Source organism: Tetrao urogallus (assembly GCF_951394365.1).
Source record: "Tetrao urogallus genome assembly, chromosome: 1".
In the NCBI taxonomy this organism is placed as follows: domain Eukaryota; kingdom Metazoa; phylum Chordata; class Aves; order Galliformes; family Phasianidae; genus Tetrao; species Tetrao urogallus.
The window spans coordinates 131,180,937-131,253,025 of NC_136813.1; the positions used below are offsets into that span (position 1 = coordinate 131,180,937).

The 72,089-nt window shown below is 37.3% G+C and overlaps 1 protein-coding gene across 1 annotated transcript; it reads right to left on the reverse strand.

Annotated features, from left to right (window-relative positions):
- Positions 1–35,517: 35,517 nt before the first annotated feature.
- On the reverse strand, positions 35,518–38,947 carry MGST1 (microsomal glutathione S-transferase 1; the record flags this gene model as incomplete). Its single annotated transcript, XM_079541041.1, has 3 exons — positions 35,518–35,764; positions 37,502–37,596; positions 38,822–38,947. 3 exons carry the CDS (start codon positions 38,945–38,947, stop codon positions 35,518–35,520), a joined length of 468 nt encoding a protein of 155 aa, XP_079397167.1.
- Between the last annotated feature and the right edge of the window lie 33,142 nt (positions 38,948–72,089).

The following is a 72,089-nucleotide window of genomic DNA, read 5'->3' on the forward strand; positions in this document are numbered from 1 at the left end:
GTTAATGGACTCAGTTGCCAAGATTCAACAGCCAAATAGAGATGGGTGTCAGATCTCTATATATAATCTCCAGTACATCCGGAGCTGGGAAATGGATTCTGTGCAAATGAAAGAGAGATAAAACTTAACCAAGTACGCCCTTAATGTTAAGAGCCTCAATCAAGACAATAATACCTCCATTTCGTAACTATGGGTTTCGCTTTACTTTAGCACCTGTTTATTAAACTCCTTGCTTCTCATATTCTGAAATGGAAATAAGCCAATTTTTGAAAGCAGTGGCAAAGGATTTCTCATCAGTGAGGGGCTCTGGGCATGGATGAAGAGAACTGATTACATGCCTCACAGTTTCCCTCTGTATTTTTATATGCTAATTGTACTGTTCTTTTCTGCTCTTGAGCAGGATAGGTGCTTTGGCGATGTTTGATGTATCGGGGCCTGAAACTCTGCCACTTTCCTCAGTTTAAGTTATGAGAAAGTAAAGAAATAAAATCTGTATCTGACAGGGAAATAGAAAAATCCTTCTCTTTGAATCTGTCAGAATTACCCTGGACAACACACTAGAAAAGATTACAATGAACAGGACTAATTGTTCACTGACATAGAGATGGACTAGATAAATGAATCAGTCTTTTCTGTATCTAATTTCTATGATAGTAAGGCATTAACGTTCTGACCAAGCAATTTACATTGATTTACAATTACAATTTATAAATCTGTGGGTACATACATCAGGATTTCAGATTGGCTTATATAATATGTATAAATATATTTTCATTTTATTTGTTAATGTATTGCAAATGAGGATGTAAATCTGATATGAACACAAGTTTACTTAATTGTATTTTATTTAAAATGACAGTCACTCCTGTACAAATGAGTAGCAGAGGACTACAGCACAGGCCTTGCTCTGTTCTTTAGCCCAGGGTTAAACTTGCAGAACAAATTTGCATCATTTACTTGTCTTCTGACATATATCCTCTTGATTGCTTTCTTACACTGAGAATACATGCTCTTTGAGGGCCAGATCCCCAGCTGCAATGCAACTAGAGCACCCTTCAGCTTAATTCATCATCTTTAATAAAGTTATGCTAGTTTTCAATATTTGAGGATTTGAGGTGAAATCGTTGTTCCAATTAAACCAATAAAACATTTTCTATTGAATTCAAGGATTTCATCCTTGGCCTTTCTATGTACACACATTTTTTTAAGACCAAAGTGATATACAACAGCTCTGTACAACTTGCACGTAGCAGATCCTTTTAAGGAAAGAGTAGAAAGCTCCTCAGACAGTGCACATCCTGTTTCCTTGTGAATACGTTCGGAATGTTTATAAAACAAAATATAGGATGAGTTATGTCGAAGATTCATATAAATTGTCGCCATTTATAAATATTTCTGACATCCTTTGGACTGAAATTAACAATGAAAATTTCTGTAAGCCTGTCAAACCAGCGATAGTCTAGTTTTATATCAACTAGCACATAGAAAACTTCTTAAGTCCTTCTAGTCTGCGATCATATTTTTGAATGAAGGGTTTCACATAAAACCAAAATGACAGTGGACATTTAACAGGAAAGGACTGAAGCAATAAATGTCCAGAGAGCAGCTGGATCCTGTTCCAGCCTGCATGGGCTGTACCAAATAACTGACAGTCTTATTGCCTTTCCATTTTACGCAAAAGTTCAGTTAAAAAAAAAAAAAAAGTGGTATCTTCTGGAAGCTATTCCATGTAGAATGTAACTTATATTCTGGGCAGGGTAATATTTTATTTGAGCAGCAGATAGTGGATTCATAGGAGTATACTGAGAGAGAGATGCAGTTGTGGAAATTAAAGACAGAAAAATTATATGTCGGGCCCAGCTCTACTTAAATCTGCAATGTTTTTTCTCTCTGCTCCCAGGGAGTTGAAGCAGGCCCCTTGGAGAGAAATCCTGGTTTCTTTTGGCCCCTTATAGTAACAGGACCAAAATGACAGAGTACGAGCCTGACACATTCATCGAGACTAATAAAAAGACAGTGATGTATGCGTAATTGTTTATCAGGAAGTATTAACTTGAAGTTGTTTTTTAATGTACACAATTTCATGTTTAATACCTTAATATAGTAGCAATTTTATATCAATTTTCCATTTTCAATGTGCTTTCCCCTCCTTCTCCTGCTCAAATTTTTAAAGGTGTTATTTATTAACAGTAAAGACTTTATCCTGTAAGATCAAACACATAGATGTCTGACATCAGAGGGTTTTTAAACCCCATAAACATTTACGCTTGCTAGCACCTTCATAGATGTAAACAACCTCCGTCTCCCCTAAATTCAACACCTGGTGGAATCAAAGCAAGCCAGAGGGGGAAGGGGCCCAAACTTCCACCTATGTGCTTCTGCTTATATCTTGTTACTTCTGCTAATTTTACTGCAAAACGTAAAGTAAACTCTGCATTCCAGTGTAATATAAATGACATAATTTAATGTGACTAAGAGATATACAGATGGCATTGCATTTCCTCTGCAGTGTAGAGAGGTCAGACAGCAATTGGCTGTAACACAAACTAAGCTAATACTGAGCTACGGGCTGCCAGATCGTGGTCCCGCTTACTAACAGCCTATACTATGTGAAGTAATTGAGCATGCAGCTCAACTGTACTTAAGCAAGTGACGCTGTTGGAAAATGTCAACATGCTCCAACTTAGAAGATCTTCCTGTAAAGAGAAAATATTGTAAAGATTCATAATTAGAGGTATAGGAGGAATAATCTTACAGAGTGTGCCTAGAACTGGAGCTCCTTTAAGAAAATGGTAAAAATAAATCTAGAAGTTCAAAATAAGCCACTTTTACTGTTATCTTTGATACACAGATCCACAAAAAATACAGTGTCTCTTGTTTTTTTTTTTTAACTTCTAAATGTTCAAAATATAACTAGTAATATTGAAACTGCTGCAAAATTTTCTAGTTTCTATTAAGAATTCCCATTCAAAGCTTATTCGAAGGAAAGAGGATTTAATAATTATTCATTGCAGAAAGTCAACACAAATTGGCAGATGACTCCATTTACTAGGATCCTGGTCAGCCTGTTTCACTTCAGAAATGTAAAAAGGTGTTTAATGGTGTCCCATTCATGCAGTTATGGGATTTCGTACTATATGAAGGCAGAAAAGGAAGAGAGAGGATCTGACAATACGGACAACCAACTGTGCTTGACTCTCAAGACTGTGAGCACTATAATGCACTAGGGTGTCATCAGGAGACACTATAACATAATAATAACAATAATAATAATAATAAATACTTCACAATAAAATCATTTCAACAAGCCCTCTCATCCCCAAGGAATGTGCAAAGACATTTTAGTCCCTACACTCGTGGGCGCTAGATTATTAGATATTTGTAAATCAGCCATTGAAATCTAAATCTACTTGGTTAACTTCTAATAATAACAAGTAATTGCTTTCTGATCAGTAGAATCAGCAAATAGTAGAGCACACACAGCGTAGAATTGTCCTCTACCAATGCTCAGCTCTGTGTACCTCTCCGAAGATGTACTGGAAAAATCACTTAAGTTTGTTGCTGTGGACGAGGCTCAGCCCACATGAGGTTAATTTCTGGTTCCAATTTGGAAGCAACTTGCTCTCTAATGTGTGTACACCTGAAGAGAAGACTTCCAAAGAGAGTGTGCCCAATTAGCTCAGCTATGGTAACTCACAGTGCAACTGTAACACAAGCATGTTCAGTTGTGTTCTCTGCTTTTTTGCTCACCCATCTGAACCCTAGGGAGGCACGAGATGAAAGTCTAAGCAGTGCTGCCAACACCTGACATTTTTGCATAAGTCTCACAATACTTGATATGTTTCTTAAAACTCCAAATCTCCAAATCAAAGGATTATTAGAGGATATAAAATTTTATTTAAAAAGCAATGGTGTTTTTAGATCTGGTTGCTTCAGAGAAAAGCATAAAAGTTTGTATTAAGGAGAAGATAGTAAAAATCATCCAAATTAATAATTTTAAAGGCAGTGTAATGATTTCCTGAGGCCTGAATCATCCTTTGGAACATCTAGCTGTCAAAATTAAAACTGACTGTAGGAAGATCTCACCATACTAAATGACTGTGCAATGAAATGTTTGATGAAATTAAAAGTTAATAAATGCAAAATAATGCATATTGTAAAAATAGTGATCATTATATACATGGCAATGACAATTACTAATACAGAAGGAGATCTTGAAGCTACTATGTTTGTTCAGCAATGTCAGCTCAGTAATCAGTGCTGGTCAGAATGCAAACTTGAACATCAGGAATGACTGAGAAAGGAATACAGATTAAAATAGAAAACATCATAATCTTGACCCAGTGCCTCCACATCTTGATTACTGCAGGCAATTCCATATCATATGGTAGGACTAGATAAGACACAAGGAAGGTCACCCATGTTCCTGGAGTTATTGAACAACTAATTCACTAGTGTAAATGAAGATGAATAAACATAGGACAAAATGAAAGCATTTTCTGAACTTAAGCAAACTCATATTTGCAACTATGTGAAATTTTGTAAACACAGACAAAGGCATGGCGTACTTACTAAGTTTTTTAGGTAGGTAATTTTAAATACTTTGCTAATATTCACCTCAAACACATTCTAAAGTTAATCCAATTCACTCATGCCAGGAGTACTTTCATCCTGCTTTTCTAAAAGAGAAGCTCTTCTGGGTGATTTTCTTGACCCATCACAGCTTTGATCATTCTGACTTTGAGCATCATTTGCAAATAAAAATATATTTTTCAAGTCATTCAGGCAAGATGTGTGGGCAGTGTTACACTTCTGAAGAGTGGGTGGTAGATGAAATTCACAAGTGGAACATATGCTGCTTTATCTAAAAGCAATGCATTCAGCGTGCCAGGCCTGTCCTTTTGGCATTTTGGCTACCAAAATCTGTGAAGGCATTCACAAACACCTCTCAAAGAGAATGTTGTAACAATGCAGCACTTCAGTCATCCCAGTGGACACCAGCAGTCATACATCTATTGCAGAGTTAAAAGGGCCAGACTTTATTCTCATCCTTCCCTAATTCTATTCACTGCTCAAACAATCAGTTTGTACAAATCAGATAGAAAATCAAGCTTTTAGCTCTCTTTTTTCCCCTCTATCTCATTGGTCATTTAATACAAGACATCATGCCTCTGCCCATTTCAAGATTTTGTTATGCTACTGTGATCCTTTGGTGAAGTAGTTTCATCTTAAACCAGAAACTACTCAAGCTAAATGCCAGTCTTCAATGTTTCAAATTTAGAATCTTTTTGAGGTGCTTGCTCTCAGAGTGCATTAGCTGGCTGCAATGCTTGATTAGCAATGCTCTTTCTGAGTGGTATATTTACTCCCAGGAGCACTTTATCATTTATCATACTTATGTTCATTTCACTCTTATCCCAATTGTGGCAGCTTTCATGTAAAATGGAAAAGAAAAAAAAAAAAGAGAGAGAGAAAACAAGATTAATACCTACTTAGTACACCTCTAATATCACACAGGGATTCACACATGCACACACACACACTCACACACACTTCAGAGACAAACATTTTTTCTGCAGCTTCTTTATGTTTGGCCTTTTCATTTTCTTCATCCGAGCTACCTGAATGTAAATACTTGGCAGAGCTGTGAGAATATAGAAAGCAATATAGAAAGCTACATATCACCAGAGAGCCAAAAGGAACAATAGAAAATCAGGCCGCCATCTGGTCTTACACAGTGCTCCATTTCAAAAGGTATCTCTTTGAGAACCCTGCTACTGATGTATACCATAATTTTGGGTCACAGTCATTCTGACATTTCTGTTACGGAGATTGCCTATGCTCAGTTGGGTCAGAGTTTTGGAATGTAAGTTAACCAAGACAGACATTTTCTTTTAATCTTTTGTCTTACAGGAACAACTGAACAATTGACACCACCTGTTTTCATGAGAAGCTACTTCAGCTAGGCCTGCCATAGGTCGTACATGCCCCAAGAGTGCAGCTGGATGCAAGAACCACATTTGTTTTACATTAGAAGACATGGGAATAACAGAGCTACTTGAGCTCACAGAAGATTGAGCAAAGCTGAGCAAAGGCAACCCTTCATATAAAGTATAAATGTGTATTTGAGAGGGTAGGTTGGGAAAGGTAAGAATATTAATTTCTCACAAACTCCCCTAACATAAGAAAAACAGTACTTTATCACCTAGGGAAGATTCTATTTCAATCTCCTTAGTCCTGAAGAAAAACTTTTAATTTTAATTTAGAAACTTCGAATTGAGTGCAGAGATCTTAAGCTTTCCCAGTATTTCAAATCTAAGTTTTTCTTGTGCTCTGGGCTGGCAGATTGTGGGAGTACCATAATCATGAACTACCCTTCATTTACAGCTATCTAATTAGCTAACTAAGTTATATTTCATATTTCTGACTTACCACAACTAACTTTAACACAAACTGTGTATCTTACTATCTAAAATGATACTGTGAAAGAATATGTTTTATATGTAAGAAAAAAAGTACAAGTATTCAGCAAAAGGAAGCTACAATATCTATTTCGGGGCTGTGGTTTTTAAATTCTGTGAGATGTAAAGGGCTAAAGTAGTCAAAATACACTGAGAAAAAAATTGTCTAAGAAGGGCAACACTGTGGTTAGAAGACTTTAATAGAGTTCACAAAACAGTAGTTCTGCAGTCACTATATGGTCACTATAGCATTAAGATAACCACTTCCAAAAAAAGTGAGATTTTTAATGGCACTTCAGGACCGGAGTCATAATGTTTCTTCTTCTGCAGTTATACAAAGGGACAGCAAATAGGGTATTAGGCTCATTCCCTGGGCCCACAGAATTAGGTTCCACATAATCAAAGGGCCAAAATCTCCATGCGAGATCCATCAAAGTGTGTACGCTGTGTTATACTCACTTAAGTCAGTGGAAAATCATAACTAATATCTCTATTAAGGTATGATCGGCACTGTGGAAAAAAACTGTATATTCATTTTACTTCATCATCCTCTTCCTCTTTCTTTGAGACACTGTCATATCCTCTCAATCAACTCCTTCTCCAAAGTTTGTTTGGCTCGTTTATTCTCCTTTCTCCTAATATGTCTTCCAGCCCCAAGGACTTCCTTGTGGTACATTATAGTAGCTAAAAGATAAAAGGAAATGACAAAACCAGTCCTTCTAAAGCTGATAATTTCACCTGTAGCTCCGGTTGTTTTGTAGACTTGGAGGCTAAGCTTAAGGTATGGATATGGGAGAGCCCAAGTAGCAGCTAAGTGACCTAGAAGGAAAAGCACTGGAGAAAAGCCAAGGTGGGCAATCATCCCAGTGCTTTTGCTGGGTGCTCCAGCCTCCTACTGGACAGAAAACACCAAAATCTGGATCTTGAGAGATACAGACAAGTTACTGTGATTTCAGGGTGCCTACAAAAATTTATTTCAGCTAAAAGAATTTGGCTTTGTTTTTTTTTAATAAATTATGATTTTCAAGTTCAAAATTTGATATATCTATTAATGATCTAATATCTCATAAATTAATATTAATAATCTATCTAGTAAATGACCAGATGCCTGTATATAAGGTTATTCACAGTTTTTTACTTGCACAAGATTATTTTGCCACATAAAACACTCTATTTCAGCAGTTATGTTCTCAGTATCTCCATGTATAAAAAGGGTGCTACTCAGTAGCAAAAAAGAAGTTAAGATATAAGGTCAGAAAAAAATATTTTAAACTTCTTACCTGGTAATAAAACAAACAAAATTATTTCTGCTCCAAGAAGCATTTATCTTAACAAAATGTAAACCACTGTACTAAAAAAAAATTGTATTGCATTTTAAAAATAACCATTTCTTAAATTGTCTAGTAAAAAAACACTGATCTCTGATTTTTTAAATCTGGTATTTTCTGAGACATCAAATATAGCTCAAAAATTAGCATGATGATGGTTTTGTCAAGGAAATAAGACAAGGACTGCAGGTTATACTAAAATTTATATTGAAAGTAAATCTGCTATGCAAAATTCAGTGTATCCGAATTTGAACACTCTGTATCTACAATCACAGTGTTCTGCATTATTTAGATTCATATTTTTTTTTCTGTCTATTAATATATTTATATATATCCTCATCTGACTTCAGCCAACATCTTTGTAACAAATCACAAGTAAAGAACTGAGGCACAAAAGCTAAATGAGATCATTAGAAAGAAAAAAACTAAAATACATCTAAAAATGTGGGCCAGAAGGGTGCATATAAGTACTTACTAAAATTTTCCAGTTCACCACCATAGCTTAACTACCATTGCAGTGGTTGAATCTGGGCAGTTAAAAATGTAGTCTGAACTGTTTAGTTTTAGTAGTAAAAGTAGAGGTAGAGCAGAGAACTAAATCCAAATTTACAAAAGCCTATAAAAAAGAGGCTGCGCCTTGCTTTTCTCCAAAATCAGCTTGAAACTTGGCTTTTGCTTGGTTCAACTCAAAAGAAAGAAAATGATGATGAACTTAGTTTAATTTGACAATGGTTCCATTTTAAATTATTTTTAGCTGTAGGAAATTTCAGCTCTGGCTCTGAATGGACATTAAAGAGAAGATGAAGGTTGGCAAGCTGGCCACAACAAATCTATGTTCACACACTGATGGTCCTTGAAAGTGGTCCTTGGACAACTGGTATTGCTGAATTCGCTGAGGAAGATACTGGGGAATTGATTTGAATGCCATAATGAGTATATCTCCTCAGTTCCCTCCGCAGTTAAAAATAAAGTTAGAAGAAAGAGCAATCAAGAAACTTTAATAATGATATAAGGCAATGGTTTATGTTCAGTTTTGTTTACATCAGTTAAAAAGTCGGAGAAAAAGAATAATAAAGAGCAAATCAGGGTAGATGAAATCTCCATTTAAACATCATTTCTCGTTTCCTTAGACATATTTCTTTCTCATAACCATTTTCCCAATAACTCAGACAAATCTTGATCTCTAGATTAGTTGGGGAAAGATTATGAAGGTACCCAAAATTCACAGGATAACCATAGCTGATTCACCCTCTTTTCTCTTCTCCTCTCAGTACTCAGAAGACGTTTCAGGAACACTTGGAATGAAAAAAGCAACCAAGATGAATGTGATAAATATAAAATACTGCTTTGCAGTCATACTCAGGTGTTGGAAAATAGTGACAGAAGCACATAAAGCAATTTTTGATGATTTTAAAATTGCTAATAGTGCATTCAGAGCTTTTTGCAAATTTTCTTAAGTATTTGTATAGTCTTAGATTTCCATTTAGTTCACATGGACCTGATGCAGCAGGAATTTTGTAGGTTGAACTGTTCAGATGAGCTCCTTTACTCAAGATGTTTCAAATTTTGCAGTAAGAGATGATTATATCACAGAGGTTAAAAGTCTCATAAGGAAGACAATAGAAAGTACCTTTCTTTCTTTGATCCTAACTTGCCATGCAAAAAGTATGCAATGATGTAAAGGGCAGGGAAAAGACAAGAAGAAGAATCACAGAATCAGAGACTTGCAAGGACTGGAAGGGATCTCTGGAGATCTAGTCCACTCCTGATGCTAAAGCAGGTTCCTTACAGTAGGTTGCATAAGAAGGTGTCCTGGTGAATCTTGAATATCTCCATAGAAGAAGACTGCAACCTTTCTGGGCAGCTTGCTCCAGTGCTCTGCCATGCACATTCTTCCCTCAAACTGTTATGTTTGCATTTAACACTGATGCAGTTTCAATGGGAAGGCTTCATCTTTGTCTACAAATTGCTTTTGAATTCCAATGGCACTAAAACAATACACAAAAATTATGTAATGGAGGAAAGATATGGAAAAGCTCTTGGGAAGGAGGTTCCATGTGTATACTGTGCTTTTCAGAGAAAAAAATGAAACTCATATTCATTTCATAGATACGTTAAAAATTGAATACTATCAGCACGCTGATCTGGGGTTTCAACCACTATCTAGTGAAAGAAAAAGAAAACTTCTTTTGGCCAGGTTAGTAAAAGAAATGGAAGGCATTATATTATTTTCTGAATGATCTAAGTGTTGATCAATATTGTGGCAGGAGGCCAAGCTAGACTGAAGATGGTTTTGTTCCGTTATGCCTACTGCTGTATTATTACCCTAGAATGACAGCAATTACCTTATGTATTTTAAACTGTATTCTTTCATTATGAAAATAAATGGTGATTTAAATGGCATGAGGTTCAAATTACTCCACTGGAAAATACAGCAGGGGAAAGTATCAAAGATAACTTTTAAATATCTCATCTCTGCACTTGCCATATGAAGCCATTTCTATGCCAGGTGGCAGATGTTTATGATGGTGCTTAAAACAAGTAAAGTTTAAATGGATCAAAAAAATTAGTTGTTTTTTAGTGTAAAGGGCTCTCAATTAAAGGAATTTAATTTTTTTTTTGGTCAGAGATCCTATCAGAAATGACCTGAAAACCCAAAGCTCTTTAACATAGAAGAGAAAGAGATTAGAATCTCAGGCACTGAAAGAGAATTTCCCTTCCTCAATGTAATTTGATATATAATATCTCATAATCAGGCTATCACGACAGAGAACTCTTCATCCCTTCAATATAACACTTAGGCAGTACATGTGAAATTTTTTTGATGCGTGACATTTTATATAGGATATAGAGCAATCAATGTTTTTCTCAGATTTCCTGCAAGAAATACATTAACAGAGCAACACTATATCAAAAAATCCCTTTTGAAAACTGAGTATGCATCTTATTCTCAATTTCATGAGTGATCTTACAGTTTATAAATACATAAATGTTCTTCTAGTAAATACAATGTCTTATCTAAAGAATGGTAATTTAAACTAGTCAATTTTCACTGAATATTATTCTTGCTGATATTTCACACATAAAAATCAACTCTGTCTATTTTAGGGTACCTTTATAAACATGTTATTAAGCTTCTTATGAATCAAAGTCATGTCTTTCATTGGTCTGTGTCTCCACTATGTCAGAAGCTGGTAGAAATTATATGTAAGTAGCATATATTTTTGTTTCACATGGATTCCTGGAATAACAGCACTACCCCAGATGAAAGAATGACAATTTATGTGTTCTTATATTATTCATCCTCCGCATGGATTTCTATAAACTAGATGTAGGCCTGAAGAGGAACCTCACACGAACCATATCAACTGCACTGTTGAATGAGAGGGCAATTCCAAGTGCTAGATCAGAAAATACACACATTTATCTGAATCTAGGAAAAAAATAGTTAACCGTCTCAGTGAGAAGATGGCAAATAATGGAAGAAATCTAGACAAAATAATGAATTCCTGAAAAGGCATAAAAAATACGATATTTTCACATCCTTAGCTCAAGAAAAAGTATTGGTTTGTGTTGCTATAACTCCAAAGAATTGGTTCAACAGCTCTGTACTAAAAAAATCTGCACAGCTCATATCAAAATTCAGGATTATATTTCTAGAAAAGAGCTGTGAATACTCTTCACTGTAGGATGCCTACACCCCTTTAGGGGGACCTCACTGATATGAAGCATGTCCTAGACTATGAAAGCCAAAGCGCTGCTAAATTTAAGGAATATGCTTTACTGCACACACAGTCGTGATAGCTCTGCATAGATAGATGTTAGGCATTTTGACTGTGGAATACTCACATCAACAAGACTATAATTTTATTTTAGCATCAAGGTGCTGAAATTGCAGTTTTCTGTGAGAAGTATTCAAGTCAGGGGGATATAAGGGTGTTAATCCAGAGCTGTTGCTCTCTATGCTGTTATGTAGCATCATCAGTTTTTTTCAAAAATGTGAATCCTTTCAATAGAAGAGATGTCTTTTGATCCTGAAAATAACTACAGCTTCTAATGGCTACGGTTTTCATCAGTCCCTAAGCTAGATCCAGCATACTAGTGTCTTTCATTTCATCTCAGTTTTGCTACCAGTAGAAGTGTCTGGGATATTATGGAAGCAACAGCTCCTTAGATAGTACAGAGATATAAATTTACATAATTTATGAACATAAAGTGCTGATCATTATGGCTCTGGAACTACCATTTTGGTGAGAATGATGATACTTTCCCAATTCTAAGATTACTCAATTAAAACCACTCAATTAGCACAATACCAATCAAGTCAACCAATATTGGTTCATTGCTCACTTAAAACCTGGTGAGGGAAGTGACCACGGTGTGCATGGCCATGATTTCTAGGTAGCAAAGAAGATTGCAATGAGTTAAAGTCATGAAAAAAAAAGGTAGCATCTCAGGTAGCAGATGCAGGGGAAGCAGAGATAAATCATGAAAGGATGCAGTAGAGTTTTATTCAAAGATTCTTCTGTATATCAAGCCATACCACAGTTATAATATTGTAGGTCTTTCCAAAACTCCTATTCCAAAATTTAGAGTCACCTTTTCAATAGAAAAAAATAAAAAAATAAAAAAATCTCATAATCCAGATGGATCTGAAATTCAACTTACAACCTTCTTTGTTATTTCTATGTCTATTTTATGTAAGAACAACATGCCTTTCTCTGCGGCATCTCAGCAATGCCACAGAGCTACAGAAAACTTTAGTGATCAACTTCCCAAACCTTTGCCCAAATTAGCTTGGAAGTTCCAACTATATATAAATGACAAAAGCACCGTGTCTTTGTTCTTCATTGAGACGTGGCCTTTTGTCTGAAATCCACTAAGATAAACATATGTAATATCAGAAAATTCTTTGGCACACAAGTTATTTCAGTGCTTCACAGTTAACAAATTGTAATTCCAGTTACACAGTTCCTCTGCTCATAATAAAGCAAATCTGTCACAGAAAAAAATACTCTTTCTCTCCCATAGAAAGACTCATGGTTAAAGCATATAAGATTATCATTATGCAAGCTCATTAGGAGTACACAAGCTATACTTTTCCCTGTACAACGGAAATTCATTGATAAAACAATGAAGTGAACTAACACCCCTCCTAAATAAAGTTTCACCAGTAGCACTGTATGTTAATGGAGCTGTTTCATTGTTAATGTGACTGACTGCTTATTGATTCCTGCACTAATCCAGCAAGGGCTTCAGAGTACAATTTAGTTTGGAGAGCTACGGGTCCAACATCTATGCTCAATTACAACTTTCAGAAGGGTAGATCAATAAAATTTAAATTGCTTATGGTAATCACAACTTCAAATCATTGCGATCAGCATAAGCAATCTGCTGACCCCAGCCAAGCTCCTAAATTGAAACTTGTAATGAGTGGTCATTTAGTTTGGGTCCATTCATATTATTTGGGAGGCAGGTGATGAACAATTAAAGATCAGTCAGCACCTTCCCTACCCAGCATTCCCATCTGAATTCCCAAAGTACTAATATGCAGTAACCCTAGGGTATAGGCTTTTGCACTTCTTTAATGGGTATTCTGTATGAATAAGCAATTATATTTTGTATTAAACAATTTCACTGTAATTGAATTAGCAGTTATAATATTGCTCGGGCAAGCAGAAGCTCTCCTAGGGAAAAAATTAAGTTATATTGGGCAATTCAAACTAATTTATAAGACTGAGAAATGTAACCATTACCCAGAATTGTTCACCCTCCCCAAAAAATTACAATTAATGAGCATATTGTTTCCCCGCATAAGTTTCCTAACAATTTGTTTTTTGGTCATAATAGCTTTTTCCCAGTTCATTATAAAAACCTGCCTATTATAATGAAAATTTCATAGGCTGTTTTCTTTGACAAAGCAGGTTGCAAGTTTAAACAAAGATAGCCTGCAGATTACTTTCACGATAAGGAGTCACCTTAGAATTACATTTTAATAAATCATTGACAATAAATCTTCTGCATTACAGCACTAGGGCTTAGAGGAGGAAAAAAAGGCAAATACAGGGAAAACAATCAATGAAAATCCCCTTCTGCCAATATGAGAACAGATTGACCAACTCTAATGCAAAGTTTGTTACACATGAAAATAAAAGCTCAAAAGCCTTATTTAAAAGAGATGCAAAACAAACAGCAATAAATGCCATACACAGATACTGATTTAATTAACATATTAATTTATTAATACTCACCTAACAGCTTTGGCAAACGGTCTGAAAGGATATAATTTACTGAATATTTAAGCAAGCTAACAGACACCGATTTGGGAATATTTTCATTAATAAAATGCCAAACATACAAGATTCTAGTTCACAAGATTGCATATTATTCACAAGTATTTCGAAAACCGATGAGCATTCCTATTTCAGATTCACAAAACGTTACACGAATTTTAGCACAAACAGTGCTTTGCCTGAAGACTGTTTAAACTGGTTTAGTCACCCAAGCAGAGAGGAATAACAATTTCTGTATTTTTATTTAGAACAAGAGATTTTAAGGTCAAGATGGTCTAAGCCATCTCTTTTGCCATGTTAACCAACAGTTCAAAGTATACCTTTGTAATGTCAGCTTTTGCACAGTTATAAGGATAAAAATTTCAATGACTACATTTTGGCAGGGTAGGAGGAAGGTATCTGTGATAAACTAACCAGACAAAAGATTTCTGTATGTGTTATGCAGCACTTGGATGGTTTCTAGGACAAATCAACCAAAAAAAAAATTCTCATTACAAGCTAATAATGTCCCTCACTAGCTTTCATAATTGGGATATCAAGAAAGGGAAAATCTAGAAGCAGTAAATTCTGAGTTCTTGATTAAATGGAATCCAGAATAAAAGCCATGCCTCTGCCTGTATTTCTATGGGTTCCTTGGCCTGCAGAGAGCTTTTCCCCTCTCCCTTCCTGTCATTTTATATGTAATGTAATGCTTCCAACGAATATCAATCTTCTTAAAAAGTATACTGATGTTTTATAGCTGCTCCTGTTTTGCAATACAAATGATATAATTACTTGTTTCTCGCTGGAGGGGGTCCAGTTCTTTTAGTTCATTTTTTAAATGCAAATCTTATTAAGTATTTTATCCTAAAATGGGTACAGCAAAAAGGGTAGTACAGTCTTAGAGAAAGATGGACAACACCCCTCTCCAAATAAATACTAGGCAAGGAATGAAGCCTGAATTAAAGCAGCACACCAAAAAGTGGATTGATTACTTACTGAAATATATTAACATGATGTAATGGGTAACTTCTAAAATCAGATGTACAATAATATTCCATGAATCACTGCTAGCTAACCCACAACGAGCACAGACATAATAAAGAGCTCTTTTCACCAAAAATCTGGAGTTTTATAATAGCTCAGAAATGTTCTGTTTATATTTCTCACCACCTACAGCTTCACATTTGTTACCGTGGACAGACTGCAAACTTTCTTACAGTGGTGAACAAAGTAACGAGACCATTAACTCATTCCTGTGAGTGACTGCTCACTAGTTTGAGCTGGCTAATGACACCCTACTTGTGAGCTGGAGACCACAACAGATCAGAAATTCCTGGCAGCACCTGAGCTTGAAATTAGATTTTCCTGACCCAAAAGCACAAGTCCTTACTATTTAACTTAAAGCAGATACACCATGAGTTGTACTATGAGACATGACAAATGACTGAACAGTTCTGATTCCATCCATTAGAGGTCAGTGGTACTTGTAAGCTAGCCAACTCATTACAGAACTGTAGAACAGGGATTAATTAGTGTCCTAGCTTAGCTTCAATTAGGAAACAATCCATATTCAAATTGTCTGTTGAATATGGCAGCCACTACATGAGAATTTTGGAAATTTAAAGATACTGAAAGCGTTACAATTAGGAGTGGAAAGAAAAGGCAAAAAAACCCAACCCAACAGGCTAATGACAATGACAACGTGGGGAATGAAGTCCATTTGGTGGTCCAGAATTTTCCTTCAGACTAGGAAGATCCTTTCTAGCTGCTCTTCAGTGAGTGTTTGGTTTATCCTTCTGTCGAATAGACCTGAGCCAGTATTGCCCTATGTGTTCCAACACTTGTGAAATACTCTCTGTATTTCTGAAAACGTGGAAAGTCTCTTGCACTTCTCTTACAGTCAGGAATCATAGAATCATAGAACTGCTCAGATTGGAAAAGACCTTCAAGATCATCAAGTCCAACCACAACCTGACCATATTACCCTAATTCTAGCAACCCTCCACTAAATCATGTCCCTGAGCACCACATCCGAATGGTTTTTAAACACATCCAGGGATGGTGACTCAATCACACCCCTGGGGAGCCTATTTCAGTGCTTCACAACCCTTTCTGTAAAGAAGTTTTTCTGATATCCAAACTAAACTTACCCTGGTGCAATATAAGGCCATTTCCCCTCGTCCTGTCACCTGTCACCACTGAGAAGAGACCAAGCCCGCTCTTGCTGTAAGCACCTTTCAGATATTGAAAGAGAACAATAAGGTCTCCCTCAGCCTTCTCTTCCCTAGACTAAACAGCCCCAGTTCCTTCAGTCTTCACTCGTAGGGCATATTCTCCAAGCCCTTCAGAAGCCTTGTTGTTCTTGTTTGGACCTGCTCCCGCACCTTGATGTCCTTCCTGTACTGAAGTGCCCAAAATTGAACACAGTTCTGAAGGTGAGGCCTCACCAGTGCCAAGTACAGAAAGAGAAAAGCAACAAACAAGAAAGATATGAGTAGGCAGCAGAAGATTCTTACATATATATACAGTTTGTCCAAAATGGATCTAAGAGGCAGAATTTCAGCCTATATAATTAGCTCATAATTTTAATCTACAATTATCTAGGCTTCATTGTCACCATACTAACAAATTCCTAACCTGTAAATTTTCTTTGATTTTTTTAGTACTTCAGAAATCGCAGCTGTCTTTTTTTTCTCAGTAATTAGCAGATTTAAATATTTGAAGTCAAGATACATAGGAGAGTAATAAATAATATGCATCCTTCCCCTAGGTAGATCTTTATAAAACACTGTAAAGTATAAAAGCAATATGACATTTTAAAGTGAATTTCTTGAAAGCAAGCTGCACAATTGGCCTGGTAAATCCTTAATCCATTCATTCATACAGTGAAAATGCAACATTTCTATTTGGAAATAAAAGTAGAAATAATAAAAAAAAAAAGCTGAAATTGTCAACTCCCCCTGTGAATAGAGTGGAGGAACAAGCAGAATATTCAAGGCTAGGTTCTGATCCAAGCTACATAGCTACATATCTGAGGTAGATTGATTTAATAGTAATTTCAGGTTGTAAAGGAAATCTTGATGAGAGCTTTAGGCTTCCTATCAACATAGCAACATATCACATAACATAACATAACATATCAAGTCTAAAAGAATCAATTTTCCTGTTTTTTGTTTGCACACTTTAGTGTTCTTTTCCACTTGTCAGGAACAATACAGTAACATGAGCTTAACAGAACCCCTTAATAAGGACCTATGAGTTTAAAGCCTTATATCATTGAATGCACCTGAGTCATATATTAATCAACCACGTTAATGGGATAGCATCATCTCAGTGCTGTAAGAGCATCACTTAATGGTGTTTAGGGAACATCAAACAGTGAAAGATAGGAGTTGTGGGATTGATGCTGTTGCAAAAATAAGTATGTAGTAGGACTGGTAGATTATTAAAAACTCTGTGGTTTAAGTTAGCATGTCAGAACAATGCAAGTCTAATATTTTATTATCCTACACAGATGGAAGGCCAAGAGCAAAAGCAATAGATGAACTAAGGGACAGAATTTTGCCCCCATTCTAAAGCTTGACCTCTAAATCATGCTATTACTGTTAGCATGAATGAGGTGACCCACAATAACTGGATTTGCATGCCTTTGACCTATGCAAAACTCACAGAAGTATTATTTGCCTTAAAATTCCCTCTGTACTTTCAACATTATCATATTACTTTACTTTTGCTGTGGAAAAACAACTTGCTCCAGTATGTATCTAGTGGGCTCAGACGCAAAAATGCAAGGACTGGATTAAAGGATTTAGTCCTAAAATTCTCCTTTTTATACATCTCTGCATTTCAGCAGAAACTTATGGATAATTCAGGATATAGTGAACAAAAGAACTACTAAGTGACTGTTACAGAATAAGAATGCTCCTAAATGTACTTCAAGACCCCAAGACTGAATGGTACCTGCTAAATCCCTTGCATCATCAAGTATACTCCTGTGACATTATCTTGCACTTTATGGTACTTAGTGCTCCACATTAAGACATCTTGGGGCCATCTGCATAATTAGCAGAAAATTAAAAGGGGAGAACCTGTAGTTTGTGTTATAGAAAATATATTGACAGAGCTCAAGAGCTGAAGGAAAAATATATCCTGTGCTGTAGCCCTATTTATTTATTTATTTGTTTATCTATTTTGGTAAAAAAAAAGAAGATTTTGAAAGTAAGATAACGAAACTTTGGATCATACACATTTATTGTGGACAGATGCTGAATTTCAGCCTCAAGACACTGCATCTGGTAGCTCATCACCTTGCATCTACTCCATTAAAAACTACCCCATGGACAAATCATGATCCTAAGAGTTAGTTGAAAGTAACCTCAAACCTTTCACCCTTTTTGTACTCACAAAGTAATCTAAACCCAGCACATTAAGAGAGACATCAAACAGTTCCCCACTGATTTTTGTAGGTGCAACTTCTGAGTCTCTCACTTCCAACTTTAGAGATAAGCCATGCAAAGACTTCATTCTGGCCTTTTGCCCCCAAAAGAGTTTTTACTGAAATGTGTGTTGCTGTAGAAAGATAAACGGTCAGAGTTACAGAAATCAATACGGCAAAATTCAATAAATAACAACAAACATATACTGGACAAAACCTAAACTTTTACTATGAAAGAAGTTGTTTTACTACCCTATGCTTCTACAACACAGACACTTCTTTTATACATTTATGTTCATAAAGAATACAACATCTTTCTCATTTTAGACCCAGGCAAAATGTGAGACATACATTCTACTGCCTTCCTCAGAAGCTCCTCAGATCAGTTTAAGAGCTTTTTGGAATCAGAACCAAAAACTCAAATGATATTAAACTGCATCACACATATAAATTTAGATCTCAAATTCACTTTAAACTATGGATCCAAGCTACAAAATGCAGATCCAGATCTCATTAGCCTCAAGGTCTGCAGCTATCTGAATCTGACATTTTGACTTGGAGCCGTTTCTGCCGTTTCTACTAGAAATCGGGAAAAAAGAAATTCATTTAGTCATTCCCAGCATGTTTTGCTTACGATTTTTTTCCTCTGTCCTTGCACTAAGAAGCCATTGAACCATCTGTAGTATTCAGATAATAATTTTCTTAGCTATAACTATATAATTCCACTAATGAGGGCTACTGGAGAGTCTGCTATCTTCCATTTCCAAAGACATTATTATAGTTTGATCTTTTGAATATGCAGGCATCACTCCACCTTCTAAATTTTGTTAAATGTCTGAGAGTATTTTTTAAAGAAATACTGTGCTGGAGTAATGTATATAAACATCAACTAGTATAGCTACCAAGAAATGTCATTTTAGAGACTGATTTTAGAGTCTGAAACTGTTTACAAGGGGAACAAAGATAGCTGTTTTGGCTATAAAAAAAATAATTGAAAGATACTCTGGAAAAGCTATTAAAAATGTTTTAAGGTTTTTCAATCTGATATTTAAAGATCATGCTTTTATTTTAAAAGCACAAATACAAATTATTTTCTATAAGAACTGAAGGAGTTAAATCCCATTTAAAAAGAAAGTACAGGTTTATGCATCTCCTGCATTTTTCCCGTGTAATAGGAAAACCCAAATAAAATTCCATTTACCCAACATATTTTTCCTTTTCTCAGCTGAGTCTGTGAACCAAAAGACCATCTATGGATCATGCTCATCCAAAAAGGTAGCATTACGAATCACAATAAGATCAGTCTGAGTGATTTTCCAGAAGGCCAGACTTCAGTTTGTGGAAACCCCTAAGAATCCAGTCTGATTTTGGACCACAAGACCAAGATAAGAATTCATTTAGTAGCTGGAAAATCTTCATGTCTAGTCCTCACATTGGCCTTTCCAGCATTTGCACCGTGCTCCTTCTGCAGAATTCAGTTTGTAGCCCCCCCCCCGCCTGAAGCACAGCCTTCACATAAGGGTCCTTGTTACAGCACTCTACGCTAAGTTCATGCTCACCGTCTTCTAAAAGAAAAATTATATGTTACATGCAAGAGATTCCTGATTCCTCTTCATTTTATGACCTGTGTGTGCACTCCACAAGCACGTTGCCTCTGCCATCAGCCTCTGCTGACACAGTAGCCTCTCCTTTCATGCCTGAAGTCCTCCAGCACAGAAGTGCCTTCTTAAATGGAGAGCGCATTTTGAAAATACATTCCACGGTTTGATTATGAAAAATGGTTATGAAAATAAAAGAATTCCTGTCGTTTTCTTGTATACAAGACTCCCCTTGCAAAAAATCAATCTGTGCCATTTTGGAACAGTATCACTAATGAAATTACCATAATCAAAAACTGCAAAGACATCGATTACACAAGGCTAGTGGCAGCGCTGAATGAGACTCTGACTCTACTGAAGATTTATAGAATCTGGCAAGGATTTCTTTCTCTGTCATCAAATAATCACAGTGCAAAGATTCTCAACTATTAGCAGATGATAAATCCAAGGTCATGGTTCTGCAAGACACTACCCTCTAATAACATTACAAAAATGCTACGCTCTCCAGACCCAAACCACCAAACTAAAACAAACTTGTTCTGCCAGTTCAAATTTGTTAAAAAAGTCATCCTGTTACACTTCTTGCCAGATCATCTATCTTCTACTCTACAACCAGCATGAAGCACAAAGCTGGCAACAAATTGTGTGTTATTTTAACAGAAGTAACACTAATTACAGCTTTGTGATGGATCCAGACCAAATCTTTAAAGTAAGATGATTCAGTGGTGCTCGCAGCCACTATGGATGAACTTGGAACTATGACCTCACTGACTTGACTGAGATGATGTGGGATGTAGTAGAACACATAAAATCATACTTGGATTATGCCCAAACCACTCTGTAACTTCATCCATGAAGGAACATGAATCAGTGATCTTTCTAAGCAATTCAGTCATGAAATTGCATATGTGAATAAACTCGTACTTCATTTTCATATGCATTTCCTAGAGTCACCTGTCAGGTGCCTGATTGCTTAATTGAACAGTATCAGTAAATGTGCACGCAATTATATATGCAATGTTTTTGCCCAGAACACTTAAAAACTTTACAGATTGAACCTGTTTCGCTGTTCTTAGAAATTCACAGGTCCAAACTGTTTAATTAAGTGTTCCTTACTTTTCACAAATTTTCATTCTGAGCGCCCACAATGATTTGTATAGCTGAGACCTGTAAGCCCCACGTTTTCCATGTGCCATGGAAACAGCTCTTAACAGTAAGAGCTGTATCTTGGTAACCCTAACTTAAAACCAATTCACATTAAATGGACTCACTTGAAGGACCAGGGCAAAGAAAATAAAATGAAACAAATAATTAAGAGGATGCTGCGTTAAATGGAATCCAAGAGGTATTTTCCATCTTCAATGGCTAAGAGTTACTTTCTCTTTTTTTTTTTTTTCTCCAAGAAGATCAGAGATAATAAAAAACCTCCAAAGACCTTGCTCTCTAGCTAATGTCCAAGATGGTCTTTGTTTGCGTAGAAACAACGTACAATGATATAAAAATAGGCTTAAATTAGCATATTGCCAAACTGGTCTACTGTAACGAGTTCTTTGAAGTCTGGCATGCTGACTGATTCCCCACAGGAAGTTGAGTACTCCGAAAACAATTAGGAACAAAAAAGGGGCGGGTGAGGGGGGAGAAGAAAGGGAGCCGCAAGTACAGTAGTTAAATTAAGCAAAGTGAGCCTTGGAATAGTCAAGGGACTAAACAAGCCATCGAATCACTTAATAACAGCACTTCTTTAACTGTGTAGATAGAAAACACCAACTAGATTTTTAGAAACTGAGACATTAAGGCTTGAAAAAGCAGAATGACAGAAGTTTAAATTAAATAAATGAAAATTACTTCAGAATATAATAGAAGGTAATAAGGCACCCAAACTGCCAGTAGTTATAGTAGCTAATCCTGTGTTCTAAAATTGATCCTAATGTAAAAGCATTGTGCAATTTAAAAGTAATAAACATAATAATCCCTGCCATTTTACATAATAAATAAATCTTAACTACATTTCCCATTTGTATAAAGCCTTGTGAAATGATGGTTTTGGTTGTTAAAAAATCCAAACGTTTGTTTCACAAGGATATTATAGTGATGCAGTGGAATGCACTTCAAAAGGGAAGGTTAAAATATATTTTATAGGCAGCACTGAGTAAACATAAGTATATCTGAAAAACTGCACACACCACACAAAGAAAGACCTTTCAGATTATACAATAAACATTTTACACTATGGAATACATTCTCTATTACATTTTGTCTATACTGAAATGCATAATCACATATAGAAAGATGGTTACTATTATTATTAAAATTACAGTAGCATGCAAGGAAACTACTGTACACTCAACAGAGTTATCTGTCTCAAAGATCCTGTAATGAATATTAGCAAAGCAGGTAGAGGTTTAACAATCTTTGTTTAACCAAAAAGGGCCGAGCTGCTGTGAAGGTCAAAGGCTAACTCCAACTAAGCAATGGAAGTCTAAGTAACTCATGGTTTCTAAATCAGGCCCCAAATTACCAGTCTAAGGGAAAAAAAAAAAAAAAAAAAAAAAAAAAGGCTGTGGTTCTGTGGTTCAGGTGGGAAGTGAACTTACATTCTCATTTTCCCTATGAATGGTTTAGCACAAATTCATGAGAAATAAGCTCTGTTCCTTTGGACCTTCCATTTACCAGCCTCCTCAAGAGATACTCCCTTACATCCGTGCTATGGCTCTCTGGATGCATTACAAAGAGTGTAGTTCTCTGTCTCATGGCAACACACCTCAAACATTTAAGATATGGACTTAGGTCCTAAAAACTTCACTGGCTTTTCTCCTGTCCACTTTTTGCCTGCTCTTTCACACACACTCAGTGGCACCTCTGTAGTTTGGGCAACCTCATGACAAGGTTTAGACAAGGTTATACAATTTTTTAAAAATTCTGGTGGTTTCTGTTTCTGAAACAAGGTTTCTGTTTGGCAAGAAAGGCTGTGGAATCTTCATCCTTGGAGGAATTTATGCCTGGATCTGCTTTGAGCAGGGGGTTACCCTATATGATCTCCAGAGGTTCCTTCCAGTCCAAATTATTTTATGATTCTATGTTATGTTCTTTTTACTTCAGGTGCCTTCCTTGACATGCTAAAAAATTCATTCTTTCCAACCCCCCAACATTGCTTATCTGACAGAAAATAGTCCAGATTTCCATCAAGGTGTAAAGGAGAACTATAAAAGTTAACTAGGTATTTCTACAGAGCATGTTTGCTAATAATATGCATCTCACAGACTTCCTAATTATTTCTAAAGTCATAAAGAGAAAGACAGGTCTTTCATTATTTGTTCTCCTGGAATTCAAAGGCCATATGATATGTAAGAACTCCAGTACTGACACTGTAGGACAAGCCAGAAGACCCATGCTGACCTCAACGTCCCAACGAATCACCTTTATTGTACAGTAAATGTTCTTTGAGAATGTGTTATTACGGATGCCACTATAGAAGATCAGTCAGCATTATCCTGTCAGAATAGGAGCTTTGAGAAAATCCAGCTGCCTTGAATACTGATTTATGTTATTGCACTCCCACATTTAGTAACCAAGGAAAAGCTGGAGTGGTTGATACTGACAGTCACACTTTTGGCCAAAGTAAAATACACCAGAATGAATAATTTTAAGTGAGAGATTTACAGAATTCTCTCAGAAGAGGCTTGTGTCTTGCTATGTTTTGGTTCCTATCTGGACTATCTGATTACTACTACTTGACTTTAAAGCATCAGCATGATAAAATGAAACAAAACTAAGTAGTACTGCTCTGCGAGTAAAAAACTGTGATCTAGGAAAGCTAGGTGAAAGGAAAGCCTGTTCAAGATGAGGCTGAAGATTGAATCTTGATGTATTCTGCATGGCATTCTATTCAAACTTTTCATGGTTACATATATTATTAACATTTTCCATTTTGAAAAGTGTCTTCTAACTTTCATGCCTTACCTCAATATTATTTAGTCACCTCATGCCAGCTTTTTCTGCAGCAACTTGGGCATTCACCACAAACAATTACTAGGTTGGGAGAAAGGAATAAGGTGTGTTCTAGCCATGGCTCCAGGAGGTTTGGTGGAAATCTGAAAACGAAACATCTAACAGACTAGCACTAGTTTAAAAGCCATCACATGAATGTCACTACATCTTCTTCAATCTTAAAAATCACCTCAGCTGGAACTTAGACAGTATGAAACATCAGCATTTGTTCACCACCATTCTTTTTACTGATTGTTCACATTCATTATTTCTTTTTCTTTAATATTATGAATTAATATTACACTACCACCTATAGCAACAAATTAAAATTGCAGCTTCCATCATAAATATGACCTTGTTTTGCTAGGTTCTGTACAAATCTCTGTGATAATAAAATACAGTTCCTTGCCTAAGGTGGCAAGAGTAAAAGTGACAGAAACAAAATCAAAGGAAAATAAGGTGGCTCAAATTGTCATAAGTCACAGTAGAGTAACATTCCTGATTCCAACTCCAAGGTACCACATTTACTTTTTTCTCTGTCATTTGGCCTTTTCTCAGTATGTCTCTTCTCTTCTTACATTATGGTAGAACACTTACCTCATATTTGACAGTGTGAAAGCACATGCATTTTATCTACAGTTCAGTCAAGTTCTAAACAGGTGATTCTAGTAACTAGTACTTTATTAAGCTATATTTCCTTTATTAATGGGAGCTTGGAGATTGGAAACACAGGAAATTGGAAAACAGGAATTGGAAAACACAGGAGAATGGAAAACAGGGATTGGCGTTGGGTCCAGTCTTGTTCAACATCTTCATCAGTGACCTGGATAAAGGGATGAAATCCACCCTTAGCAAGTTTGCTGATGATACAAAGGTGAGAGGAGTTGCTGACACATCAGAATCTGTGCTACAATTCAATAAGACTTGGACAGACTGGAGAGTTGGACAGGAGAAACATAATGAGGTTTAACAAGAGCAAGTGTAGATTCTCTCATCTGTGGAGAAATAACCATGTCTATCAGTAAAGATTAGGGGACAACCTTTTGGAGGCAAGCTGTGCAGAGAAGGACCTGGGTGTTCTGGTAGACAATAGGATCATCATGAACCAGCAGTATGCCCTTGTGACCCAGAAGGCCATTGGTATCCTTGGATGCATTAAAAAGAGAGCGGTCAGCAAGTTGAGGTGATCCTCTACCTCTACTTCACCCTCGTGAAGCCACGTTTAGAATACTGTGTCCATTTCCAGGCTCCTCAGTTCAAAAAAGACAGGGATCTCCTAGAGAGAGCCCAGTGGAAGGCCACAAAGATGATAAAGGGCTTGGAGCATCTCAGTTTGAGGAAAGGATGAGCAGCCTACTTGTGCAACCTATGGTAAGGAACCTCCTTCAACAGGGGGGTTGGACTTGAGGATCTCTTGAGGTCCATTCCAACACCTGCAATTCTGTAACTCTGTCATAATACATGACTTAGTAAAAAAAAAAAAAAAACAAAAAAACCAATATGAATGAAATATAGCCTTTTAGTGCTCCAGTTATAGCTCTTAGTTTATATGAGCTGAAGCAAGCAATTGTAACTCTTTGTCTGAGATACCTAGCTGTTTTGCAATCAGATTCTCACTGTATTAAGGTCCTGATAATGAAACCAACTTGTCAGCATTTGGTGCTTCTCTAATGGAACCATATAGCTCATCTACATATCTGGGCTAGGTAAAATCAAATGGCTGTAAAACAAGGGTCCTCATTCAATAGGGCTTTTTTTGTTCACTGAACTTATTTATTGTTCTACTGGAAAGAAAGAAAAAAAAAAGAAAAAAAGGCAAAAATGAAAAAAAAAATCAAAACAGTTTCACTTTGTATGCATTCCTGGTCAACACTAAACATCCTTCTGGGTAGCATGTGAAAATATAGGAGAGTTTAAATGCTCTATTTGAAAGAAGAAAAATATATCTTTTAAGCAATCAAGTTTAACTGTGAGATCTAAAAATATCTGTTCCATATGTTCAAGTCAGAACTAAAGTAATATTAAGTATGTACAAGAAAGTTCAGGTAGTAAGAGCAAATGATTAAAATAAAAGTCCCTTGGGTCAAAATGCAAAAGTAGTAGACATAGATAAAGCACCAGGGGAAGAAGATAAAATACAAACAGGATGTGCTGTGGTGTCCGAATGAGACACATTACTAAAAAAAGCATTGCATCATTAAACACTCCATCAACTAGTTCTGCCAGAGCTGCAATGGACCCTCTGTTGCCCACACCAAGTTCACTGACAGCACAGAGACTTTGGAGAATATGATAACCTCACATCACTCTCCAATATGTTTGCTAGTCTCACTTCAATACTTCTAAACAGATGAGGGAGAAAGTTTATACCTCAGTTTAAAGAGAAGCAATAGTTATACTAACACCTGAGAAACTATTTCAGTTGTGTGATGGATCTCTTATTATATGACTGAGACTAGCATTGCGATCTCAATTTCGTCAGTCAGTCACTGATTTTCAGTTAATGTCAAATCTGTTGTCCACCAGTTCTGTCGCATTTATGAAAGGTACTTGGGTAGATCTCTAGGTGTCACCTAGAGTTCTGGGTAGAAAACATCCTGAAGGTATTTAAGTATCCCATATCTGACCTGACCACCGTGCTCACAATAAAGTGCTGAATGCCATCAATCCACGCTGCAATCCTTGATCCTAGGTGCCCCTAACGATGAACCCTCCCTGGTCTCCATAGCATTCTGCAGCACCCAACCCATTGTCTGACTGAACACAGACCTTTCTGAGCTACTCCAGACTTCAATTTTAAGCAGCTGCGTAGAAGTTAGAAGTAAGTTAGAACTAAGACAGAACTGTTCATATGGGGTGGTTCTAGATGACAGATAAGTTTAAATAAGGACAGCTAAATGTATAGAATATCTATTGTGTCTGTTGTAAAAATAATTGTAATGTTTTACAAAATAACATCTTGATTCCTCTATTCAGAGAAATACTATGTATTGATTTTTTTGTTGTTCAATTTGTTTCAGAAAGGGTTTTTAAAATGTTTATTCAGATCTTACAATTCTATTCAATTTTTTAAATGACTATTTTTTTGGTTGCTAAAAAATCTCACTCAGTTTATCTATTCCATGCTGCCAAGCATGAAAATTTTCAGGGAAAAAAAAACCCACAAAATATTAGTAACTGAAAGTTTAAAGAAAAAATAACTCCTATTCTTACTTTGTGAAATACACAAAGAAAATGTAGATTATTTACTTTTTGTTCTTTGTACTTATTCATATTTACTCATTTATTTCCATGCCAGTGAAGTAGCAAGTACTTCTTTTAGCATGGTTTATACTTTTACACACAAACATACATGCGCACATATGAGGGAAAAAAATTAAAAAAAAAATTAAATGGCAAACAATGAATGAGAAAAATACACTTAAAAAAGGCTCCTCTTGATTGCAAATCCCCAGAAAATGGCAAAAGGACTCGAGGACATGAAACTCATATTAGCCTGTTTGTTTTTAATTGACTAGATTTCAAGTTGACAGTGTCCCCTTTTAGCACTGTTCAGAACAAAACAGCGCCACATGGCCAGCAGGATCCATTTTAAAGTGGTGCTCTCTTATGTTCCCTGCTGAGGATTGCACCATATGAGCCATCAGTAACGCCAAGTCAAAGGCCAACCATCAATACAGCTCTTGCTGGGATCAAGAATAAGTAAACAATGGACCAGCCACTTCTAGAGGTAGTTATAGCGGAGTTAAACGTGAAGTAAGGTGGCAACTGACAGTTTTGGTTTGTTTTTGTTTTTTTCCTGATATTTTGCAATACAATATTTTATCTATTGCTTGCAGTAAATATTCTAGTACAGACTCACACATACTCTAAATACTCATAAATACTCTAATACAGACACAGTGCATATACTTCATTAAATGAAGGGAATATGATTGAGACTACTTGTCGAGGCAAAAAGCCTGTGAAAATCAGTGGGAATCTTTTCATTGAATCACTGGTCTCTGAATCAGTTCTGTAGCCAATATGTTGTTACCCAGATATCATGGTGATGAGAATTTAGAAGTAACATACAGATGTGTGCTTACTCATTACATTCACTCATAAAAGTATATTTTTATTTAGCAGAGGTCAATGCATTTGGGCTAAGCTTCTCTTTCTAGATGCACACATGCCTAGAGTTAAAAACTCCTACAATAGAAGTTCACTGAAAACAGGCTATTAATTCAAAGACCCATCTGATTTAACAGGGTTTGCTGCTTTTCTTCATGCTCCTTACATTCCAGCTACAGGACGGTTTAAGCTTTTTGTCGGAAGGATTCACTTCTGTGTATGCAGGAGTGGTTTCCTTAAATCCCACTAACCTCATCTTGCAGGTTTCTCTGTAACTCTTGCATACATAAGACTTAATTGAACAAATTAAGAAAATCATATAAACCACCTTGCAAGGACATACTTTGTCTAATCCTAACCAACTCACCTAACAATTGTCATCCATCTTTGTGTATGACTCATTCCAATTTGTCACATTACCATTCACAAGGATTTAAAAAGCTACAAAAGTAGGTGATGGACATCTGCTGCAGAGTATTATCTAACTTGCTCCATACTCCTGAGATCTGACTGTGCCTTTTGACAGCTTTCCAAGCATATTTCCCCATTTCTAGAATGAAATTGAACCTTTGCACTTTATTATTATTGTTCTCTTTCAGAAAAAAAAAAAAAAAAAAAAAAAAAGGTAATTGGGCATGAAAAGTTCAAATCCATTAAATAAAAACTCATTTAAAATATTTTACATCCGCCAAGCAAGGTCCCATTCATTATGCTGACACTGTACTCCACCTCTGTGCCAAGTTGATCACTCAAAAATGCCCCCCACCACTTCCCTGGCATTTGGTGTGACAAGTAAATCTGCTGTGTAGACGTTACTTTAGAGGGCATCCCAGTTTTGTATAAATAAAAGCAACATTTTGTTATAGCACCTTTCAATTCAAAGCTGAATTCTGTAACTATTGAGATGCTTTCAATAAAACTATTTGCATTGTGTGTGTCCTTTATTGGATATTGTGGCAGAACAGGTAACAGGGTTCTGTCAGCTCTATGTACATACCTTCTGAGTTTTGTTTCTGCTCCTTTACTTATGTTAAGTTTTTTTAACAGTCTCAGCCTTTCTCAGATTACCTTGCTGCTAAATTCTAAATACAAATCATAACATGTATTTACTTAAGGAAACCAATAGCAGGCAAATAAAAGTTAAATTGCACAGCTCCGTAGAAACCTCAATAGAAGAATTTAAACATTGCAGTCATTTGGCAGCATATTAATTGAAAAAGTAAAACAAAACAAAACAGTGTAATGCTTCAGCCATAGTTTAAATATAGAGTTTTCACAAAGGTCACTTTCCCCATAAAGGCTTTTTAGTAAAAAGAGATAGTAGTTAGCCTTAATAGTTCTTTAAAGCTAGCAAAATATTTTTCCCCTACAACTCAACCTGCCAGAGTTGTAGAACACAGCTACTTTATTCTTTACAAGCCCAGATCAGAATCCTAATAAAAAAGCCAAAGAGGGACATCTAGTGGTAACATGCATGAAATTAAGCAATAGCAGGAGGAAAAACCTAATGCCATGACTACGGATCTCAGAGAATAGTTTGTTTCTTATCAGCAATGAAGAAAGGATTAAGAGAACACTGAAATGAAATACTAATTATAAGCCCTGACCATTCTATTATTTTCTAACATACAAAAACTTAATAATGGCTATATACTTAGCACTAAACTCCACCTTGGCAAGCTAGAAAGACGAAGCAAAACAGGAGAGCTAAGAATCGCTTATTTAAGTAAGTTTAATTTGTTTTAAGAAAACCAAATTACTCAAAATGAACTAATTATAAATGAAAAGGTCTTAAAGAAACATCTCTGTCACAGAATTCCAGACAGAAAGAAAGAAGCTGCACTCAGTCTTTCACGAGCAGAACAATCTCATGAAAAATTAAGACCAGGAAAACTAATTTCATTTACCTTGAAAGTCTACAGGTATATCAAACTGCACTAAAGGGCTGACCATTAACAGAAACTAAAACTAAATTCCAGTTTAACAGAATTTCCAAAAGCTCACCAAATGAGCAAACAATGAGATCCAGTTCTAAAAGTGAACATTTTATCACAATCATCATGAAGTGCTCATGGAACATTAGTGAAATAAGCCATCTGTCAGCTAGCAAGGCAGGTCAGTAGTACTAAACTCTTCCCAAACAGACAAGATGAGATGAACAGCAAACTCCAAGCTGCTGGAAAGAAAACAGTAGAGCTAAGTAGCACTAGCTGCAGAGTCCCAGTTAACATTAGCATAAAAGATCACCCGAATTTGTAACAAACTAGATCTTTCTTACAAAAACACCCTTTAAGCATACAGAAGAGACATTCACGTGAAGAGTACACATATTATAGAAGTAGGATATTCCCTTGAGATAACAGCTGGGATGAAAAAAAAGAAAAAAAGAGAACAGTTTATAGCTGGGCCTTCCACAGTGAAACAGATGTCTGAATTGAGAACAATGAACTTACTTAAAACCCATAATAAAACAATCTGCCAAATATCAGTATGCCTTAGGCATTAAAAGTACGCATATTTTGCTACAAACTAAGGACACTGGTGGTGATGAGGTGCAACTTTCTACACCGGCCTCTTCTGTGTCATGCTGGACAGCTGCTCCTTGTCAAAAATACAGCTTCTGAGTTGGACCACAATTACTTTCTTGTGAAAGATGCATGGTAAGCAACTTTGTGTTGTATGGCTGCAGACATGCACATTAAAATACAACTGCAAACTAGTTACAGAAAGCTGAGGTGTCACTTTCTATCAAAAGATGAAGCAGATGAACTTCTAGCTTTATAACAATGATATAGAGGTCTACTAGGTACCTGAAGAGTAATAAGTTTAACCTACCTTGAGCGCTTCTGTGACAATTCCACTTATACTGGTCCCTACAGTTCCTCTCTAAATTGAGGGTTACAGATATGAAGCACAGAAATTCTTTCAAGGAACATGGAGCAACCTACAGAGCTGAACTCTTTTTGTTCATCTCCTAGAAAAATGCACCCTTGCTTTGAAGGACTTTCCCGATTTTCCATGAATGTGTGACAGTCAAAAGGGAAACAAGATAAATTATCAAGCACACATCATATGTGAATTTCCATGAGAAAAAAAAATAAGAAATTATCTTTGCCAATGCTGTAGGAGTGCCATTAATATAAGGACAGTATTATAAGTTATTATTTGTAATTAACTGTCAACTCCTATCTCCTAAATGTGGTCTGCATGCCACACAGGCTCCTTAAGAGGCAGCTGGTTGAACAGAACTAGCTACTGAGTTTACCTAGCCAATGGGTCATATCCATTCTGATTTATGGTATTAACAATCCTCTTTGCAGCCATATACAATGACTAGATGTACAAGGAAAAACATCCTTAATCGTGAATTTATTTTAACTTGAGACAATAAGCCTATAAAATAGAACTGAAGAAGCAGAATGCTGCTTACCTCTCTGAAAACACCTATCCTATTTATCTTCAGTTAGTAGGCTACACTGAGTCTGCTACTTCATGCTGCACTGAGCTATCATAAAAATATCCCTCTCCTATCACTTTCTTTTTCTCCTCATTGTTTCTACAGGACTGCCACTACCTTCTAAATTTATTCTCCTCACTGGACAAGTAGTACCCATGAGGCAAACACTCCTCTTTTTTTTTCTTCTTCTTCTATTTTTTTTTTTTTTTTTTTAAAGACAGGCAGGCTACTTGGAACTCCCTCTTCTTATCCACTCTCAAAAGTCCACAAGAACAAGATGTAGAATAAAAGAAAGATGCTAACTGTCAGTGGTGATACGACTGGGATCCACCAGCAAAGAACTAGAGATGAAAGCATTTTGTTCCAGAGGTTATGTGGCCATTGCTAAAATAACATCCTTTAATGTACAAAAAAAAATGACTCTCAAATGCGTTTCCATGGCAAAGGAAGCAGCCACCTGGCACACAGGTCAAAATTTGGAAATACCATGTCAAGACGTGGAGGCTGACTACTTAATACAAGTCAGCCACCATTCCCCCATCCATATAGCATATACCTCAGTAGGCTTTGAAGAAAAGTGTGCCAGATATGTCATTTTCCACTCCACTCTTTTATAAGCATGCACTTCAGTAAGTTTCTCTCCAGGCCAGCAAGTGATGCCCTACCTCACAATGCTATTAGAATTTATGACATAGGATCACAGTTAGTTCATACATTGCATGTATTTGTGCAGAATACAGTCTTCTGTGTGCTTTTTCACCATAATATACTTTCCTAAGCCTGATTAAATAGTAATAACGTACAGAAAAAAACTAATGTTATAATTCACATTTTTCATACCTACTTTTAAAATAGTAGTATTTTTGTGGAAAGAGGCTCTAAATTCTTTTTGCTTTATTTTTACTTTTCCAAGAGCGAACAGCAAAAAAGAGCAGGATGCTTTGTAGGAGGAAAGCACCTGTGTAAGATATTTCATGTTCTTCCTCACATCACAATAATTTTATAACTGCCTTGATTAAAATAAATAAATAAATCCTGGTTTTAAAGACTAAATTTTGTGTGTATCTGTATTTCAGAGAGAAGCAAGTCAAAGAAAGAAGTGGATCGATGCCTGTTTCCTAATGTTTCTGACTAAAGATCACACACCATTCTGGAAGACATGCTGTAATTAAAACTAACCTCGGACCAAGGGCAGCCATTCCATGGCATATTTTCCACTAGAGGTCAGGCTGAAGGAGGTAATGATCTATTTTAGTTTCCAAAAATATCTGAGCAAGAGTTACTAAACAAGTTTGGGAAGTTCTAAAATCAGTATTTAATTAAAACCACTTTGTTTCACTTAAAGTGAATCACAAATATACATTTTTCTAAGTATCTATCAGCTGGAGCTATTTAATCATGAGTATTTTAATGTTTGTCAATACAACTTTTCACAGAGCATTTGATGTGCTCTGTGATCTCAGATGAGAGGACAAGGTTTGTACAGCAATGGAAAAGAGAAAGGTTTTTCTTAAACTTCAGCTTTGGAATGAAAAATATGTTAAAAAAAAAAACAGTTTGATTAATAACAGCCAATATTCTAATTACTTTGTAAAGGCTATTCTTTAAGTCTTTATCTTTTGCTTTTAGAAAGGATATGCATTACAAGCAATGTTCATCAAAAATCTAGACGGAATTAGCTTCTGCAAATAACTAGGAAGAAACATTGCTAAGCACAGAGCAATGCAGATTTCTGATGACTATAATATTTTTCAAAACTCCAAAGTGATTTACAAGCCTAAGCTTTTCTTTTCCTTTATTTTGATGATACACAATTTCAAAAGCACCAGACCACCTTCGTGAAGCAAGCACCCTGAAGGCAGTGTAGCTCAGACAGAGACTTTATTCCAGAAATTCAAGGAAACATCCTATGTATCATTTATAGTTTTAAACATCTGTTTTGTTATTACAGGACATGAAGCCATGCTCAGATGGCAAGTCCTATCTCAGAGCTCTTTGACAGTCACCAACCCTCTCAGCAAGTGGTTACAGCACATCTATCTGCAGACACAACCAAAAGGCAATAATTTCATTTAAAAAACACATAAGCATTCACTCACAGAGCTGAAATCTGTACCAAGGAGTTGCTCACATGTTCATACTTCTAAAAATGAAGCAGTCCATGTTCAGCACAGTGAGTGTATGCTCAGTGCTTTGTTAACAGTGAGCAAATGGAAGCAAATGAAAGAAAGATAAACAGAAACCCTTAGAAATACCTAGAGTAATTCAATATTATTCTGTGTTTTTCTTGCATTTATTTCAAACTTATATTTTATTTTCCTTTGCTCCCACAAACACCATCTGTGAATCTGGGTGGGGTACACGCTCAATCTGTGAGATCTGCCTTAGCAGATTCAATGAATCTCTGACTGCCAGCAATGTGGAAATATGTTACGTAGGTTGCTCTGAAAGTAATGCCTCCTATTTATTTCCATGGGAACTACAACAGCTACAAAAAGCACAACTATTTGTTAAAGGAAATTCTCAGCTATAACACCCTATTTTTCAACTTAATGACCACCTTTAGCTATGCATTTTTCATTGGGAATGAACAAGAACCTGAATGCTATTCTTCACACAAGTTTGCACCAGTGTAGTTGACCCACTGTTCCCATCACCACTACTGAAAAGCACCACCCACCACCTCACTGTCTGGTCCCTTGTCTTGCCACTACCAGCTCTCCTTAAAATAAAAAGGGCTGATGAGAAATGTGACATTGTTAAAATCATACTACCCAAGATAGCTGGTATTAACATTCCATTCTTCTATTTAAAACTTATCAATAACCAGCACACTAGATATAAAGTCTTTTCTAGTTATTTTCTTTCCCTGCAATTTTGTGCTATCGTTTAAGCCATACTTACATGAAGAAGCGAACAAGACCAGGAAGAGTCCTTTAAAGGAAATACTTCAAACTAACACATCATAGAAAGATATAAGCAAAGAGCAAATTTCCTATCAGGGACATATTTATGACTGTATGACATACAAACTAATTATATATTCACTTCTGAAATACTTGATATTTGTAAGTGTCACTCATTTTACAATGAATTTATTCAAAAATGAAAGAAAGATCTTCTACAAAGGATTTGCTTCATGCAGTACAAAACCTAGGTATGGCCTAACTTCCACAAAAATAATTACTTCAAAATTTCATCACTGTCACTAAACGGAGTTTAACCCAAATATCTTTTTTTTTCTTTAATCTATTCATCTGAGTGAAATGGAGCTATAACGGTTTGCATTTTTTAATCCCAAAGTGGATTACACAAAAACAACAATTCCATCAAAGATTTTTTACAACAAGCCTAGTATTACTGGCTACATCTTATTATTAAGGTAAGCATTCTTCAAAGAACTGTATGATTGGAAATCTCTTTCTGATACATAGTGACATTCTATTTGCCGGCTGCAGTTAGAAGTGTCAAAATGAAAACAAAAATTCAAACACATTTTTTTTCATCTTGTCTTTATTGATTTAGACTTCAGAGCTACAGCCAAAAATAGTGCATCTGTAGAAAATTACCACACATGCTATCAATACAACATCATCGTATGTTTAGAATCATAAGCACTTGACAAATAGCAAACAGAACATTCAATCTAATATTTTGGCAGTGCAGTCCATGAATAGGGAATACAGGAAAAGGGATTTATTTTTTTTTTTCTCCAAGAAGAAATATTTCTAAACAGGAATGAGAAACCTCTGCTGAAAAATGAATTCCAGTCACTCTGTAAAACTTGTGACAACTCATTCTAAACACTAACCACTGGAAACTTTGTGTGGAATGTCAAGTGATGTACAGAAGCTGTGATTCAGCTACAGGTACAATGCTTTACTCAGCACTTTGTATGCCATTGAGAAGGTAACTGCATACCCAACTGCCCAAGACAAACCTCTGCTAGGCTGGGGAAGAGGGATCAAGTATGCGAAAGTGTGAAGGATCCTTGCCCCTGCGAAGATCCTAAAATGCAGCAAGGCCGTGGACAGATCAGGGCCACAAAGAGCATACAGCAGTCCAATGCCAAAAAATGGGACAATGTTTTCAAGGTCATTCAGGTGGCCTCTGGAGAAAGAAGCAAAATTGTTTCATAGTGTTACATTTTGTTGAATAAATCACTTCAAGAGCCTTTGCTTTTCAGCATCTTCAAAGTGTTCTACTGTTAAGGCCCTAACACTGCTGCTGGCTTTCTCTACAGTTGGAACTTGATGCAGACACTGAAACAGTTTCAACGTGTTCACCTGACATTGCTCTGGTCTCTAGTGCTGCACTCCACATTTTTACACTTCTGATCCTCTGTCTGTAAGGTCTCCATTTTTCTCTAGAATCTTAGTAACATTATGGACTTACATGAGGTATATGAGTGCAACTTGGTGTGCAAGAATGCATCAAAAGAAAGATTATGACAGCGGGAATTTTCTTGCAGCCTCCTACAACCAAACATCAATTAACCAGTTGATTGTGACCGCAACTACTGGACTTCATTGGCAACTGAAACACAGCAGCAAAAGCTTTTGAGTCTCCAGTAGAACTCCAGTCTGTGCAACGGAGACTTCGGTGAGTGTCACTTCCCTAACAAAACAATTTGAGTCAAAGGGGCACCTGGTCTTAAAACTAATATTGACTTAGATGCCTTCTTAAAATTTACAAATAGGAAAAGATTACTGATAACAAAAAATGCCTATTTTCATTTAACAACTAGCAAATAAAATAACTAACAATTCCTCAAGCAATAGAGGGGGGATATAAGGAAAGCTCAGAACATCTTTACTGCATACTGAGATGAGATTCTTCTTTCTCAGACTTTAATCCAAAAGAGCCATACAGAAATATATTATCCTTCACAGAACTACACCTGCAAGGTGCAACATTCTGAAATCAGAGTTGATCCTTGTCTTCTAGATCTTCTTAAATGGTGATTTTAATGAGAACAGCTCATTCACATTCAAACATTCAAGTTTTTGGTGTAAAAACTTGAATACAGAGAACAAACTAAAAGCTTCATTAAGGAATAACAATAAGTATTAATATAAAAGCTTCCCTTGTTAACACAAGTATATCAAGCACTATATCTAAAGTTACAATCTTGGTAACAGAATATTTTTGCCAATAGCTAAATAGAATTAAATACACTGTAAAATTTAGCTCACTGAACTACACTTTACACTCTGCCACAAATCTGGCAAAACAAAACGCTTACACCACAGGTTGCACACTGCCATACTATTATTAGCGTTCTTCCAGAAGGCTGGTCAACTTTCCTATACAGCTGATACATCAGTGAGTAATCCCAATTCAATCCAGCAAAAAGAACATAGGTTTCGACTCCCACACAGTACCATTTGCCAGATTATGCCCTCATTACAACTCTGGAGTTCCACAACTTTAATATAATTTCACTCCTTTTCCCCGTTATTTCCCTTATACTTTAATAAAAGATGTAACTATTGCAACTCATGCTCAGATTATATAGAAAACTGATTTATACTGAATATATACTGATCCATATTAAATCAATGTACAATCATGTTTTACATCTCCTCACTGCTTTTCCCCTGCACTCAGGATATCATTCAACAATGAGCTATTATAGCAACATAATGAATTCTTACTTTTAGTATGATTGCTGACCATTTGAATGTGGAATAGTTTGTTCACCTTAACAAATTAGTGTAAAAAATTACTACATATTGCAACAGAGAACACACACAGGCTTGCCAAAGAGAACATGATGAAATTAATTCCTTGTTTTAGTACTATTCTGCCACTTAATATAATTTTTTAAATACTTCCATGCATTACCTGCGTACACGTTCAACATCTGCATCAGTCCGCAGGAATTTTTTAGCACTATCACCTTTACCAAATGATGCTGTATCTTCTGGGTTGGCAAATGCCTGTTTCAAATAAAAACACACAAGTGACATTAAATGCAAGGATGCTTCTACTAGTCAAGGCAACTTGATAGAAAGGTCACCCTTTCTACCAATGCCTCTATAACCCCACATAACTGACCTGCATTTAAATGCACAGAGGACAATACATCATTGAATGGATTACTGATTTCTTGAACCTAGCCCAAGTGTAGCTTGCATACTGACTAATAAATGTAATTTAGGCATTTGGATGATGCCTTCTTAGAATATGTATGGATATGGCAGATGATTGAAGGAATGCCAGCGGGCTGAAGGAATATCGGAACCTGGAAGGTAAGAACTACCATCTAAGTCTCCTTCTCACAACTCTTGACCAATTATCTGAAATCTGCATTCGATTTTGAACAAAATACAGTTCTGTGTGGTCTACTAGACTCAATATTAGGCTGTGCTGAAGACCTAGAGAGCTATCTGAAATCAGCAGTAGCTCAAACGCTGTTCTGATAGGACCTCAAAGGCACTGAGTAACATCCTGAACAACAGCATAATTCAACTGTTTTGTCTTTCACCCAGCAAGAATAAAAAGCTGTATTTGAACACAAAAGGACTGCATTAGACTCTTTGACGTGCTGTCTTGCAGAAGCTGATCTGCTAAGAATAATCACATAGGGCAAATCCAAAGCTCTTTCAGCTCATGATCAAGTGTTTCCAACAATAGCCTGTAAGAGATACCTAGCAATGACCAAGAACAAGGCAAACTACACAACGCTTTTCATGTGCACCCTCTCCTAAACCAGATGCAGCTTCTGCATTACTTTTAAACTTCACTGTATTTTTCATATGCTTATCTAGCTTAGTCATCAATCCATGTAAACTTTTAACCTGCCTCTCTCTTTTTTTTTTTTTTGTTTTCGGCCTACATGAAATGGGAAGGCTAAAACAATGAGGGAATGTAAAAAGCTTTAGAATTACTGGATGAAAGGGTCATAGTTGCATAAAACCCATATGTAACCCATATGCCCTTTTGGACCCTATTGGATCGTTATTCACAACATGGTTTCATATCACACTTTATTTGCTTTACAAACTGGATATCCTGGACACCAGCATTATACACAAGACAGTGGAAAACACAGTTCTGAGAAGTTTTATTTAAAAAAGAATAGAGATGATTTAGAAGGGTAGAATAAGTCAAATGCAGCTGCTGGACACAGTCTCCTAACAGACAGTATTCCCAATTTCTTACCTTTCTTGTAATTCTGAAGTATGCAGTTACAAGGCTCATAAGCATCATTTTTACAAGAACAATAGCTGCATAGGTAGCATAAGCACGGAAGACTTCATTGTCAATTAGCTGGGTCGATTTAGCCATTTCTCCACTTCTCACTGATGACCTTTGAAAAATACTGAAGTTAGACTGACATTAGAGCAACCTAAAGTTCTGACAACAGGACTGACAGAACGGATTTGGTGGGGTGTTTTTTTTAGCATCACTACACTGCAATGACAACACAACTTTGGCTCCCTAAAGAAAGTCGTTTCAAACAAGTTTATTTTTCCTCAATTTACTTCCAGAAAGACATGATCTAATACCTTAAGATGGTAAACTATATTACCATTTTATTTTTCTCTTCTGCTACATTGCTTATTAAACTGTCAATTTTGATAACAAAACTTTTTAGTACAATACAAAATGTAGTCGAACTAGAATACTTCTCAAATAACACAACCAGCTACAGACCATCATCTAAACTAATGAATTTCCCTAAGCAATTATCAGGATACAAAGAGCGGGATGACACAATATATATATTATAGTGCTTAAAGAAGAAAATTAGTATTGCCTACCTTTTTTTTTTTTTTTTTTTGCAAAATGACACAATTATAACTGCACTTCAGTTTTCAAACTAATAGCTGTCTTCCCACCCAGTAATAACTTATGATCAAACTGAGATAAACATACATACTTTTCCTTTGAGATCCAGTTCTTAAAAGTTGTTTTTAGTAGGATTCACAGGCAAAAATTAAGTTGCAACGACAAAGAACAGAACTATTTATGCATTTACCATGGGAGGTTTAAAGCTAATGGAAGTTCTTTTCAGTGAGGCTCTAACAAACCCACAACCCAATGGAGGTAGTATCTTTTATCAACAACGTAAAGACAGTTCTGAGGACTGAATGTGTATAAAATAAAAAGCATGCCCACTTGCACATTTTATTTGTGAACTGCACAGAGTAAGTCTTCAGTCTCACCAACTCATCACACATTCAGTGAGTTGGACTGCATAAAACAAGTATGTCTTAGCCCCCAGTTGTTTCATTCAAGACCAAAATAAATGTACTTTTTTTGTCACAATTAACTTCATTATTTCCTATTATATCTCAACAATAGTCACAAATATATATATATATATATATATATATATATGTATATATAATGTACAGATCTAACAATCTCTCATTTTGCCTCCAGCAAGGAGTCACTGTCAGCTACAACCAAACCAGGGAAAATGGACCAGCTAAGAGCTGTTAAGATTCTTGTTCAGAACATCTCCTTGGTGGGGAAGAGGACAGGACAGAAATAAGCAGCAGCTTGCTCTGTGAAACAAACCTAGCCTTTCCAGAATAGGTCTGGTTGCAACAGTGGAATTTTGCTCCCTCCTTTATCATTTCCAGAACAATGGCTAGATCACTGGGCCAAGAACTGGGACTCACAGTTATGGAACAAGGAGCACCATTCTTTCCACTCACACTGCAGTACAGCAGCTCTGAGGACATCCAGCAACTCAAAAAAGATATTACTCAGCAATGAACAGAAACTGTCATTTCTAACTTTGTATCACAGCAAGGAGTATGTGTGATTTCATAGGGGAGAAAAAAAAAAAAAGAAAGAAAGAAGAAAAACAAAGAAAGTAAATCTATGGCTTCAGAGCATTTTTCCATAATTAATTTGAAAGCCACACTGAAAATATATTCAAGAACTATGAAAGTCATGAGAAGCTGTTCATGAGAGTATTATTCACACTCGAATTATACCACACTTGTCCATTTTTATGACTAGTAAGGTTAGCATAATCTAATTTTCTTCAAGCCCAGGCCTTGCTTTCGCTATGAAAATGGAAAACTGAAGACAAAGAATTCATAGTTTTAACACCAGTAGAAAAGCAATAAAATAAAATAAAATAAAATCACACTACATTCAACAACAGCATAAAACTTAAAGGGATAAGTCTACTAAAGCTGCCAGCAGCCTTATCTGGAAATACAGCACCTCGCTGTAGCGTGAACAGAAGTTTGGGTCTGCTAAACACACAAGCCCAGATCCCATGCACAGGCTCTTCAAAGTGGAGGGGGAAGATATTTCAGTACATTCAGGTCCTCGCTAGGCATTCACTTCACATGTTCTGACTGGCTGTGTGTTCCCCATGTGGTTGTTATGAGCCGAAGTTCAGCCGCGGTGGCCTTTTGCTGTTCATTTGTTGTATCGCCACTTTCCAAAGTGTCACGGCAAGTCCAGCTTCTTCACAACACACGCTCCGTTCTCCCCCACCGCACCCCTGAGCTCTGGCACTACACCCGCCCCTTCCATAACCTGCAACCACTTATCCACAGAAGCGCCTTCAAAACCTCGTAAGGAAACGCTCAAAGCCACGCTGAAGTCACGAGGCCTCCTGCTCCCCTATCAAATCCGAGCTGTGAACTCAACGCACGCTTAAGTTACTGTAGGCCAAAGCGAAACTGCGCCTTTTTGGACATTCGGAGAGTCAGAAAACACTCTGACACAGAGCAGAGCCGCGGATATCGCTGGCCCGGCCACCGCTCCCCACGGCGCGGCCTCGCAGCGAGCTCCAGACACCGGGCCTCCCTCTCGTCGCCGCCCCCCCCCCCCCCGCCAGCTCCTAGCGCTCCCCCCAGGCAGTGCCCGGGGAAACCCCGCCGCCTTTCGCGGAGCACAGCCTCGGGGAGGGCACAGAAACCTTCCACTCCGCTCCAGTCCGCAACGGGAGCCGCCATCACGCAGCACCCACGCACCTCACCGGGTCCCTTCGCAGAACGAACACAACGCCACGAGCCTGCCGCGCTCGGCCGGACACTGCGTTTCCGCCCAGCCCCAGGGCCCGGCCCCGCCTTGCCTCGCCTCCTCGGCGCGGAGGCGGGTCTCGGGCGGGCGCGGCGGGAGGCTGGGGGTTGTGTGCTCGCGGAAGTGGTTAGGGGTCACTGTGGCTGTTGTTGGGCTGAGAGAGGCCTGGCTGGCCCCGGGGTGTCCTTGCGACTTCCCGGCAGACCCGGCTGCTGGTTCGTCAGCGGCCCTTTGCCTGATTGACCCTTGCCAGCATTGCCTGAAAGACAACGGCAGGAAAAAGCAAATAAACCACAAAAAGCACTTTGGTTTGTACCTTCACAGGCATAAGGACTTATAAAATCCTGGAGGGAAATCAAAGTTAGCAGCCCAAGCAGGCTTCGTTAGAAATAGAATTGCTGAGGTTGGAAAAGACCACCAAGATCATCTAGTCCAACCGTCAGCCCATCCCCACCTTGCCCACGAACCACATCTCTAAGTATCACATCTACACATTTCTTGAACACCTGTAGGGATAGTGACCTCACCACTTCCCTGAGCAGCCTGTTCCAATGCATCACCACTCTTTCTAAGAAGAAATTACTCCTAATATCAAACTTAAACCTCCCCTGGTGCAACCTGAGGCCATCGCCTCTGGTCCTGTTACCAGGGAGAAAAGCCCAGCTGACACCTTGCCATAATGCCACAAGCTCCTTTCAGGGAGTTGTAGGGAGGGATAAGGTCACCCTTGAGCCTCCTCCAGGATGGACAATCCCAGTTCCCTCAGCTGCTCCCCGTAAGACTTGTGCTCCAGACTTTGCAGCTTCATTGCCCTTCTCTGGACACACACCAGGGTCACAAATTTCTTGTCATGAGGGGCCCAAACAGCACAGTACTTGAGGTGCGGCCTCACCAGTGCCGTGTATGATGCACCATGTTCAGTGATGACACAAGCTCCCAAATGGTCTCAAAGCTTACTTGAAAAACTACTAAAGTGCCTAAAATCTTAGTACTTTCAGTCCTTACTTTCAGATGATGGATCTGAACTTTAACCAAAGGCAAAGTTCTTTTTGTTGTGAAACCACCAGTGCTGTTGCAGTTAACAAGCATCGTGCTGTTTTGCAATGCCGAACTGAAAATAAAGGAACTTCAGTGCTGGGCATCAGCTTCTCCTAACCAACTCAGTTAAGTGCGATGAAAGGAGGAAACCTGGTGTGCAAACTTCCCTCTGCTTCTGCAAAGAAAAAGGCAGTATTCCCTTGACACTGCTTTTCATAACTGAAACAGTGTTTGTGACTAAGCTTATATAAACAAGGCTGAGAAAGATGTACACAAATGTACTCAGGTACACAATAAGGATTTCAAAAATAATCCTAAAGCTATGCATGAAGTAGAAAGGAATACAACTTTTAAAGCTGCATCATTATTGAAAAACTGATATTGTATACACGTATCCAACATTATTTGAGGCTATTTCAGTGCCTCATGTCACATTCAGCACCTTTGTTTTCAGACCTACTGTGTCTGGTTTTATTAACCATCAAACAGCAAAATTCAGTTGTGCAAGGACTTTAGCTCATAAACTGTTTTTAATTGACTATAAGAGTTGAGTTGAACAACCTTTGTTCCCAGCAGTGACACAGCAAATTGTATTTTACTTGAAGTCAACAAAGCAAGTCATGTGAGTGCAAATACTGTAGGTGAGAGAGTGGAAATTTTGCAGATTTTTTTCACACAGGGAATGAATTTCTAAAAATTCTGGAAATGTTTCAGCAGTTCATAACTGTTCATTCAAGGCAGAAATTTTATCTTAATAAATATTTGTATGCCACCTAATATTATATATCCCAATTACACGATCTAATTAGTCATTATGATAAAAATATAATTATTTTGTATTACCTCATCTTTTTTTTTTTTTTTACTGTTTAATACTGTACTCCTTGTCTGAAGGAGGTAAACCTACTAAGTTAACAGATTTAAATTAAATCCACATTATTATACTTGTGCAGAAAAGTTGGTAATTGATTTATCCTTAGAGTATGAAGGTACTTTTAAAGGCCATCCAACAACCTAAACCTACCTTCTTTTGGTTTGAAACCATTTATGCTTGTTCTGTCACCACAGACCCTGCTAAAGAGTCTATCCCCTTCCTTCTTTACAGCCCCCCCTTTAGATACTGAAATGCCACTATCAGTTCTCCCCTGAGTTTTCTCTTCTCCAGGCTGAACAGCTCCTGCTCTCTCAGCTTCTTCTTGTAGGGGAGGTGTTCCATCACTGGAATCATTTTTGTGGCCCTCCTCTGGATGCACTCCAACAGGTCTGTGTCTCTCCTGGACTCCACATCTGGACACAGTACTACAAGTGCAGTCTCCCCAGTGCAGAGTAGAGGGGCAGGATCACCTCCCTCACCGTGCTGGCCATGCATCTTTTGATGCAGCCCGGGATACAGTTGGCTTTCTGGGCTGTCAGGGCACACTGCTGGCTCATTACTAGTTTGCCATAGACCAGTATCCCCAAGTCCTTTTCTGCAGGGCTGTGCTTAATCCTTTCATTCCCCAGCTTGTATTGGTAGTAAAAGTTGCTGTAACTGAGGTGCAAGACCTTTTGGCTTTGTTGAGCCTCATTAAGTTCTGGGCCCACTGCTCAAGCCTGTTTAGGTCCTCCTGGATGGCATCTTGTTCCTCAGGTGTGTCCACTACATCACACAGCTTGGTGTCATCTGCAGACTTGCAGAGGGTGCATTCGATCCCACTGTTGATGTCATTGATTAAGATATTAAGAGTATTGGTCCCAGTGTTGACCCAAGGGGGACACTGTTCATCAAGACCTAGACCTGGAAATGCCAGAATGCCAGGAGAAAGACCATAGATATAGGTAGGATTTAAAGAGAATCAGAAACACAGACAGAAATTCTACAAAAAAATCGCCCTTTTCTTTGGATTTCTCATTTCTGTTTTATGGATTCTGGAAATTTAAGCAAGGGAATGAAGAGGGGAGGGAATGAAGAGGGGAAGATAGAAGGGGGAAGGGAGGAGAAGGGAGGTTAAAGGCAGGTTAAGGGAAGGGAAAAAAAAAAAGAAAATAAACAAGAATAGAAGGCAGTATTTCTTGCAAACTGCTTAAGAGTGGGGGGGAGAAGAGTCTAAATAGAGTGCAAATTTGGGGCTATCGTCAGTACAACAGAAGTGAACTTGTGCTCAAGGTGTATTTTCTCTTAAAAGTTCAGTAGCAGCATAAAGTGCCTGTACAACATTTGAAAACTGCTGTGATCTAAGTGAGATACATAACTATGGCTACAGTTGCTCCTGAGGGACCCATTCTCACAGTCCTTACTTGTGAATTTTCCCTTTGATGCTAATAGGATTACTCTTCTAAATCTGTGATGCCGTATCAGCCCAATGCCCAGGGTTATACCAATCATGAAGGGCTTGATCTTGCAAGCCTCATTCATGTGAGAAACACTTTTTCACGACAGTTTTCTCATTGACTTGAAAAACTATCCATATAGCCAGAGACAGTAGAATCAGGACACAAATTTTGGGTCAGCATAAAAGTAGGAATACACGTTTTTCATTTAACCTCCAAGAAGGAATAGATACTTCCCAGTGAGGTCAGATAAATATAATCATTCTCTTTTGACTGCAGGGAAGGCAAAGGAGAAGCATGTATTGATCAACCCTGTTCCATCCTGTCTCCTTCTGTGGCTCCATTTACTCATCATGATTGGACTGGTAAAGAATGTACCAACAATACTTTTTCACCCCACCTGAAGCTTCTGCTCACCCTCTTGCCCCTTGCTAACATAAATTAGTTGTGTAGCTGTTCTGTAAAACTGGGGAGTTAATACCTCATGCCTTATAACAACTGATGATTTACAGAGTAAAACAAATCATGAACAGTGAGATATAGTACATATTTTAACTCAAAACCTGTTTAATGCCAAAGCGTAACATAAATGCTTAGTATAATGGACCAGTCAGTTTTTGTCCATGAAAACCTACCTCCTCTGATTAGAAAGCACTTTCACTATATCAAATGTTGACGTTCATGTAATTTCACTGCGATTCACATGCATCTGCTTCAGAAGATCTCACACTGCTATATATGTTACTCCAAAAGTAATGCCTCCTGTTTATTTCCGTGGAGACTACAGCACCTACAAACAGCTGAATGGCACTATTTGATAGCATGAATTCTCAACTACAAAACACTGTTTTTCAACATAGTCACCACCATTAACTATGCATTTTCACTAGGAACAAGATGAACAAGATGAACTATTCACTATTCACTAGGAACAAGATGAACTATGAACAAGAGCCTGCGTGCCACTTTCAAAAAACCTGCACCAGAGGAGGTGACACACTGTTGCTGTTGCCACTGCTGAAATGCGCCATCCACCACCTCACTGTGCTCACCTTCAGTGTTTGTTCTCCATAAAATTTTAACAAATGTTGATGGATGTCAGTGAGTGCCATTATTTTGCATGGAGAAATTAAATGACACAACTTTTCTTCATATGCACTTCCATGATGCCATTTTGTCAGACTGCCCCTTTGCTGCCATTTGTTGCACTGCAACAAGATGCAATGGAATACTGGTGGGAAGGTTCAACCTCTACTGTCATACCACCAGCATCCATCTCTGACATTCTGGGCCAACATACCAACATGGGAGGTTTTACTTTTGGAGAAGCTCTTGTAGTTTCTCTGGGGAATTGCTTTAAAAATAGTGATCTTTCTTCAGTTAGGAATGTTTCCTACTGGTTATAGCTCAGTGAAGGCTTCTCTGGCATATGCAGCCTTTTGGTTGGAGTTAGGACTCAAGACCAGATATGTACATCCCATGTGTTTCTTCTAGTACATTCAGTTAGGATGATCTCTACTCGGAAACTCAAACAATGAATGCACAGAAACTGAGGCAACATAACAAATCACAGTTTCACCAAAATAGATGTCTCTTATTTCATTAAAAATGTCTTTACAGTTCCTCATTTTATTAGTGTAAGGGCTGTAGCACAGAACAGCATTCTTCACATTGTGAGCTCCCAGAGGCAGGAAGTGTTCTGTGTTTATACAGAACCAACCTGACTGCATTCTCATCAGTTTGTAAGATGGGCTGTTCACCGGCACCTCTAAGTACTTATAATAATAATCAAAGAGAATCTTCTCACTTTTTTAACAGGCATGTGATGTACACATTGTCAGTTCTTTTGTTTGATTTTTGAACAAGTGTTCATCCTAATGTGTTCTTATTCATCAGACTGTGTGGAGAACAACAGTTCTCAGCAGTCGAAGTTAGATTGTTTAAAGAATTCCAGTCACTCACTTATGAGAAGGAAACAAAAGTAGATGACATATTTGACCAGTTTCAGTAGGAGGTGACCGCCAAGCAGGAAGAAAAGGCAAAGGAGGACAATCTCTATAAAGCACAGGAATGATCATGTCTACTGTTTACCTTTTCAGTTATACCTTTCCAGAAATTCCACAAAGCTCGTTTGATAGCCAGTTAAAGGGACAATGAGAGAGGTTATCTTCTGAAGTTGCTTACTTACTTCCATAAAGTTCTTTCAGTGAACACGTAAAACAAGGATTAAGAGTCACTCTTTCCATAAAAGAAATATTCAAGCTCATGAAAAATATTTATAGACTGATGCTGTACTTATCTTGATGCCTAAGCTAAGGAAGAACCCAGAAAAGTTTGAGCAAGCATAGAGGTGAGCCATTTCAGTGGGTCTGTTTATTAAGCACATCATGGAACATAGTTTGCTTTAATTCTTGCTTTGCTGCATGTGCATACAGCAGCAACGGTTCCACTTCTGAGGATATATCAGCAGCACAGAACCACCTCTGTGGCTGACAGTAGTACATATGTGGTGAGGTGTTTAAAGACTCATGCTGTATTGAAGTAAAAAGAGCTGTAATCTCAGCTTTTGTAAGGCTATTCGATCTGTAAAATTTTTGTTAGGAAAGCAAGATATTTCACATCAGTAAAGGCCATGAAAGATTCACTATCGTTATAATATTCAGATGTGCCAATAAAACTGATTTTGCAGATGTGTGGTAAGTTACATTTAAACTAATCCCATGCAAAGTTATTTGTTAAGCATTAAGTGCAGCCTGAAGAACAAAATGTGATCCTTTTAAAATAATGGTAGCAGAAAGAGAAAAAATATTTGCAAGAGCTGAAAGACTTATCTAGCGTTACCTTACAGATCAAGCAAGGTCCAGAGAAGAGGCAAAGTGCATAGAGTAAAATTAATTTTAAGACATTGAGGTTATAATCATTACTACAAGTTACAAAGCCATAAGGCCACTCCAAAGGCACAATGAAAGCTTGCAATGAATTTAAGTGAGCTACTATGAGAAACTGATAAAAATTATACAAACAGAAAATGCCAAGGTATCTCTGCAGACAAGAGAAGTAAGCAAGCAAAAACTTTATAGAAACTGCAGCTAAAGTAGGTATCCCATGGATTGCAGAACAATGCTATGTCTTGGTTTTTGATTCCCTCCTTTTCTTAGTTGTACGTGTAAGTTCTTCCTGGTCATATCATCAATTCAGCTAGTCTTTACTAACTGTTTTTATTTTCGAAAAAGCCACCAATAAAAGCCTTCCAGGAAGCATCTAGAGAGAGATTTATATTCATTCTCCAAAAAACTATCAAGAATTTGTCAACTCCTGAGGACTACAGTCTTCTATTTCCTAGTCCATGCATGTTACTTTGCATGGGCGCAGAAAGTCAAGGTTTCTTTGCGCAAATTCAAAAAAAAAGTATAAAGCTATTCAATTTGCCTCACTCTTCGTGGGGTGAAATTTGTAGGTCTGTTCCATTGGCACTTCCTTGCAAAACTACCATAAAAATTAAAAAACAATTCCAAGCCTTGCTTACATGTCTTCACTGGTCTGTGGGCTGCAGCCTTTTATCAGAGCTGTTCCTAATCTGTTATTGAGCCACAGATGGGGATGTAGCAATGCTATTCATTAACTCTATTGCTGCTTAATGGTGTAACAGGGAATCTGTGATGAATCTCATCTCCAAACACACTCTCACACACTAGTTAATTACTTCAGTATCACACTGCTGAGCTAATGTTGAAGAGAAGGAGGAAGAAAAAGTAGTGTTAGTTGTTTTGCACTTCTGTGACAGACTTTGGAGGTAGGAAATGGAGAAACCTCTAGCATCTGAAATTTAAATTACATAAAGCATTTTAGATTGATAGAATGTAATTATGTCAAGCTGGAACTTTGCTAAGTTTATTTAATTTCCTCAAATGTCAGTGACTGCTACGCAGCAGGCTGGAAGTTGGAAAATCCAGGTTACTAGGACATGCTTGGGTAGAATTATATGAATTTTCAAGTATTTATGATTGGCACAGCTGCAAGCTTGAAATTCTTTTATCTGTACATAAAGCCTAAGTGTCCAAGTCTCTTCATAGCAACTGCACTATTGCTGTCTTGTTTCCAAACTATTCCTCATTGCCTGGAGCACTAATACTGGCTTTCAGAGTATAATGCCATAACTTAGTGCTGCACAGGCAAATCATTTAATTGTGGATTCGGCTGTGATGATTTTAAAATCAGGAATGCGCGTTCTTTTGTCCCATTTCTGAAATTCAGAATGGTGAGGCTTAAAATCAAAAACATCAGCAGTGCCTGATTGAGAACCAGTCTTATGTGTTGCACTTAAAAAATACCTTTGTGATGTGAAAGAAACAAGCTAGCTAGCTTCAGCTTCCACCACTTCATTAATCATGGAATGGTTGTTAGGAAAGGACCCTGTATTTGTCTATAGCTGAGCAGGTAAAGTTATAAAGGTAACTTTGAAAGCATCTCAAATCTTATTGTGAGGTTTTTATATTCATGTAGATGTAGGTATTTATGTAAAACAGTAGAAGTGCTAGGTCCTGCTGGTTGAAGCAAGCTCATTTTTCCAAAAGGGTGCTGAACAGTTCTGTGGCAGTATGAACTCTTGGTGACTGCCACTCTTAACTGGGTTTGTATCATAGATGGGTGTGAATAGGCTAAATGGCTTTATGAGAGCTTTATGTCTCTTACTTCACGGTAGGACTTTTGGATTCTGCCCAAGTGACAGATCAGGGAAGTGGCAAGAGGAAGCAGACACCCCTTACTTCTGGGTAACTGTTGTTACACTGCAAGAAAAAAAGACTGGAGATTTCTGCCTTGAGCAATTTGGCTGTCCCCAGCCTGTAGCTTGAAAGTTGTGTAATGAATGCAAAGTTAGTACATGCTGTTCAGTGAGAAGTGACTGCTCAAAGTGTGCTCATCTGGGATTTAAATCTGTGTGCAAGTTGTTCTTATTTAAGAGTTAAGAGGCAAACTGTGTAACTGGTGTGAGCCAAACATCATTGTTTTAAAAAAGCAATGTTGATAACAAAAGTTATCAGCAATTATGGGGCCTACTCCAGCAGCACCATTGCAATATGTGGAGACTTCCCAGGTAGCAAAGTTATTTTTATTAGTATATCCCTTCCCCTAGCCCTTTGTACTGAGCCAACTTTAGAATCAGCAAAATGACTTGGAACCAGTACATTTTAGCCCCAGCAGGACAACCAACCACACTTAAACTGTATTACCATACATTAGTCTTAAAAAGAGTTCCTCAGCTGCAGTATATAAACCTGTAGTAGGTTAAAGTCATCCTTGATGTAAGTCCACGGACTTCAGTTGATCAGAGATGAATATAGACAATTCAATATTTAACAATCATCATCAAATTTTGCTTAGTTGGCAAGAAAAGGAGCAATTTAAGATCTAGAGCCTCCTCTATGTTCTATCTTCCTGAATCTTTACTTGCTTGCAGTAGTTCTCTGCTAACAGGAATAACACTGCAGGGCTGGCTGTTGGTTATTTTCTGCTGCAGTACAAGATTACTCCTCATGATTTTATGGTGCAGCCTTAGACTTTAATAGTCACCTGGGACAATTATTCAGATACTGTATTGTGCAGTAAGATTGCTTTTGAACAGCTGCAGAAATACTTAACAGAGATACACTCCCTAAAGCCCTGTGATGGGAAATAAAAACAAACAAACCAAAACATCAAGACAAGAGTATGTGTCCTGCTCCATCTTTTAACTTTTTTTAAAAAAGGAGTTTTGCAAGTGATTCAAAAGTTAATTTGGAAAAGGACCATTTTTCACTTAGTGGTTCATGTAACGCCCAGAAATAATAGGCTATAAATTCATACTCAGTCACTACACAAACACAAATCCTCTTTGGGCAAAGCAGTGACCCAGCACATGGTGCTTTGCCAGCCAATTCTCATTAAAAGGATGAAGAGGTGATAAGACAGGATGCAATTACTCTCTCTGGTAGTGATGATGTTCTTTGGTGCAATCCCATATACAAAGAACATCACAAAATCAAGTGTTCCTCACTCTGGTAAAAATGGGCAATTTTCTTTCTCATAACTTGAACCTTGCCATTCTGATGAGTACTATGTCATAGCAAAAATATTATTTCTCTTTCTTTCCCCCAAGCCATGATAGCCAGTTACACTCTTTTACACTCTATTGCAACTAGTTAATTTATCTGGCACTGCAGTTCTAACAAGTCCTTGTGAAAATCTTTTGGCCTATGTAACACATTTGTGGCTTAGCTTGATGCTTCATGTTGTCCTAAGTCTCACTGCACAAGGGGATACTCACCTACACTATCTACTTAGCTCAAATAAATAGTACTCACACATAAAATTTTATGGAATCCATTAATAACTTTCGTTGTAGCTATCTGGTCATCAAATCCTGCCTCCATTTCTGGACTCAGAAGGGATTTGGCAATACAAGAAAAAGAATCATAGAATCATGCAATTGCTCAGACTGCAAAAGACCCCAGAGATCATTGAGTCCAACCACAACCTAACCAAACTACCCGAACTCTAGCAACACTCCGCTAAATCATATCCCTGAGCACCACATCCAGATTGTTTTCAAACACATTCAGGGATGGTGACCTCCCTGTGGAGCCTATTCCAGTGCTTCACAACCCTTTCTGTAAAGAAGATTTTCCTGATATCCAACCTAAATTTCCCCTGGCTCAACTTAAGGCCATTTCCCCTCATCCTGTCAGCTGTCACCAGTGAGAATAGACCAATCCTGCTCTCACTGTAAGCACCTTTCAGACTGTGGAAGAGACAACATGGTCTGCCCTCAGCCTCCTTTTCCCCAGATTAAGCAGCTCCAGTTCCTTCAGTCGCTAGTCCCAATTCCTTCAGTTGCTGAAGTAGAGAAATACTCTTGCTTAGCTTGATCTCTGAGAAGGATCCCTGTTTGGTTTTTTTCCTGCAGATGGGCAGTTAGTGGGAGTTCAGGAGGATCTACTAACCCATTCCTCCAGTGCATCATAACCAATTTTCTCTTAAGATGCAGTTTGAGCATTTCCTTAGTGTTTTCTCACAGGATAACTCTGCAGGCATAGTCAAGCTAGGAAAATATTTTGTACTATATACTATGTGTGATAGGCTGGGACTTTAGTGGCTTGGTACTAAAAGACTGCTCGTTCACTTTTCACTGGTGTGTGCTTCAGTGAAGTTGCTCTTGATTTATAACTAGATAAGCAAAACCAGAATCAGACCCTTGCTACTCATTTCTGTGGGAGCAGCACTGGGCCTTACATGCTCTTGCGTTCATTATATACCTCAGTATCAAGTCTTGCAGCTTTGATTCATAGAGTTCTCTTTAATTTGATACATGCAGGCTTCCAGACTAGATCACATTGCAGCAGGATAGCAATCCTCAGGAGAGCATTTCAGCTTGAGAAATTCATGAAGAGAGTGACTTTGCTGCTTGCTTTCAATGACACTTGTGGAATAGGAAAGAGAAGTGAATGAAATGGAATTGCCAGCCTGTTTCCAAATATGTACTCTATTAGACAATGGATAACAAGTACCATCCTCAGCAACACAGTTCTAGTTATTGTGCCAGTTTCTATTGGATTATAGTTTTTTTCCCATCTGTAATCTTTAATTTTACATTTAGGGCAAGGTTTTCTTATCTGTGTGCACTGCACACTGGAGCTTTGAACTACTCCCTTATGCCCTTTGCAGAAAAAATATTTCATTGGCTTTGTCTGGGGTGGAGGTCAGCAGGAGGAGCACGGCCTCGTTACCATGCATCAGGGAAACACCTTGCATTCACCTCTTTCCTCATCTGGCCTCCTGCACTCTGACCAAGAGTATTGGATTCAGAGCAGGAAAGGAGCCATCACATTGAAAGATGACATAGAGCTAGGGTCAGTAACTTCTTCATGGAGTAGAGCCAGTTTTATTCCTGCTGTTTTCCTGAGGCATGAAAAATATCTCTCCTTACTCAGGAAGGATTGTAGTGTAGTAATTGTTCCTTTTTATTTTTAATTTTACTTTTTCATCAGTAATGAATAGAACTCCTATTGGCTAAGGCATTTCACTATATATTGAGTATACTGAAGTTGAGGGGAATGAAAAAAGGCCTTGGGAGTAGCTATAGTGACTCATAAAAGTATATATAGGTATATGCATAAAATGACTAGGAGCTGTACAGTGAGAATTAGAAAGCATTCTTTAAAAAAAAAAAAAAAAACAACAATAATAATAAAAGTAACCAGCTTACCACACTGAGAACAGGAGGTTTATGCCCTTTTCAACAGAAGACTGGCTTCCCAGCAAGGGTATTTGGGATTAAGTTCCTTCTGTTTTATACCCTGAACTAACTTCCATTCAGATGCTTATCTACAGAAAGCAATATCTGATTACTGGTTTGTAATGGTGGCATAAACAGTCTTCACGCTAGAAAGTTGTTAAGCTGAATAAGGGATTTGGGTGAATTACATGTTGAAGAAATAGTAGGGAAAATGTGACTGACTATGTCCTAAGAACAGAACAAAGCAAAGATGCCTGGCATACATCTTCTTCCTAGTCCTTGTCATTCTGTCCTGGAAAACTTACTTGGAGTATGCAGATCATGAAATAGACTTATAGCTCTAGTGAAGTAAAGATACCTCAAGAAGCTACAGACTGAGGATCTATATACTGTGAAACATAAAAACAGAAGTGAATTGTGGAGACTCATGCTGTTGATGCTACTGGATGTGTTCTTTAAATGTAACTTGCCTTCCAAAAATCTTGGATTAGAACACAGTCAGAGACAGAATGGGATGTGTGTTAAGGCAAGGGAAAAAACATTTTTGGATGGATACATATTTAGGCACTACAGTCCAACAGTGTTCTGAGTGCTAATGTATCATGATTTCAGAACTGATTCCTTGCTTTGGTGAGTTTTCATTTTATCTTCATTGCTTCTGTTAAAAAAAAGGATTCTTTATTTCATGATGCATTTAATTTTCTGTTCACTGGCCCCTCAAAATTCTGTGTGTGTGCTCACACTATTACTCTTTGTGGAAGTATGTTTGCAAATGGCACTTTTAGTAACAAAAAATGAATAGGCATGTGCATTCAAATCCACTTACTGCCTTGTCAAAAAACTCATTTGTTTCTGTTTCGTGAGATCAGCTTACTGACAATTGTCAAAAGCCTATTCAATAACAGTCATATTTGTTTATTTTACATTTTTTTTTTCCTGAAACTTATAACCCATTTGAGCTCAGAGTAATCATCTACCAAATGAATCTTTTCCAACAGAAGCTTTTCAAAGTGTACTTTAACCCTTTTTAGGGACTTCATATTTCTATATCATTTTATGTTCAGATTCAGCAAGAGACCATGAAGGATAACTATCTTGCTCAGTTGTGCACACTATGCAGTACTGTACATACAGTCATGCTGATACCTCTCATGCAGTGGTTTATGAGATCCAAACAGATAAAGAATGTTTCAAAAATCATAATACAGTACACATCTGCCAAATTCAATTCGTAACGCTTTGTACTGAGTAGGGAATTACCTGCTTACTCAGATAACTGAGTCTGAGGTGGGGCAGATAAGTGACAATCTTTCTGAAAGGGCAGATAATAGTTGGTGTGTTGCTCCCACCTCCTTGTTCTAAGGACAGGAATAGAAAGACTTGTTATATCCACCTCAACAGTAATCTGAGTGAACTACAAGAAGAGGTGAGAGATGAACTAGTCAGTGACGACAGTTCAGTTCTTGGTTCCTCCTGTGACACCTGACAAAAATACTGGTGCAACAGTCACATTCTGTCATTTGCTGGGAAGTGAACTAAGATCCTGAGCTTGTTTCAACAGGCAACCAAGCAATTAATTGTCAGATGATGGCTTTTGGTCACTAGTCATCCTGACATTTTGATAGCAGGGATGAAGATTTCATTCTCCACTTCTACCTGTGGGCTTTATACTTGGTGCAGTAGCTTTTTGATCTTTCAGATTGTGATCTACCAAAGTCAATGAAAAGACCAACTACTTCAGACCTTGTATTCAGTACATGTTAAATATCCATAAAGCTTCATATCTGAAGTCAATAGAAAGCTCAAGTCCATGAATTTCACAAGGTCCTTCTAGTTCCATGTCCTCTGGACCTTGGTGACCCAGAAACCAACATCTGTCTCATATCATTACCTGTGTTGAAGCCTGTTGCTAAATGTTACACCTTAGTTTTCACGGGGTGGTTATTGCAAGCCTCTTCTAGGACACTTAATCTACCCTATCAAAAGGCAAGATTTTGAAGTTGTTAAACTTACTCAAGGGCAGAAGCCAAGTTCTTCCTCGCCAGTGCTGACTCCAATTGCTCTTTCTACATAAGATTGCAGGTTTTGCCCCTTAAGTTCTTAGACATGTAACAAAGTTAAGTGACTATCCCTTGTTCAGGGATGCAGTTTTTTTCCCATCCTGCTCACATTTTTCTCAGCTATTAGCACTACACTACATGATGCACTCAATCTCTTCACTGCCTTTCCAGTCTACAGTAGTCAAGGCAAACATACATCCAACAGCATAAATGAACTCCTTTACCTTCCCGTATAGCCTTATAACCGAAGGGCACATTCTAGGTCCCATATATTTAAATTATGTGTATGTTCACTATTACTTATAGTACATGATTTCTTTAAATCTTTCATGAAGTTACTTCAGTCACTTAATTGTGTATTTTCAGGTGCACCATTTGATTTATAAGCTTTAAAAAGATCCTCAGAAGTTGTACCCACTCTACTTTTGAAGCAAATTCAGGGACTTAATATTCCTTCCACTCTTTCTGTGACAAGGCAGATAGATTGATATTAATGCTACATAAGGAAGGTTCAAGGGCACGTTACAGTTTGTTTGATTTACTTCAATGTGATCTTTCTGCTGCCAGTCTTCCACTGAAGGTGTTAAACTCTGTGGACATTCCATTCAATCATGAGCATCAGTGCAAGTTTCGTTTACTTACTAAATGTTATTGAATAAACAAGTCATCTAGAAAGTTTTGTGACCTCTTACTATAAGTTCAGAAACACATAAAGTATAACTATTTTTTAATATTTTTAACTCCCTTAAGTCAAGTCCTTTCACTACCATTCTTGCAGAAATGAGGCCTTACCACATCCACAGAAGTAAGGGAGAAGCTTGTGTGACAGCTGACTGTAAACGAAATGCTCTGTCACTGTATGAGTGATATGTAAGTGAACTGCTATACTTAATTATTTGTTACCTTTTAAAGAATAAGCCCAGTCACAAACAATGGCACTTCTTTTAAACTCAAATTTTTCCTGTGATGAAGAAAATTCATAGAGCGTATGTGAATTAGTTGGGCCTTTCTGAGTCTGCCTCTCACAACTGCAGGTGGTGATTGATAGTGATGACATACATTTCCTAAGAACTTTAACCCACAACAGTTAGAGATATCTTATCAGAATAAACAGTGATGGATCAAAGTTTTCAACTATTAAGTTCATGCCAACCATGAACCTAAATGTATCTTACAAAGCAGAAAATTTAATTTTTCACTCCTGCATTTTTGTGCAATGGTTTTAAGAAAGAATACTGATCAGCTCCCTGTCTATTTTCCTTACAGAATCAAAGTTCATTATGCAGTGCAGGAAGTAAGGAAAATAGTATTAAATTGTACTGACTAACAGCATCGTACAACAGAATGGTGGTTAAATCAGTTTGGTTTATTTACGGGCAAGGATGGAGGGTTAAGATAGGTTGTATTGAAACCTGGTTTAATTTATCCATTTTTGCTGCAATATCAGTGCTATAAATGTAGCATATTTTATTAAAAATAACATAAGTACTATTATTTAGCATTTTAACTGGAGCACATTCCAGTTAAGCTAGTTGCTTTAAAACCAAAATAAAATTCAGATCTGTCAGAGCAACCACATTGGATATATGAGTTAGGTTTGCAACTGCAGTAATGACAATAATGCATGTGCCGTGCAGAAATTTAGGTATGACAATAGCTCTTTGCAAGATTCAGGCTAAAGTTGGAGTGATAGCAAAATTTCAGTTCAACGAGCAGTAGGAGAGGAGGGTTGGAAAACACAAAGGTTATACCCATGCATGTTGAGAATGCATTAGGTACTGCACAACATAGTGATGATTCATGTTACATTTGTGGAATATCTGAAAGAGACTATTGAGAGGTTTGGATATAAGGAGCTCAGGTGTCAATAAAATTTCGCTCCGCTGGGCTTATGGGATGTGGTAGGGATGAACTTTTTCCACAGTGCTTAACTTCTTTCTTACGATCTGAAGGTACAGACTTAAACAATTAGGTGTCGTTGACTGTTGTGATTATGTTGCAAGTTCTTTGACACCTGAGATTATTCCTGAAATCCAAATTCTTCAGGCAGGTGACTCTATGAGAATTTCTCTTGCTACTAACTTTGTGATAGTATAGGAGGAGGGAGTTAAAATATATGATCAAGTGTAGCCCTAAAAATCAAGCCAACAGAACACATAACACTGACCAACAATTTTCTATTTTAAATAAGAAAAATTAATTAGTAATATTTTCACTAATAGCATCTGCCTTTTCTAGAGCTGAATTATTATTATTTATTATTTTAAAATTCAATTTTCTTCCTGAATCAGTTACTTTGGTTTTAGCTTGGATCAAAGGTTGGGCAATTGTTTCCTCTATTTTTTATTTTAATTAGACCGTCCTTGATTTTTTTCATTCGCTATTAAAAGAGTATTAAGAGGCTGCAAATTCTCCAAGGCCTACTTTTCTGGTCAGTACAGAGTGCTCTCACATTCCATTGCTTTTAATGAAATCAACTGTCTCAAGCCTGCAGACCTTAGAGCAATTTTGTAGATATTAGATACTTAGACATCTGTGATGTTTTATTCTTGATGAAAGAATGAGAAGAAATCTTATAGCTTAAAATCTGGGGTTTATGAATTACTTTTTTCCTGTGACCCTCAGCAGGTCATTGAATCTGTCTGTCCATTTCCCATCTGTGAAGCAGGGCATAACGATGATTTTCTTCTGCTGCTCTTTGTCCATCATGCCTACTTAAACAGTTAGCTCTTTGGAACAGGTCTTGTTACTTGCTAGTGAAAAAAAATCTCATTCTGAGTTAGGACCTGGAGTTGTAATACAAATAATTAATTTCAGCATTAAGCAGTCAAAGGTATTACATTCAAGACGCATTTGGCCTGAGGCCCACATGGTTCTTAAAACGATGGATTTTTAATTGATTGTTTGGAATGAGACCTTTTCTCAGAGTAGCTTAATCACCTAGACCCACACACACTAGCTATATTTAGAGGTGAGGAGGTGGCAGAGTAATTCTTAAAGTGCTCTGTTTCTAATAACCCAAGTGACTGACAGTCTGCGAGTGCTGCCTCTTTTAAAACAAACATGACTCACAGCCCCCAGGCAGCAAGCATGTGCAGGTTAGAAATTGTCTTGAACTGTCCACATTCAAGAAACAATGAAATACAGTCATAATAATAAACAATTCATGTATTAATTTTAGGTTAGTGCAAGCGAGAAGGTATACTAATGGCTTGGCATCTATAACAGAAAAATGCAGAAAGTCTGTAAAATTTGTTAGGGACTTAAGGTGAGTTTGGAGGCAACATTTTCATCCCACACCACACTGCAGTGCTTTCAGAAAACTGAGGTTAGCTGGAGTATCAGACATTGTAATGAATTTTGCATAAACTACATCCTTAAAAGAGTAAGATCGTCTCCAGCATCCAAATATACACAAAATGGGAATAGCTCTCTAGATGCACTGATACTGCATTCTCACTGAAGCAGACTTCCACACGTACAGATGTTTCCCAGGTACTTCGTGTCCCAGTCAATTACTAATACACTTGAATGCTCTTTCTCTCCCTCAGAGAGCATAGAAGCAGCAATGAAGCCATGTCATCAGGAATGACCAGCGAAGTGCATACCACCTTGGACTTTTCACATCTCTGACCAAAGCTGCAAATAGGCATCAGTGCAGAGAAAGGCTGATTTCCAGCATGAGGAGAACGATGCTGTCTTCTTGAAAGATGCTGTACGTCACTTGTATGCCTGAACAAAGGGGCCAAATGACTATTGTTTTGCATCATAATCTCAGCACTGACCTCAGCACCCAGCCATAATGCGTTGTTTTCTGGGACTATACACCAGTCACAAGGGAAACTCATCTCCAGGAATCTAAGATAGTATTGATAGCAACTCCCATTGATGCAGTGATTTTCAAGATCTGTGTGTTAAACACACACTTCAATCTTAACTGCACTAACACTGGGCCAAGTTTCAGGATGTGTGCTCCACCAGATTCTCAGAGAAGAACTCAATGACTGTTTGTGTGAGAGGTCCATGAAACTCAAAGCCAGCTGTAACATCTCACATCTTTACAGATGTTACATCTTTACATCTTTAAAGACGTTTTTCCTAGAAATTAGATACGGTCCTTCTTGTCTCAAATTATGGGCTCATTTCTAATAGCTACCAGTTTTCATTTTCAAGAATTTGCCTTCAGGGACCTTTACATATCATTTACCACTTAGTGCAATACATGTTACAACCCTGAAAACAAGTTGGAGACAAGATACAGCAGCTTTGGTTCAGAATTTCTTCACTTCCTTGTTTCTTTTAGAACAAACACAATACCAATTTTGTATTTGTGTCCTAGTCTTGTTTCTCAGTATTTCAGCCAGTGGCAGGTGAAAGGTAGGAATAAAACCTATTTAACAGCAAGTCACACCTAACTCTACTGCTAGTAATAGAAATTCCTTGTGCTATCGATAATGGAAAATAAAATAAAATAACAAAATCAGGTAAACATTATTCAGTGGTTTTGCACCAGGCAAAGATTTGTTCATTTTGAAACATCTTCATGTGGACTTAAGGATGGAAGCCTGACAGCTCTCAAAACTAAAGCCTCAGTGCAATACAGCAGGGAGCTGTCAGTGGAAGCCGTTCAACGTCCTCCCACCTGTGTGCAAACATGCCTTCAACCATGACCCACTTTACTGAGTAGTTTCTTGTGTAGTCCTTTGTTTTTTCAAGAACTATATGTGTAAATAACTCAGTGATAATAATAATCTCCCCTATCAATGTAAGTAGGCTGCCAAGCTCTTAAACTATTTCTTCTGTTTCTTGCGGGTGTTGTAAGATCAGCTTAATGAAATTACAAGAACACTGAGAATTAGTGATCTCTCCAAGCAGTATTGCTTTATGCAATATCTCTTTAACTGGCTGTATTCCATTCAAGCTCTTGCATAAGATTCAAATTCTGATCTACTTTCAGAAGTTCCTTTATTTCCACACAAGTACAATTAACTATTTATTGGTAGCTTATGAAATTGAACTACTTGCTGTAGTTCAGTTCAGTAGTAGTAGTTCAGTAGTTCAACTACTTGTTGTTGGTCAGTTTTGGCTGGCCATTTTACAGTTGTTGAATAGCTGAAATAGAAGATTTTATAGTTTTTTTCAAACAATTCTACCTCATAAGTGATAATTCTACATATTTTCATTGTCTGCACAAATATCTAGTTCCTTTTTTTTCTTGTCGAGTTCTTGGCTTCCAAGATAAATTAATTTCAAAGTCTAATTATATGTTGTATAAAAAGGTATTGTTTTTATCAGAATGGGATTTTATTCTTCCCAGTGGCACTGAATTGAATTTGTCTTCTGATTCTGTATTACAAGACAGTGAGAAAATAAGCTCCCTATATCTTAGTTACTGATACACACTTTCAGGATTATCCGTTTTATAAAAGACTGCCTTATTATCCTTACTCAAATAAGAGACAACAGTTTCAGGGATAGATGCAGTGATTAGGAGATGAGTCATGCTTACACTTTAAATAGCATTAACAGATTCTTTTTCTTCCTCAGTATTTGCTGCTTTCACTATCAACTTCCAAGGACATCATTACATCCTCCCCATGTCATGACCTCCCACTTTGCATACTATAGTGATGCTACTATAGTGAGGCATAGTGAGCCTTTCTCTTCCATCAATGCTGGCTTCAAAGTCCAATAGAAATGGGGAAAGATCCCTCTTGATTTCTAAAAAATCCTGGATTCATGTCTTGATGGTGAAGTGCAGTTTTAAAGGGACAGATTTTATATATTTTTTAGTCTCCCTTTCCAGGATTTGATTTTTATTTAATGTATATAGAAGAAGGTGATGTTTTCTCCTAAAACCAGGGTTCTTTTGCAGCCTGTTTCCTCTCTTTAAGTTTCTTTTAATAGACTGTTGCCCTGAATTGTAGGTTCTCTTTCCAACAAGAACTAACTTGCTTCATTTTCCTTCCCTTGTATTACAGGACTTGTACACTGAAATCATGTCCCATAGAAGCCATTAGCCTAATCAGCCTCGCTCTTAAGGAAGCTGATAAATCAACAGTAATCTGAACCTCAGCCTCCATTCAAGTGCTGCCTGTGTCAAAGGACTCTGAAGTTCATGCAGCTCTGTGTAATGAGCTCTGCACTGGGAGGACAGAGAAAATACAGCTTGATGGCTGATGAATGTTTGAGTCTTTCTCCTTATGAGCAGGACTGTGATTTTCCTGTACTGCGGTAAAATGCTTAAAAGCTAATTTTGTCAGAATGTTGGTAGTGGTTAGATGTGGCTGCTTGACCACTAAAACTGAGCTGGCAAGTTACACGTTCCTTTCTCCTTAAAGTCACTTAAGAGAAGAAGAAATGATTATCTAGAGTGAGCTGTCAACCTTTATGCCAGCTTTCCTCCTGATATGATTTATAAAACAGCTAAGATAACCTCTTGGGGGGAGCTTTGCAATGGAAATAGCAAGTGATTCTTATTCTAATGAACATAACACTGTCACAAGTTTAAAGTTCAAGTCCGAGGTACGAAGGTTTGGGGAAAAAAAAGAGCCTGTAATATATGAATGTGACAGCATATACGTTCCTTGCCTGCACAGTATGTGAAACAGGAGAAATAGGCAAACTTTATTTTTCTAATGAAGTTTAAAATACTTTCAGAATTTACTAGGCATAAAAGTCCCTCAATACTGGAATACTTGTTGAGGGTTGTTGCTGCTTTTTTCCTGTCTTTTTTTGCTTGACACTCTCCCTGATTGAAAACTGAACATTTTTCTCAGAGCAAGTTTTGCCCCCTTTGGTCCTTCAGCACTGCAGAACTATCACTATTGGCACTCATTAAAGAAATCTTTGTTGGTAGCTGCAGTCAGCAGGCGAGAGACTGAATGGACTCATGGAATTTAAACTCCGGGAGAAAACTTGTCCTCACCAGTGTTTAGAAACAGCAAATGGGGGAATTTATTGCTTCCCATTCTGTTAAAAAAAGAAATAGGAAAAGAAAGAATTCTGTCTGACAGCTTTCACTGATATCTAGTTTACTTCAAAACTGCTTTAGAACAAAAAGCAGATTTTTAGAGAAATTATTTAGGGCAAATATATATCTTTACATATATATAAAGTTTATAAATCTATGGCAGGCTAACCAGCCCCTGAACTTACCCAGCATATTTATTATGCCAAGAGCTGTATGAATGCAATTTAAGTATTCAGCGAACCATATTATCTGCAGGTTTGCTGAGGCTGATAGCTTTTTGCTGTCTGGTCAGTATCTTTCTGTCTCAAGGTTAGAGTTGTACTAGATCCTTACTACCAGCTGAAGTAGAAAGAATCAGCTGAGTAGAAAAGTAGGCTGTGCTACAACTTTAGCAAAGCTGTCACAACAACTTTGTAATTTTATTAGCCTCTCTTTCTGAATGTATATGCCTTTTTGAAGCATTGTATTAGTGGGAAGTTCATATTCTGTCCTGGCTGCTGGGTGCACTGCCTGCTTGAAAATGATGTGGTGGTGTCTCGTGGAGTTTGAGAATTCTGTGATGGCTTCTTCCTCAGTGGTGCCACTTAATCTGCTTAAGTACATAGCGGGTGGGAGTGACGGTAGATACAAAAAATAAAGGAAACCTGGATCTCCTGCAAACTGTAACATCTTCTTTGAATTTCTGAGAACAGGGAACATGAACTGATGTTATTACTAATACTTCAGCTATTCCCAAATGGTAGGCACTGCCTAAGCATTAAAAGGTTTTTATTCACTCTGGGAAGCTGACATATGGGATCTACCTGACATTCAGGGAGAAGCAGCCAGGTGACAGGTTTCCTGTCCCACAGAGACATAAAATGCACACCAGCTGGGGACTGTATATCTTGGAATATCTTTCCATAGTAACATCTCCTAGACATGCCCAGCACAGACCTGGATTGGGGAATACAGAAGCTCAGCATCACAGCTTGTTGAAAAACTGGAAAAACTCTGGAGAATCAATATGTAGGATCTTAGTTTCTCCTCAGATCTTATTTAGGATTCTTCATTCAGATATTTAACCCTACTGATGATTTGCAAGGTGGGCCACAAATTCTCTGTAACACAATTGGCCAATCTGTAGTGTAGGAAATAACATTCCCTGACTATCTGACAGAAATATGTCAGACTTAATTGGCAACAATGCTTTGAAAAGTGACTAGATAGAGATATCCTGTGAAAGATGAGACTTTTGAAGACAATCATGAGCCTTTGGATATATAGTCACACTTAAAAATCACAAATTAATTGTTGAAAAACAGTGCTCAGAGATGATGCATTTTAAACACAATTATAAACTGCAGCAAATATATTAATAGCTATGTTCATAAACACATTTCTAAACCTAACTCTTACTCTTTCCCTTATCCAGTGCTAAGGACTTAAAACCTACCTGCTCTTTTTTGATATATTCCATTTTCTCCATCTTTTACAGGGAACTCTGCCATACCTCCTGAGGGGAACCAATAAATCCAGAGGTAAAACACACTGTGACTATGAGAAGACAAAAGCTGTAAAATGTAGAGTTCAGTCTTAAATCTGTTCAGGACTTCACAACTCCATAAACCATGCTTGTGTGACTACCAAAATCTTTCATTGCAAAACTAAAAAATCATGATTTCATTACTAAACAAACTGGGAGCAGTAGCCTCTTGCATAGCACAAACATGCTATACAGCTTTTCTCATTATGGATCTCATGTTTGGTGACCTGATTTCAACTGATGTCAACTCAACATGACACTGTAAACTTCTTTGGATGATTAGAAAACATTCCTCTGAAGTATGTGAACAAACATTAGCTGCAAGCACTGTGTTGGAGATTATCTTACAAATTGTAACATCTCTGCATCTAACATTGCTATTCTTTCTTTCATCATCTGCCTGAATTTTATCAGTTACTTACAGTCACATTATGATCTCCTTGCCATTTTTTTCAGCAAGAGGCATGATTCTTTTCTCTGGAAGGAGCCAGACCGTGTTCTCTGCTCTATCAACAGTGAACACATGAAAAAAACAATCTTAATTCACTGTTTATTTTGCTGTAGTGAGGTATTGTAATTTGGGAGACATAAATTCATGTCTTCCATGGAACACGAAGTTTGAATTATGGAAAGTCATTTGAACCAATGATCCTCATCCTTTGAAACAGTTGCCAAGTATGCTAAAAAAGTGGCTGTATTTAGTAACTGTATTTTCCTCTGAAATCAGTTTTAGATGTCCAGAAAGGATTGCTGGAATGCTAGCACCTGCACCTTCAGAAGGTTTCGTTTGAATTGAATATATTCCATCCCCTGCCTTCTCCTAAGCACATACCAGACCCCATACAGCACCTACATGCGGTTTTGCTGTTTCACTACTTCTGACTGTAGGGTTGTGGGCATGGGAACACGGAGGAGTAAAACTCCATTTCCCAGTTGTCCCACCCATGTAGCCTGCAGAGTGGAAAGGGTTAAAAAAAAAAAAAAAAAAAAAAAGTTCAACTTGACAGATTTAGTCAATACGTTGAAATTGTGCTCATGGTGACTTTGGAAGAAGGCCCCAGAGTTTTTAAGTTCTCACGGATGGAAGCAGTGTTCCCATCCTGTTGTGTTCCAGCTGTTCCAAATTCCAGCTATTGGCCTGAGGATCCTAGCCATGGTGGCAGTCACCAGCTTCTGGTTTTCATATCTTCCTTTACCTCTCCACTCCCATCAGCAGCAATTCTGAATGTAGAATGGGAAAATGAAGAGAAAGCTGATGGAACCAAGAAGGAAGATAGGAACAGATTGGAGAGGAGTAACCATACAGAAATCTCAGGTCCTGCTTCTCTCTATAGATGAATAATAAGAATGTGCAGGGATAGAGAAAAGCAAATAAAGGCCAGGTTAAATTGGAATATATATATGTATAATAAAATATGGGTATAATAATATATTATATATATATTTAATATATAATATATATATATGTATAATAATATGTATTCCATATATATATGGAATACATAAAAATAGAAACAGGACAGAAGAATAAAGAGGATGGGACAGAAATTAAAACAAAAAAAAAAAGGAGGAGGCTGGTTGGTAGAAGTGGAAACCAACATGTTCTCCTTAGTTTAGCACTTGGGGTTAGAAATCATCTGTATTACTTTACTTCATCCACTCAGAAAAGAGAAAGAGAAGAGAAGAGAAGAGAAGAGAAGAGAAGAGAAGAGAAGAGAAGAGAAGAGAAGAGAAGAGAAGAGAAGAGAAGAGAAGAGAAGAGAAGAGAAGAGAAGAGAAGAGAAGAGAAGAGAAGAGAAGAGAAGAGAAGAGAAGAGAAGAGAAGGAAAAAGAAAAAGAGAAAGAAAAAGAAAAAGAAAAAGAAAAAGAAAAAGAAAAAGAAAAAGAAAAAGAAAAAGAAAAAGAAAAAGAAAAAGAAAAAGAAAAAGAAAAAGAAAAAGAAAAAGAAAAAGAAAAGAAGACTGAATAGATTCCACGCAGGTCACCCAAAGTTTAGCACTTACTATTTTTAAAGTAATTGCCTTAAAGTCCTATGGCTCTCTCAAATGTGTTTGTGGTATTTTGTTTGGATTAAGGGGACCAAAGGGAATTGCATATAGCAGACAGAGAGACTCTGTAGCAGTAAAAACTAAATATAATCTCCACTAAAACTCAGTTGCAGACTGATTTCTTAGGCCACTTCTTGACATTTTTCTCTTAAAAACCTGAAGTCCAGCATACATGCTCACTGTTATACATAGAGAACGCCAATCATTGTGATGATATGGCTGTATCATTATTAAACTCTGTAGCCTTTGTGGTTCCTTTGTGCATCACATCACACCTAGTTTCTCTTTGACCTTTCCAGAAAGACTGGATGAGGAAATTGGGGTGTCCCTTTGCTGTTCTTTTCTTGTCACATCCTGATGTGGTAACCTAAACATGGCTTGCATTCCTCCTCATTCATCTGTTCAACCACAAATATAATTACTTGATCTATGTCTCAGTCAGAGATTTCATCTCTAAGATGTTCAAAAAGTCTGTCAAGGAGAAAGCAGTAGGGAGGAAATCTGAGAAACGTGTATGTGATTTTAGGTCAATCTGTAGTATGAATGTGACAAAATTTTACTGATGCACAAACCCTTGCATATCTAATTGTAAAATGTGAGCACCCAATACAAAAATTATTTCAATATTATTCTCTCTTTGTCCTTCTTTTTCAGTTTAGTCTTTTTTCCTTTAACAGTATCAATTATTTTTCTGTACTGTTTTGCATCCTACTCTTTCTCATCTCTTTTTCAGTACTACCCTTTTCACTGCTAAATCATCAAAGACATTTTTGTTCTTTTACCTATTGTGGCAGAGTCAGTAAACACAGTCTTACAAAGAGAATTTCTAAGTGTAAGCATTTGCACTAAAAGCTTTGAATTGCTATCTTTGATAAAGCAATTTAGTCTGATTATACTGTTTTGGAATCTCATATTCAATCTCACCTCTCAGAAAAAAAAAATAATCAAAGTGGACTATATTGCATGGCTCAGAACTTGGGGAGCTGGGGGAGGGGGGTATTTAAATACTCTGTAATCCAGGTAAGTAATTGTATTTCTACCCTAAAATTCACACATAAGCAGCAATGCCAAATCTGAAGACTGTATCAAACATAAAGAATGTTAATAATTATTTCTAGGTTTAATTTACCAGTTTTCTTTAGTGTTCTGAAGACTACACAGACAAATGTTGCAGATGATTCTTGTATCAAACATGACAGACATTCTGCAAGAGCACTGAGTAGCAGATATAACAGCTATTGATGGTTGTGGATTATTTTTTAAGTAATTATTTAAAGAAAAATCCAAATACAAATTCAGATCTCAGAGTGTGCAATTGAAGTTTAATTAATTATACTTCTAGAAATTCAGTGATGTCTTTGAACTGCCATCAGTAGTCAGGAAAATGTGCATTTAAGTCATCAAACAGCAGAGGCCAGAAGTACAGCCTGCTATGAAGTTACACGATGTATTGATTTCGGCATTTTAGGCATGGACAGATGTTCTCTTCATAAACCTTTACAGCTGAAGAAATCGCTACCCTGGGACAGACATCCCAGCACCCACCAATTTCATCAGTGGGAAGGATTATGTGAGCCTTCTTTAATCTGCTTCAGTCAAAATCAGTCAGGTTAAGCAGTAACTGAAGTTGGAAAAGTTAATCCACTATGTTTAGGTTGAAATTAACTGTCAGGGTTTTTTTCACCTGCCATGTTCAATGGCAAGACATCCCGAGGAATTAAATATAGATACTGCCCATACTTACAAGTTAACAAAATATATTTTCTTGGTCCTGCACATCACCAGTGCAAGCCATTGAACATACTATGAGTGTCATAATGCCCATTGATTTTCAAGAGCACCTTCTTGTTGGAGTTGAGCACCATCTACTGAGAGCGCTAGGGAGCCTTTGAAATCTGCAATAATGATTCCTTAGACATGCACTTAAAAATTCTTTTTTTTTTTTTTTTTTTTTTTTTCCCAAGCAAGGCAATATTTTCACTCTATTAGCTTGGTATCTGGTGATTCTCTCCTTTTTCCTATGTACTGGTGGTTTTAAAACAACCAATCTTTTATGAAAAGCATGCTTTGAGATGATAGGCAAATCATTTGTAGCAAGTAACAGACACTGATAAGTCTTGTCTGCAGTATTAAATCAGTAGCATGCATGCTACCTGACTATATTAAAAGGCAATTCAAGGTTTAAATATTGTAATCTTTATAGTGGTTTAATACTGTGTTTTACTGCAGCTAACAAAAGCCAAAGAGCAATTGAGTAAATCCAAGCTTTTCCTCTTTCGTCTAGGTGCAGCATACTCAGCCTCTCCATCTCATCTCTTTGGAGGACCGTTGAAAGAAGGTATTAGATGGATTCTAATGCTTTGGGATAGAGCATAAGTGAATCTCATAAATAATCAACTGATGATGTAAGTTGTGTTGAAATTTGGAGGATTAGGTGTGAAAAGATTGATGTCTAAATACATACTGTGCCTTTCTTTGGACACTGAGAAGCCATAGCTTTCGTGGGTGTGTGTGAAACTGGAAATGATTAAGCATCTCTGACCAGGCAAGCCATTTTCACTTCAAGGCTCATACTTGAACTAAGGATTTTGCTTTTGCTAAGGTTCCTATACACCACTGGACTAACATTCAGAGGTCAATGTAGAGAAATCTAGACTCTCAGTGAGATCTTCTTCCAGTCCGTACGCATATCTGGGGTTGCTCTGACCAAGTTGCAGCACCTTGCACTTGGCCTTCTTGAACTTCATTTGGTTCATGCCAGCCCACTTATCAAACCTGTCTGTGTCGCTTTGGATGACATCCCTTTCTTTTGTGGTAAAAAAATATCAGCCATGTGACAGCAGCATGCCATGAGCAGGCAGCATGCAAAATATAAGCCACATACCATGAGACACTAGCAATGAGTCACGTGCCACATATAAGCCACATGCAGTGAGCCCTATCCTATGAAGAAAGGCTGTGGGAGCTGGGCCTGTTCAGCCTGGAGAAGTGAGAAGGTTCCAGGGAGAAATCATTGCAGCCTTATAGTACTTATAAGGTTTTTAAAGAAGAGGGAGACAAACTTTTTATGTGGTCTGATAGTAATAGGACAAGGAGAAATGGTTTTATACTGAAAGAGAGGAGATTTAGGTTAGGTGTTAGGAGGAAATTATTTATTCAGAAGGTGATGAGGCAGTGGCACAGCTGCCCAGAGAAGCTCCATCCCTGGAGCTGTTCAAGCCCAGGTTGGATGGGGTCCTGGGCAACCTGAACTGATGGGTGACAGCCCTGGCAGTGGATTAGAACTGGATGAATCTTAAGATCTCTTCAAGTCCAAGGCATTATATGATTCTATCATTCTGTGCAGACCCTGTCTCAAACTCTGGTGCAAAGGTAATGGGGAGAGGGGGAGAAAAACAAAAGAGAAAATGGAGTTTAGACTCCATACCACTGGACAAATATTGTATGCTATCCCAAGCACTTTCTGACTTTCTTGGAAACTAAATAAGGCAGTTTGACCTGCTGCTGCACACATGCTATGCTTTCAGAAGCTGTGTGTGGAATTCCCCAAAACTCTTCTACATTAAATGCCAAACATTAGAGAAAGTTTAAAGAAGTGTCGGCACTTAGAAGAGCACATCAGGAACAAAATCCAGACCTGTTCAAACTCAAGTCTTCAGTTCAGCTTTTATATCAAAACTAGTAACAAAGAAATCTGTGTTTGGATTGTGCTTGGTACAAAATTCCAATTTTCCTTTGCTTAAACTATTAATAATGCAGAAGCAAGAAAAAGAGAGAATTTTGAAAATGTGCTACTGCATGTATCCTGAGATTAGCAGTATAACTTCAATATTATTCCTTTTAGACAAATTTCCATCAAAGACGGATATTGTCACCAAAACTCCAGGTGCATCCTCACCAGTGCAGAGAAGAATGGAATTGTCACCTCCCTTGGACCTTCTGGCAAAGTTGACATCTTTCATAAAGACAGACAACTGTTTCTCCATTAAAAAATAATAATTTTTATAAGTATTTATTTATTATTATTAAGATGGCTGTATATCTGAAACTTTCTGTTATCAACTTATATGTGATGTTCATGAGAATTTCATATGAACAAATGAGATCAATTTCATACGACCCATTGATTCACCCCATGAAAATATGTGAAATTCTGAATATTGTTTCATAAGTAAAACTGAGAACTTCCTTTATTTTCCCACTGTAAAACAATGCTCTGCTGGCTTTAGCATTCAGCTCTCATTTCCTACTATTCTTCTACATCCATTGTGCCAAAACATGCTCTTTTCAAATGATGTCTACTAACTCCTGTCTGTTGAGGATTATCATTTTTGTGGACATAATTAATTATTCATTGACACAGAGCCTTGGATTTGCCTCTCCCTAAATTACAGAACCACCCATAGAATGATCTCAAAGCTACAAAGACAGCTTCCATACAGTTCATAAAGCTTTACACCTTGAGTTACAGCTCCAGCAGGAGAGATTAAGAGACTATCTGAACAGTGCGGTGAGGGGAAAGCTCTTCAACGAGGTGGGAGATCTACTGTCAATCCCCCTGTTGTGATGAGTATTTGCTTCTAAAAAGATGCTAGCACCTTTTCATGGCTTCTCTGGAACTAGTTGGGTTCAATCAGGGATGAATTTAGAGCAGAAACTCTCCCATCATGTTATACTTACGTATGTATTTTAGAATACTAACTGCTAAATGGACTTGAATATAAATGAACTGTCACTGAGGGAGAATAGTTGGAATAATCTTGGATGTACAGATAATATTGTCTCAACTGTGAACCCTGCTTTAGAATCTCATTTCAGTCTGTACCTAAAAATCTATATGTCAAAAGAAAATATCCTGAGTGCCATCTACAAAGTATAACATGGCACAAAAAAAAGCCATATTTCTCTATGATAGAGCTACTTCTAATTTTCCCATTAGACCAAACGACATCATAAAGAATATCTGCCAACAACGTGATATAAAACTGTACCATGCATCATGAAAAATAATTGCAATTCAATTATTCCAGAATTATAAAAGCGTCAAATAGGTGCAATAAGACAAGAGCCTTACAACATATGAAAAACTGCTTAGCATAGATAATTATATATGTTTGAACAAAATCCCCAAAATAAAAGATATGCTGTATGATGGAACACGGTAATCATGCCAAAATAATTTTCATTCATAGCAAGAGTTCGAGGATCAGCAATTTTAAAACCACTTCCCTGAAAAAAATATAAAAGTAAATTAGCAAATCTTTAACTATTGGTAGAGGGCATACTCAGCAACAAGATAAAAAACTATTTTCTTGCCTCTACTGCCTTCTTCCTTAGATTCTGCTCAATGTCACTGCTTAAAATCGTCTTGTAAAACTGCCTCACTGAAATCAGGGTCACAAGCAGCAGGTTGCTCAGCAGCACGTCACACTGGGTTGTGAAGATCTCCAAGGATGGGGACTCCACAACCTTTCAGTGTAACCTCTACCAATGTTTGAGAACCACAGTTTTTTACTTCTGTTCAAAATTATGTTTCAGTTTTTGTCTTTTTGTCCTCTGCCTGTTCTGCTGTCACCGGGCTCCACTGAAAAAAAGCCTGGACCCATTTTATTTAGTCCCCAAACATCACATAGTTATGTACACTTATCAGAATCCCCTGAGTATTCTCCAAGCCAAGTAGTCCCAGCTCTCTCAGTCTCTCTTGAAAGAAAATGCTCCAGACTCTTCATCATTTTCATGACTCTGCATTGCGTTCTCTCCAGTGTGTCCACTGTTGTACTTTCTTGTATTTGCACTTCCTTAAGTACTTAATGATGCACCTTAGGCTTAGTAGTGTCTAATATATATATATAAATATGAGTGTAAATATATAAATATTATATATTATATAAATATATATAAATATATAAAAATATAAACAAAAAATAAATATTAATATAATTAATATAAATAAATATTAATATATATAAATATTATATAATTATTATAAATTTATATATAATATATAAAAATAAATATTATATATTGTATTTTGTCTTTCTGTAATGCTGTACATCTGAATTAGAACACCACTGTAAATTTTAGTGAATTAAACTCTTACCACCTCGGTGAAGTAATTCAATTTATTTCTATTTTCAAGATGGAGAGAGAAAGATCCCAGAAAACTAACATGGCTTGCACACAACCAGAGAGGCAGTCTGACAGAAA